General features: G+C 35.4%; 5 protein-coding genes across 6 annotated transcripts; 4 read left to right on the top strand and 1 right to left on the bottom strand.

Moving 5' to 3' along the window:
• The first annotated feature begins 6,968 nt into the window (after positions 1-6,968).
• LOC109051831 (mid1-interacting protein 1-B-like) lies at positions 6,969-7,588 on the top strand. Its single transcript, XM_019069315.2, has one exon. The coding sequence runs from the start codon at positions 7,061-7,063 to the stop codon at positions 7,475-7,477; it is 417 nt and encodes a 138-aa protein (XP_018924860.2). The 5' UTR covers positions 6,969-7,060; the 3' UTR covers positions 7,478-7,588.
• A 1,136-nt stretch (positions 7,589-8,724) lies between these two features.
• On the bottom strand, positions 8,725-10,056 carry LOC109051833 (NADH dehydrogenase [ubiquinone] 1 subunit C2-like). The gene is made up of 3 exons (XM_019069318.1): positions 9,806-10,056; positions 9,040-9,183; positions 8,725-8,921 (listed from the first exon to the last, which is right to left on the bottom strand). Exons 1-3 carry the CDS (start codon positions 9,942-9,944, stop codon positions 8,872-8,874), a joined length of 333 nt encoding a protein of 110 aa, XP_018924863.1. The 5' UTR covers positions 9,945-10,056; the 3' UTR covers positions 8,725-8,871.
• A 705-nt stretch (positions 10,057-10,761) lies between these two features.
• Positions 10,762-18,477, top strand: LOC109051848 (ras-related protein Rab-30-like). Its single transcript, XM_042770967.1, has 5 exons — positions 10,762-10,940; positions 12,375-12,473; positions 12,625-12,708; positions 13,672-13,855; positions 14,886-18,477. Exons 2-5 carry the CDS (start codon positions 12,387-12,389, stop codon positions 15,134-15,136), a joined length of 606 nt encoding a protein of 201 aa, XP_042626901.1. The 5' UTR covers positions 10,762-10,940; positions 12,375-12,386; the 3' UTR covers positions 15,137-18,477.
• A 513-nt stretch (positions 18,478-18,990) lies between these two features.
• Positions 18,991-39,204, top strand: LOC109051835 (prolylcarboxypeptidase (angiotensinase C)). Of its 2 annotated transcripts, XM_042770966.1 has the most exons (10): positions 18,991-19,543; positions 28,332-28,472; position 29,562; positions 31,635-31,735; positions 31,821-32,002; positions 32,438-32,589; positions 33,165-33,337; positions 35,516-35,683; positions 36,389-36,576; positions 36,962-39,204. In XM_042770966.1, the coding sequence occupies exons 1-10, from the start codon at positions 19,331-19,333 to the stop codon at positions 37,164-37,166; spliced, it is 1,524 nt and encodes a 507-aa protein (XP_042626900.1). In that variant the 5' UTR covers positions 18,991-19,330; the 3' UTR covers positions 37,167-39,204. The 2 variants fall into 2 exon arrangements, with proteins under 2 accessions (XP_042626900.1, XP_042626899.1); XM_042770965.1 differs by lacking the exons at positions 18,991-19,543; positions 28,332-28,472; position 29,562 and adding an exon at positions 30,697-30,835 and having other exon boundaries at positions 31,634-31,735.
• A 4,506-nt stretch (positions 39,205-43,710) lies between these two features.
• LOC109051836 (protein FAM181B-like) lies at positions 43,711-45,465 on the top strand. Its single transcript, XM_019069321.2, has one exon. It carries the CDS (start codon positions 43,889-43,891, stop codon positions 44,852-44,854), a length of 966 nt encoding a protein of 321 aa, XP_018924866.2. The 5' UTR covers positions 43,711-43,888; the 3' UTR covers positions 44,855-45,465.
• The last annotated feature ends 23,611 nt before the right edge of the window (positions 45,466-69,076 follow it).

Genomic DNA, 69,076 nt, shown 5'->3' with positions numbered 1-69,076 from the left:
TGAGAACTTTATTGCTGTTTAAAAGAGGCAGACATGGGTGCTCTCTGCAGGAAAGAGCTAGGTAATGTTACTTTCTGTGGGATTCGTTGTCAGTAGGTTTGTTGTTTGCATTGTTATTTTCTGTGTTTTATTTTTTTTTATTTTTTTTTCTTCCCCTCTATCTATTCGTTAGTCACGCGCTAATGATGTTCAACTTCGCCAGTCGGAGATCACTAAAGATAACATTAAAGAGGTGTGTGAACTTGCAAGCACGATGTCAGACACTGTAATGTGCTCTGGTCCCCTCCCTGCTTACCGTGGTGATGAGATACACAGCAGACCGTTGTCACTCAATAGCTGGATGTCTAAGTGGTGCCCGCAGAATAACATAGATTTCATAGACAGTTGGATGGGTTTTTGGGGCAGATCTGACCTGTTGAAAAGAGATGGTCTTCATCCCTCTTGGGGTGGTGACACTCTACTGTCTAGAAATATGGCACATAGTCTTAGAGTTTGTACTTGACTAACTGGGGCCCAGGTCAGGAAGCAGACAGAGTGGCTAAATGACCGTCTGCTAGCCGCCTCATCTCACAGAAATCAGTTCATTCTCTGCACATAGAGACTCTTTCACCTAAATATCACACTAAAGAGACTTTCGTCCAAAAACGTCCAAACCAATTTAAGAGTAACAATTTAATTGAGTTTCAACAAATAAAAAACAGATGTAATACAAATAAACAAATTATAAAGTTTGGCTTATTGAATATCAGGTCCCTTTCTACAAAATCACTTTTTGTAAATGATATGATCACTGATCATAACCTAGATGTCCTCTGTTTGACAGAAACCTGGCTAAAACCTGATAATTACATTATTTTAAATGAGTCTACCCCCCAAGATAACTGTTATAAACATGAGCCACACAAAAGGTAAAGGGGGAGGTGTTGATTCAATTTATAACAATGTTTTCAGTATTTCTAGAGGGTGGGCTTTTTAAATGATTCTACCCCCCAAGATAACTCTTTATATAGCATTATCCAGAGAAACACATGCTAATGATAACTCCCCTGTGATGTTTGTACTGGCTACTTTATACAGGCCACCAGGGCACCAAACAGACTTTATTAAAGAATGTGCTGATTTTATATCCGTGCTGGCTGCAGATAAAGTTTTAATTGTTGGTGATTTTAATATCCATGTTGATAATAAAAAAAAGATGCATTGGGATCAGCATTCATAGACATTCTGAACTCTATTGTTGGGGTTAGACAACACGTCTCAGAACCTACTCATTGTCGAAATCATACTCTAAATTTAATACTGTCACATGGAATTGATGTTGATAGTGTTGAAATTATGCAGCCAAGCGATGATATCTCAGATCATTTATTTAGTCTTGTGCAAACTTCATATAGCTAAGACTGTAAATTCTAATTCTTGTTACAAGTATGGTAGAACCATCACTTCTACCACAAAAGACTGCTTTGTAAGTAATCTTCCTGATTTATCCCAATTGCTTAGCATATACAAAACCTCAGAACAACTTGATTATGTAACAGAAACTATGGACTCTCTCTTTTCTAGCATTTTAGATACAGTTGCGGAAAACAGTGTGACACCATGTTATAATGAGCACACTGGCACCCTAAAGAGAGCAGCCCAAAAAATGGAGCGCAGCTGGAGGAAAACAAAACTAGAGGTATTACGTATTGCTTGGCGGGAAAGTACCCTATCCTACAGAACAGCTTTGAAAACTGCTAGATCTGATTACTTCTCTTCTCTTTTAGAAGAAAACAAACATAACCCCAGGTATTTATTCAATAAAGTGGCTAAATTAATGAGAAAATAAAACATCAACAGGTGTTGACATTTCCAAATCACACAGCAGTAATGACTTTATGAACTACTTTACTTTCAAGATCGATACTATTAGAGATAAAGTTGTAACCATGCAGCCGTCAGCTACAGTATCACATCAGATAGTGTGCTATACAGTAGATCGCCTGAGGAACAATTCCACTCATTCTCTACTATGGGAGAGGAAGAATTGTATAAGCTTGTTAAATCATCTAAATCAACAACATGTATGTTAGACCCTATTCCATCTAAGCTCCTAAAAGAGGTGCTTCCAGAAGTCATAGGTCATTGAATGTCATATATAACATTCATTCCTGTTTTTCTCTCCCTTCTCCTGTCAATTTCTTAGGCACACCTACCTGGAATGGTTATTGGTCTGGGAAGATGTCAATTTTTATTAGCGGGAGTGACGTCATGGCTTCCGCCACCAATCTTGTCCGGCACCAGAGTTTAAAAGTGCAACAGGATGTATGCAAAGACAGCTTTGCTTTCCTGTTCTTTTGTGATTGTTGTTAGTTTGCTCTTTTGTTAATTTTGGTTACATTTAGTGACATTCCTACTGTACCTACTACTGTATAGTTTTGAGTTGACATTTTGTTTCTTTTTGCTATTTATGTTTGCCTGTATTATTGTTATTTCCAGAATTGTGTTGAACTTTTTGCCCTAAGGGAAAACGGGACAGGTAGGATGTCACATGACGTACATTTTGCAACACCTAGGGACTTTAATGTATAGACACCCTAGTTAGGAGTGAGTGCCACTTTTGTACGTTTTTGTTTTGTTAGGTAGAATAGGAAAGTTATGGCGTGAAAACGCTGAAGACTTGTTTTCCTTATTTTTTTTTTCTTTTATTAGTAGACTTAGAGGTTGAGTTTGAGTCCCTTTTATTAGTAGAGATAAATGTATGTTAGATGGCGCCACTCGTGTCCTTCTCTCCGATTTATATCTGTTCTCTTTCTTATTATTTAGTTCATATAAAATTGTATAATTTCCCTTTTTGCTGTTTTGTTATTTTATACACTGTCTTTACTATTGTTGTCACGCAATAAACTATGTTTATTGGCAGGTTTGTGCTGCGTTTGTCTTTTGCTAGCCTCACCAGCATGTACAATGATCACAATCTCAATGTTGCCTTTCCTAACCCTGGATCCAAATTAGGAAGTTGTAACACCCTTTTCTGTCCAAGACACTAGAAAAGGTAGTATCCTCACAATTATATTCCTTCTTAGAGAAAAAGGGTATCTGTGAGGATTTCCAGTCAGGATTTAGACCGTATAATAGTACTGAGACTGCTGTAATTATAGTTATAAATGACCTGCTCTTATCATCTGATCGTGGTTGTATCTTTCTGTTAGTGCTATTGGATCTTAGTGCTGTATTCGACACTATTGACCACACCATTCTTTTGAATAGACTAGAAAACTTTATTGGCATTAGTGGAAGTGCATTAACATGGTTCAAATCATACTTCTCTGACTGCCATCAGAATGAAGTGGTATCATACCGATAACAAGTGCAATATGGAGTATCTCAAGGCTCAGTAATAGGGGCTGTTACTCTTCATGCTTTACATGTTACCCTTGGAAGATATCATCAGGAAACACGATTTCTAGAGGGTGGGCTTTAGGTATAAGTAAGTGTTCAAGTAAGTGTTAGGTTTGGTTGTTTTTACCAATTTGCGGAATGCATAGTCGTTATAAAAAACTGGATGACAAGTAATTTCTTACTGCTAAATTCTGAAAAAAACTCAAAAAAAAAAAAAAAAACTAAAAACTCTGCATGTAATAACTTAGAACACTGTCTAAGACTTGATGGCTGCTCTGTCAAATCTTCTTCATCAGTTAAGAACCTAGGTGGGCTATTTAATAGCAATCTTTTATTTGTAAGTAAGTTTTCTAGTATTTGTATTTCCTTAGAAAGCCAAGTTTCTAGCATTTGTAAAACCACATTTCTATGCTTCAATGTCAAATGCAGAAATGTTAATCCATGTGTTTATGACCTAAAGGTTAGATTATTGTAATGCTTTAATGGGTGGTTGTTCTGCACGCTCAATAAACCACCTTTATCACCTCTGGCTTTAAGAACTGGAAGAAGCCCAGAGAGAGGTTTGCATTATATAATCATATATAATTATATAATCATAAAGCATATTAAGCAAAAAAGGTATACAAAAAAGGTACACCCACACACACCCACACTTTTGAAATGTTGGCTACGCCCCTGGCTCTAAAGAAGAAGAAGAAGAAGAAGAAAAGAAGAAAGGGAGAAGAAGAAGAAGAAGAAGAAGAAGAAATATTTAACCAGTGATCTCAAGCACAATATTGAAAATGCAAGAGACAGAGCCAACTAATTAGACAGAGCCGACTAATTACATCGATCCCAGACTGCCATCTTGTGGCAAGTATGATTATTACTGTGCCTCAGAAAGAAGTCTTAAAGGCACAATATGTAAGATTCTTTTATTAAAATATCCAAAAACCACTAGAACAGTGTTATATATTTTGCTGACTTGTGTACTTACATTATCCCAAATGTTTCGAAGAATGTTTAAATCCAGAGAAATAAGCAATTTTAACTAGAGACACGGACTGTGTCCATAGTGTCATTGTGCCACCTGCCAATGACGTCATAACCCCTCAATTGCCAGTTTTGTTTTGTAGAAAACATAGAAACACCAAAGACGCTTTAGTATGTTATGCATTTTATTAGAAAGGTGACGACCGCAGAGAGTAGTATTACAACAGAACTTTCAAATGTATCTAGTATGATAAAACAATGCTGCTTTACTCCACATATGCATGACCGGAAGGAGCGGAACCGGTTGACTGTGGCCATCCCTTTAGTGTTGAAGCAGCCATGTCAGGGAGATGCTGTTTGTATCTAGGCGAAAGCCAAAGCACTTTATTTGGCCTTCCAAAACTAGATGCATTTATTTATGTTTATTTTTAATTTATAACAGAACAGCAATGTCAACATATTCTGTTACTCGAAATACACAAAATAATGATCTTTGAAAAAGCATCATACGACCCCTTTTTTTTCTGAACTGTGCAAAAGTGTACTTTTTTTTTTCTGAAAGCTATAAAAATGTCCAACACAATTTCAGATCATGTTTTATGTATAAAAACATTCTGTGGTGGAATTGATTGTGACTAAACATTTGAACATTTTTGGAATAAAAATGTCTTGCTAATTTCACTTTAATTTATTCTAAATGCACAAAAAATAATAATATTTTGTCATATTTGCATCACCTGCAGCTTGGAGATTATGCATAAAAATATCCTGCTCACAAGTGATGTTTACCTTCATACTTCTTTATTTTCTTTACACATCAAATGTGCCATATTTCATCTAAAACTCTTCACTGCACTGTTGTCTTCTTGGTAAGAAAATACTAACTTTCCAAACATTTTATTATTATTATTATTATTTATTCATGTTAAATGTTTTCACTTCACAGACCCTGGTCATTCTATGTTTCTGCTGTATGCAGCAGAGCAGTGTTAAAATATTATAAATATTATATAAAATATCACATATTATATTTTATTAGGAATCGTATAGGGTAAACTTAACTAGAAATTAACTTTAACTTGCAATGCCAAAAGTCTGATTAAAGAGATATCATAACCCCATTTTATGTTCCAATAAATTATGAAGTTTGGACATTTATTTCATCATAGACATTGTGCAAACAATTTGACTGTTATTTCCAAATATGAGTGATGTTGTACAGTCTGGTTGAATCTGTAAATGTGCAATCGCAGTTCAGAGCCAATCCAAACAGATCTGACCTTGAATGTCATTGCACTCTAATTGATTAGAAACATGCCCTTAGATTATATTTATCTTTCCATTTATAGTTTTTCAATGCTGTAGAATACTAGAAAAATAAAGCACACACATTTGATGCAACACTAACGCATATAACCTCAGCTGATATCAGCTGATACCTTCTCCATGATACAGTATTATTACTTGAAGAGATCTTGTCTGATTTGAGAAATAAATCCCTTGTGGAAAACAAGTAGAATACACTGTGAAAAACCTGCAGTTGTTACCTTAAAGAGCGATATTTCTACCTGATTTAACCCATATTTCTTTTTCTTGGTATAAAAGAATGTATTTAGGTTGATTGAGTGATGTTAAATAGTATTTTAGACTTGAATTAACCCGGTTAATTTAGATGTTACCATTAATTTTCTGTTTACCGTTTTGTCAGTGTACTTTTAAAATGAGAGATTACTTATTATAGATTATATATATAATATATATATATATATATATATATATATATATATATATAAATAAATTCTTAAGTGTAAACAATGTGATAGTTTGGACACTTAATTATTTACAATTAAACTAAAAAAAAAAAAACTGACCCACTGAAGTAGAACATAAGTACATTTTTATATGTAATTTTACATTTCTTTTTTTTTGTCTTTAAAATATGATTAAAGTGTGCTGTTGAATGTACTCTCAAGCATTAAACTAAAACATACTTTAATGTCTTTTCTATTTAAACACACTACAGTTAAAACTATAATCAAGTACTTTACCTGTGCTTTATTACATTAGTCAACACATCACAATAATTGTACTTCTTTAAAGCATGACAAATGATCTTTAAAACAGTGATTTAAATTGTACTTTAAAGTAAAACTTTTAATTGGACATTTACTTTAAAGTAAAACTTTTAATTGGACAGCATTACAAAGTGTGCTTTTTTTTTTTGTGCTTTTTTAATGCAATTCTGGCATTTACATTAATTTTTAAATATTACTCTTTAGTACTTTGATTATTTTTATTTTAGTTTTAAGCTTATATTATGTGCAGTGTCTTTTTTTTTAATATAAATTTGTGAAGTACACTACAAGTACACATTTAAGCACACTTCTTATTCACAAGGGATGGTCTGATGTAATGACCATTCTGGGGTCAGTGGCCTTCAGTAAACTGCTCGGCCTCAGAACGGCAGCCAGAATGTCACGCTGTGAAGAAATAAGGGGTTAGGGAGGGGGGTTAGCTAAATGGGGTGCTTTAACTGAACTCAACCACTAGCAGATCAGGCCACCATGTTGCATAACTGTTCCGTGTGACCCGTCAGACAAGTTATAAAAAGAGCCTCTTTCTTCAGATTTTGCACTGCATCCAGGCACCGGCTGCTACACCATCTAATCAAGAGACGCCCTCAGCCTGAAACCCACCTCCAGCAACCATGCAGTCTGCCGATTCCAAGCTCAGCCGAAGCTCCCTGCTGCTGGCCCTGAGGCGCTACGGCACAGCAGTGCACAATATGGAGCAGACCGTCCTGCTTCCCAGCCTCCTCAGAGATGTGCCATACGATGACGGTTCGGACTGTGAGGCTGCCGACAACAGCATGGACCTGTACGAGTACTACCTTCTGCTGAAAGCCATCAAGAACACGGCGGAGAGTGGCCTCATCCCACATGACGATGCCAAAGCCAAGAGTCACGCCACCCTGCACAAAGGCCTGGAGCCACTGCTGGAGGCAGAACCTGAGGAGCTTTTCCACTTCCATCTGCGAGGCCTGTACACAGTCATGGCAACGCTCACAAAGAAGTCCCAGAACTTGACTGAGAAATACTTGGACATCATTGGGATCAGCCGTTAGGATTCAGCACATCTTGAGAAAACATCCATCTTGGGTTGTTGCAATTACCTGGAAAGCTGTTTACATCCTTGTCACTATCTATGTGACATGCAATTAAAATATTACAAATGATTTTGTTTCAGAATTGTATTTATAATAATTTCTTCTTTAATATTTAAATAATATATATTTTTTTCATTCATTATATTTGCCTTGTAATATTAGTTTACATTCTGTACACAGATTGTTAGTGAACAGTAGAAATTTCTACATTTTAAAATAGACAATCTGCTTCCCTCCAATATTAGGGGTTGCAGTATAATAGGTTATGAGATTTGCTTTTTAATGAACACAATTTTGTAAATTACATACACAAGATCACTGAAACACTTTAAAGACCTTCACTTGATGTAACTATACATAATTTGCATATATATTGTCAGTTAAAACAACCAGAACGGGCAAGTGAAATCATCGAGATGTAACAAATTTAAGCCAATAATAAAAGACAACTGATGTAATATTGGCAAATTACTGTATGTACACCAGTGTTATTTTAGTATTATTTATATCACATTTAATAAATCTAATTTAAAGTGAGACTTTTTATTTCAGCTTTAGTTATTTATTTATACCAGTTATTAATTTTAGTGCTTCACCATAAAATTATTTCAGTTAGTTGCCGAAGTAACATTTCTATTTTTTTTTTTTTTTTTAATGTCATTTACTTTATTTCAATTAACAAAAATAGTTTTGGTCAACGATAATAACCCTGATGTACACGTGTACACACACACACACACACACAAACAAAACCACACACACACACACACATTGCACACACATTGCCACGCATGAGAAAGGATATGGTTGTATTGTTATTCTGTTCAGTGCTGTCTCAATTATTTGTACAATCATTTCAGAGATTCTGAAGGCCTTGTTTATGCATGTCCTTGCAACAAGCTTTCGGACATTATGGCAAACACACTTTGAAGGACATCAGATGCATAATCAGTATCCTAAATACACACATGTACAAGACTAAACTCAAACTGTGAAAGGAGCAGTTCACTAAAAATTAAAGCACTGTCATTCTAAAGTGTATCTCTTCCATGGAATACAAATTAGAATCTAGATATTTTACATTTGCATTTTTTTTTGAGGGTGGGTAAATAATGATCTTGTTTTGTGTTGACTAACCATAAAATTTTAATAATCTGGTAATATAAAATCTAATTGTACACTGAAAAAAATAAATAAAAAAGTCATTTTTTTTTCTTTTCAAACAGTTTAATGACACTGAGGACACAACTTAATAAATCAACATAAGAGTATTTTAACAGTATTTTAACTCTGTTCAGCCAGATTTGATTTGCAACTGTAGTCTTCACATTCCTTGTGACAACTACATCCTTTCAGCGGATTGGATGAAAAGGCTCCACGATTTCAGCAAATGTCTTCGGTTCTGGTTTGAGAAAGTGAAATAAAAAAGTTGAAAGACTGAAAGTATTGTGGTGACATACACAACTTAAATATAAAGAAAACATCAAGACAGAAAATAACACACTATAATGTGCTGTTACCTTTCTCTGGAAATTGTTCAGGATGCAGCCGCATGTACTCATTCATGTCCCTGTCCAATGTGGCATATTTATAATTCTCATACTTTGTAAGATGATAACCAATGAACCATCCAACAGTTGTGAACAGCGCTTGGCGATGAACACCTGTATATATAAGAAGAAGGAAAAACATCAGAAATTCAAATATATGTTTACACAATAAAATGGAATGGTTGATGTTTTAGAATACAACTGATGTTTTAATTTTCATTCAAAATATTGCCTACTTAACTGGCAAGGGGAATTAAATTTGTTGATGTTTTTGTGAAAAGTAAAATTCACACTTGTGCATTAAAGCTGGTATTGCTGAATTAATTTTACATCACAGTTTGACATCTAAACTGGACTGGTCAGTTCGATATATAGTAATAATATACAAAGTATATGAGGTCACAAGCATTATTAATGGTTTAGCCCAAGTAACAAGAAGGAATGCAACAGCAATTCCACTGATCTCGGTAAGTTAATAAGAAATGCTAGTATCCATGTTATTGTTTGACGAGGTACCATATAAATATCAAGGTATATGAATGTGGCATTCATTCAGTACCACATAAATGTACAGTAATTGTCACCATTACTGTACCACGGTGCCACCACAGTTCATTTGTGCAAGTAAAGTCAACCACGAGCGCATTCATTTGTTATTATTATGCAATTAAATTACAATATGTTGATGTTACATATAAAATTTATTATAATTGCATTGGTGTAGATGTGTTCTCACCGGCTTTGAGCGCAGGTCTGCGGTTTAAACTGTTGTGCAGCATCGCGGTCGCCCAGCCGCACAGCCCGAACCACACTGAATTTCTGTTGACGATCCCCGGAGGAGGCAAAACTTTCGCTTCGTCAGGCAGAAGACCCATTTTGCAAAATAGCTGGCTCTACTAAAGTCAGAATCCGTTTGACACTTAACTTTCCATATCACCTCCTAGAGGAAATCAAGGGCAATGTTTAGGCGGAAATGAAAACCGGTCCGGTGAGAAACACAGGGCGAATTTACAAGTGTTCCGGAGAGAACATATGGCTCATCTAAATATGAATATGAACCACAGATCAGAACTAGATTTGTATTGATGTAATAATGATTAATTATTTGTATATATTGTAATGTATTTTATGTACTGTATTTTTTTTAATTGGAAAGTATGTTTAAATGTGTTATATTTTCACACGTTATAAATAAGTTATGTGAATGTATTGTAATGGATTAAAAATATGGATTGATATATGGAGGGGAAAATACATTTTTAAATGCTTATATATACACACACACTATTTTCTATTGGTTGAAAATATAATTACTTTATTTAACTATATCTATTTATAACTATACTAGCATAACGATTTTAGCATATATATTTTTTGGTATATATATATATATATATATATATATATATATATATATATATATATATATATTATATATATATATATATATATACACACCAAAAAATAATATATATATTTTAATTTTTTTCTGCATGGAAATTTAAGCAAATGAAGTACAAACAGAGAGATTTAAATCAAAACTCTTAAACTCTTTAACTCTTAAAAAAATACAAATAATAATAATAACAATACTGTTTTGCCATTTACACTGATCTGGGACTACAAATCCCAGAATGCAGCGGAGATGTTTTCCGGACTCGGCTTCACTGGGGAAGCAACATGACGTCATTCTCAAAAAAAAAAAAAAAAAAAAACCGAGGAAACTCTGCGATCATTGTGCAACACTGGAGTCGAAAATTTGCCGAGGTTACTGTTGTTTTGATTGCTATTGTCGCGTAGATTAAAAGCCTGGAGAAAAGAGTGAATGCATTCGGAATAATAGAAGCAGTGGGGTGAATCCCCTGCGTTTGGTAAGTGTAAAGATGATTTAATGTGACCTTTAATGTGTAGAGCATCCTGCTAGCTAATGGAGAACATTGTGCCATCTGGTTTTATTTAATTATAAAATAAAATGTGCAGTTTTCACTATTTATAAATGGTCTAAATATAAAGGAAACTAATTAGGCCACATCTGTGTTTTTTCTACATTTTGCTCTGCTCAGAGATATTGCATACCAGATTTCAGTTTTCTGCTTTGAGATATTGCATATCAGATATGTTTTCATCTATAGTCATCCATTTTTTTTTCTGTTCTGTTATTTAATATCCTTATTTTTCCCACATAGTACATATCACAATCATAACATTTAAAATATAAGGAACAGTGAAGTTATTTTTCATCTGTTTTCAACATGTTGATTTCTGGATGAAAATGGAATACAGTTTAGAAGATTTGTTATTCACTCTATGAGAGAGAGAGAAAAAAAGTTCTGCTCATGTTGTTGCAATATGTGGTAATGTGAGATTTAACCAGCATAAAAAGTTTATTAAACAATGCAAATCAATTGCTAATAAATAAATACATAAATAATTGTGCAAATGATCAAATATAATTGTGACTCAGAGCACAACCTCAACTAATAATTATCTTTACTGTTATTTTTTAATAAATATTAATTACATACAAAATGAATGTGAGATCAAATATATTAACAGCGGTGAACAACAACAACAATAATATATAATTATTTTTTTTCTTTATTTAAAATATTATTTTCAAAACGAATGTGAGAGAAAATAATTTCTGCAGTGGTGATGACATGGATGTGTAATGTTGGAATGTTTATTCATGCAGCTAATTCAGTCAACTGTTTATTGAATCAAAAATGTATTTTAAAAGATCTGTTTGTGCTCAACTTACAATTTTCAGTTGTATTTCTTTTAAATTTTGTATGCTTACATCAATCATAATTCTTAATGTGCTGTTGAAAGTGTGTTTGCGTTTATGCATGTGTGTTGGAAGAGGCTTTGGGAGTTGTTCTTTATTCCTTGTGTTTTTATTGCGGTCCTCTCAGCATCCTGCCATAGGCCTTGGCAACAGCAGCGTTTGAGCACATGCATAGCAGCTTCTCCTATAGCAACACTTCGGAAACAAACACTGCTAATGTGTGTAGTGAAATACAGAGGCAGATGCACTGTTGATCTAATAAATTAAAGAATGGGCAGCAAAAAATGGTCCCTTGAGACATCAGGCATAGTTTATTCCCTCGTTTGTTCTCAGTAATACATCACTGGTGTCATTGAAATGTTTGTTCTGTAAGGGCTGCTGCAGCTCTTTTACTTCAAACAGTGTTTTATCAGAGGGATGCTGCTCAGCCATGTGTAGTTTGCATTGCAGTTCTTAACACCCACATATTATCCGCCTGTCTCTCTCTTTCTCTCTCTCTTCATTCATGTTCCCTCAGCTGAGCGTGAGGATGGAGGATTATGATTACTTATTCAAAATTGTGCTGATAGGAAATGCAGGAGTGGGCAAAACCTGCCTCGTCCGACGCTTCACTCAGGTGTGTGGAATAACTCATTGCACTACCTATAAGAATGCAAAAACACTAGAGGTTTGCAATGTGTTCGTGTTTTTATAGAATTTGCAGTCACTGATAATAATAATTTTATAATAATCGTTGCATTTAAACTTCTTTATCTTGCATTTCCCAGGGGCTGTTCCCTCCTGGACAAGGTGCCACCATTGGAGTTGATTTCATGATTAAAACTGTGGAAATAAAAGGAGTGAAAGTGAAGGTGGGTAAGCCGCTTTAGTTTTTGTTTCATTTTGAGGTAACTGTGTGGAAATTTAATTGGAATATAGTGGTTTTTGCATATGCATGTATGCATGCATGCATAAATAAATAAATAGTAACTTGAAGTATTTTATTTTTAAATTTTAGTTTTAATTTAATTTTATTTTTTTTTGTTTTAGTTTTCAGTGTATATTTTATATTAAGTTATTTCTGTCATTTTTTTAATTGTTTTTTTTATATGGAATTTTTTTTTTTTTTTTTGTGCTATTTTTATATGGAAGCCACGCCTCACTAGTCGCACTGGGTCAAAATTGCATTGGTCACATTATAATCACATTGAAATAACATTATAATATTACTTTAAGAAATTATTTGGCCACACCTCACTAGTCGCACTGGGTCAAAATTGCATTGGTCACATTTTAATCTTTTTTTTAGTTTCCTTTATTTTTTAAAGTTTTTTTAGTTTCCCTTATTCTACAAATCCTTTAAATTTAACAGTATTCAGAAATTTTATTATAAGTGTCAAACCTAAAATAATTTATTCAAAGCGAAACTGAAACAGCCGGCACTAACGGTGTGCAAATAAACTTACCTTTTTTGCACATTTTGTGTGCTTGACATGCATTATATTATATTTTAAGTCTCTTTGGAATATAAGACGCAGCATGGTTCAGATGATAAAAATAATGCTACTTATATTCAGGACAATACTTGTTATTTATCCTTTTTTAACAGTATAAATGTGATTAATCTTGGCCTTGAAATGTATTAAGCCTCAATTTAGACCACTGGAACACTGACTGATTTAGCCCTTGTGTTTGTGTCTGTGCATCTCTGGGCATTTTTCTGCATTTCAGTGCACTTCCTGCTAATGAAATAGACTGAAAGCTGTAGTTTGTGTTGGGTTCTGCTAGAAGTGCTAAGTGACTTCACTGATTATTTGATCCAATCATTCCCACAGCTCCAGATCTGGGACACGGCCGGACAGGAGCGGTTCCGCTCGATTACCCAGAGTTACTACCGCAGTGCCAATGCCCTCATTCTCACCTATGACATCACCTGTGAGGATTCCTTCCGGTGCCTTCCTGAGTGGCTGAGGGAGATCGAGCAGTATGCCAACAACCAAGTGGTGACGATCTTAGTAGGTGAGTATTCAAGTTTTAATTGAACTATTTTCTAATAATAAAACAAATTATTTGTCTTTTAGCTGTTCGTTTTTTAGCTACAGTATATAGAGTGATGATATAAATGTCAAAATCAATGGTATGTGTTAGACACATATTGTCCTCTATTGGAGAATATTGTCATGTTTCCTTAAAGGGTTACTCCACCCCAAAATGAAAATTTTGTCATTAGTCACTTACCCCCATCTCGTTCCAAACCCGTAAAAGCTTTGTTCGTCTTCAGAACACAATTTAAGATATTTTGGATGAAAACCGGGAAGAGTACATTACACTGTCAAGGTCCAGAAAAGTATGAAAAACATGGTCAGAATAGTCCATCTGCCATCAGTGGTTCAACTGTAACGTTATGAAGCGATGTGAATACTTTTTGTAAGCGAAGAAAACAAAAATAACAACTTTATTCAACAATTTGTCTCCTCTGGGTCTCTTCGCATCACCGTATTACCAGTTTTGAGAATATCCGCTGGACGCAAACTGCGTATGCTATTCTGTGTCAGCCGCGCAACAAGAATACTTTTTCTTCAAGTATTTACGCTTTGAATGAAAACAGTGCATCCGTGCAGCGCGGCTGACACAGAAGAGTGTATGCTGCTTGCGTCCAGCGGATATTCTCCAAAATGGCGCTACGGTGAGGTGGAGAGGAGACAAATTGTTGAATAAAGTCATTCTTTTTGTTTTCTTCGCATACAAAAAGTATTCTCATTGCTTCATAATGTTACGGTGCAAGCAGGAGATCAAATAAATATTTTCTCCACTGTATCTAGATCTATTGATCTGTCTGACTGTCAGGTTGGTCGGTCGGTCGCAATGCACTCTGTAAACCAATGCAGGAAATTATCCATCAACATTGGTTTAATATGTTTTTGGAGCTGTTTGTTACTGAACAAACTAACTGGCTTATGTTAGACCTTCTAGCTGTCAACACATACTGTATTTCATGTCCTTGTAACCAGAGCGTTTGAGCCCTTTTCACTGCTGTTATTGTTTGCAGGGAATAAGATAGACCTGGCTGACAAGCGAGAAGTCCATCGGCAGCGAGCAGAGGAGTTTGCGGAGGCACAGAGCATGCTTTATCTGGAGACCTCTGCCAAAGAATCGGACAACGTGGAGAAGCTCTTTCTGGATCTGGCCTGCGAACTGATCCGCGAGGCCAAGCAAAACACGCTGGACAACAACGACTCCACTCCCATGCCTGGAGAAGGGAAAACCATCAGTTACTTGAGTTGCTGCAGCATAAACTAGGAGACTTGGCAACTCTGTCTGGCTGAGGGGGCAACATGGATTGCATACAAAGTGGTTGTATTGTTGGTAACCACTGTGTAGTTGCAGTGGTTACTGTTTTCAACTGTTGTTGAAGTCTACGTCTTTTACCCTTCTTAAATCCCTGGGTATTTTAAAATATTTGGGAAAAACATGATATCAAGTTGATGCTGCTTTTAGAGGTGATGCTTTTGGCAAGGAAAAAGGGCCTTGTTACACAACAATTCTTGCTGATAGGTCAGACAATGAGATTTTCTATACTTCTGTACAATGCAACTGTTGGGATTTCCCTGCTGACTTGAGAGCCAATGTATTTGTCGATTTGAAAAGAAAACAAAATGAGAATGCAGGTTTTCATCAGCAGTCTCACCCACTTGAAGGACTACTTCATCCAAAAATAAGAATTCTGTCATCATTTACTCGCCCTCATGTTGTTCAGAACCCATATTACTGACTTTTTCTGTGGAACACAAAAGAAGATGTTTTGAAGAATGTTCACAAAGCTCTTTTCCAACCACATGTATCCAGTGACCAAAGCAGTCCATGTGACATTATATTCCAAGTCTTCTGAAGCCATATGATGCTTATGGGTTTGGAATGACATGAGGGTGAGTAAATGATGACAGAGTTTTAATTTTAGGGTGAACTGCTTCTTTAAGTCCCATTGCCACAAATGTCATCTGTTGGTGTGCACATTTATTATTTGCACAAAATGCACTTCTTGATGATTGCTTGCGAGATTGTTTGAAGTTGCTTATGCATGCATTTTTTTTAATGAAGAAGTCAATAATGCAAACAGATAGCCAGCTCCCTTAAATAATCTGTGACAGAAAACCGCCATTTTAAATCCTCATTTATCAGGTAGTCAGTTTGTAAGAATATAAACTCCCCTTACTGCTTGCATGGAAGTCAAAACGTCATTTTGAGAAGTCAGCAAAAACCCAATGTGCCTCCGGCATTTGCATCATCATGTAATACATAGCACTGGGGAATCTCATGGAGCACATGTTTGGGTCATATTTAAACCCCAAAATATCACTCAAACCGGGTCGATTTATTGATCTGGAAGTTTTACTTTTGTTTGTTTCAAGCATAATTCTCAGTAGATTCTCAGTATTGTAATACAGTAATGGGAACAATACTGTCCAGACGCAATTATATTTTTCAGGATTTTTTTTATCTTCACAGTACATATATACATACTTTACAAGTTTTGTTTTTTGCATTATGTGTAGGAATGAGATTTGTTGTATTACAGTAATAAGAGCATTATTGTTCATAAAATAAGCTCCATTTTCTTTTCAAAAAAGTCTTTTTTTTTTTCTTTTTTTTTTCTGATTTTAAGGTAAAATTCACTGCCATTCAAAAGGTTGGGGTCATTTTTTTTTTTTTTTTTAAGAAATTAATACTTTTAGTCATCAAGGATGCATTAAATTAATCAAAATTGACAGTTATTCATTATGACAGACATTATGTTACAGATGATGTTTCTAATAAATGCTGTTCTTATGAACTTTTTATTCATCAAAGAATCCTGAAAAAAAAAAAACAATGCTTTCCACAAAAGTATTAAGCAGCACAACTGTTTTCAACATTGATATTAATTAGAACTATTTCCTTAGCAACAAATCAGCACCTACAGTACAATTTATTTCTGAAAAATCATGGGACACTGAAGACTGAAGTTGAAATATTTCACAATATTACTATTTTTATTGTATTTTTGATCAAATACATGCAGCCTAGTTGAGCATAAGAGACTTCTTTCAAAAAGATTAAAAAAATTGTACTGACCCCAAACTGGTTTCATGAGATCATCCGCTCTAGACAGAGGTTTTTAGTGGCCAAGTTCTAGACATCGTTCTTTATTGTCTTTGCTCATTATATGCTAAAAAGGAAACAATGGGCTTAATGTTATAATGCACTGTCTAGAATGCTTATTTCATTCCACTAGTTTCTTTTTCCAAGGATTACTCTGATTCCCATTTGGATATATTCTGTCCTTTTACACATTTTATCTGTTATCAGAACTAAAATATACCAGGATGCTTTGTAGTTCTTTTAGTCCAGCTTTGGTATTGTAATAACCGTAGCGATGTTTAAAGCTTTTGGCACTTGAGAGGTCAAGAGAACTGTGTGTGTGTAGTTATTGTGTGAATGAGATGTATTTCATAAATGTTTCAGTGAGTTCTTGCACAAATGGTCTTTGTTTTCCAATGCATCATATTGAGGAAAAGATGGAGTTGTTTAAAGGTGTGATACAGTGTGATTCTGATTTCGGTTGGTCTTTGTCTGTTCTGGAACTGTGGTGTGCATTTTAATGACTTTTAAACAGTTGGAACTTGTACCTCCAACCTTGGCTGTGCTGTGAGTTTGTTTGCACCTGTGTCATTACAAAGGAACTGTGAATCTCCTCTTTTGTAGACTTTCAGTATTTTACTTGCTGCTACAGAGCTTTTTTCCTCAAATCTTTTTTTTTTTTTTTTTTTTTTTTTAACAGAATTACAACTGAGGTTTTAAATGCCTTGTGCTTGGTAATATTTGTGATGATCATGATTCAGTTATTTTTAGTGTTTTTTATTTTTATTTTTTATATACACTCAACAAAATGTATTCACTAAAACACTTAACAATGTTTAACTTGAGGACCAATTGTTTAAGCTTTTTCGGTTGTCCATGCCATTTACTTTGCAATATAATGCATTTTCCTCATATTTACACATAGCTGCTTATATGATATTAAGCTTTTCTATTAACATTTTATTTTAAAGTGATAACCTTTTCTAGTTTTGTATAAACTTTTTTCTTTCTATGTTATATGACGTGCCATGCACAGTATTTTCTCTGTCAGGTATTTTTGTTTTACAGATCTATGCCATATTGTAATTTGTTGCATTGTGTACCAGTCTCTAGAATTATTTCTTTTCTATGTTAAATGCCCTAATTTCCAGTATAGTATATGTATTACTAAGCGCTTACTTTTTCTGTATGGACAATGTTATTATGATTTTCATTATGTGAAGTACAATATTCATCAATGTGTAATGTGAAGATGAAACGCCATTCTTTGAACCCACAAGATTTGTATCCAAAGTAGATAACTGTACATTTATTGTTTTAGTGTGTGCTTTCAATATATAAGTTGTGATGCATTATGTGTAATACATTTATCATAATGAGACAAACCCCCATGACTGCAGCATTTCAGTATTGCGCCATAATGCGTTGTTTTCTTTGAGTAATCCTGTAACTTATGTTTTAATTCTCAGCATATAAACTGCAAGTTAATACCTTTCTCCAAATAAACATGGTTATGACACTAACTATATTGTATGAAATATGTAAAAGATTTCTGTGTTGATATACTGTGTATGTATATATATATATATATATATATATAGCGATATATATATATATATATATATTACACACACACACACACACTGTGTATGTATATATATATATATACACACACACACACACATACTTTCTTAGTTTAAAAAAAAATAAAAATCTGCTGAGGAAACAATAGGCTACTATTGCTTTAAGAGACATAGATTCTCATCCAGGTAAATGTGGATTTTTTTTTTTTTTTTTTTTTGTGTGTTTTAACGTTTTGATATATTATGTGTAGTAGGCTATATGCTTATCATTATGATTTATATATAGCCTATATAAGCCCATTTTTATGTTAATAGATAAATTAATGATATAATTATAGAAGGATACCATGTACATTTATTATGACTTTACTAAAAATAATATGATTACTATTTCGTAAGAGATGAGGAGTAACAAGAGACTACAATACCCATGAGGCATCACGGTGATCACGTTTTTGCAATACGGAAGCACGTTGTCTCGTTATATGAAGTTAACAAAACAATTCTTTTATCGATAGAAACGTTATATATAATCCGTTTTGAGTTAGCATAGAGACAGAAAGACAGCTTTAATAACCATACGCACACGATGAGCAGATTTAGCAAGCTTACTGCATGATAATTTTCTAAAATTTCAGAAATAAAAAACTTTAAAGCTACGGTATTGTATATATTTTAAGGCGTTACGTTGTATCCTCTATTTATTTTTTTTTTTTTGTTTTTTTGTGAAGTTTTAAAAGTTTTGCGTCATGGAGAAACTACGAGTCATTTGACATCCTTCCTAGTTCCTCGTATGGAAATAATCCATCGCTTCATATTTTCACATGCACTGACTGGATTCACTCATTCAGCCATGAGACTGACCAGCACTGCTCTGCTCTTCCTCCTCCTCCTCATCAGCTGTAATTCACTGGCGATCAAACCACAGCTCTTAGGCAGACACACAGTCCAAACCTACCCTCATCACACATCTGTCTCATACAAAACTTTCTATTTTGATCAACAGGTAAGCGTCCTAACGTTAGTTATTTCGTTGCTTTTCTTACCTGGCCATTTATTCTTAAGAAATCTACATTTAAATGCATGTCAAGAAATCCATTTGTTTACACTGATTCACTGACACTGGTTTTCATGGAATTACAGATTTTTAATGCAATTTTCTTATAAACAATATACATTTAGTTCATTATAGCTTTAACACAGTAAAAACGAATTAAAATATTAAAACAAACAAACTTACTAAAATAATGCATTTTAGACTGCAGCAATAAAACATAAAATGCCATTTTGCATGTTATTTTGCAAACTTAAAATGGATGAATAAAATTGTATGACAACAAGAATAATTATAACAATAATATTTGTTATTTTTTATCATTGTTATTATTATTGTTTAGACCATTTTATTTATGCAAAGTTGTTTGTGATCTAAATGGTTGGACATTTCTTGGAATCTGTTTTTTTATTAATTTTTGTTGGTGTGGCTTAAAACAGTTGCGCTTACAATGCTATGTTTCTTGCTTGAAAATGTATGACTGTAAAAAGTAAATAAAATGTGTAAATACATAAAATAAGTAAACAAAATGCACTGGATAGTGCAATTTATCGGTGCACTCAATAACCAAAAAAAGTACAAAAGAGTAAATATCTGTAATGATAGTGGTTAGACCGATTACCATCTTTATGTAACCTTGATCTTGTAATCAGAATCTCATGTAACAGCAATTTCTTTGTTTTTAACAGGTCAGCTGTTGTCATTTATTACCATTGTGAACCAATATCATTCCAGTCAACTTGTGTCAATTAGAAAGTCTTGTGATAGATCACATTGCCAGGCCTTATTTTGCAACCCACAACAGTTTTATCTGGTTGTGGCTGCTCATTAACTAACAACTGGGCATCGGTTTTACAGATTTCCTTTATTTAATGTGTCCATAATCTGTGCCGTTCTGGTCTGTATTGTGCCTGTAGGAAATTTCCTTTTCCTTGTGGCCCCCAAAGAATAATAGCAGATCCTTTCGCCCTTCTGGGCTTGGTCCCGTGTGCAGAGGCATAACATTTGATGCTGGCAGTCTGCCTGTTTTTCACTTTATTGAGCTGAAAGTGAAATCTTGAAAGTCCCTTCAATTTGCATTTTGTGTGTGTGTGTGTGTCAGTTCCTGATAGTCTAACATGCACTGACTAAAACGCACAATGACATTTTTGTTTCTTTAATATATAATTATTAAAATTATGTTATGATGCTGGCAGTTGTTTAATAATTTACATCTCAGAAACATTTAATCTCATTCTCAGCCTGAAGAGTGGCTTAGCAATTCATCTTTTACATGCTGTCTGTGGGAAAAGCTGACACAGGAAAAGCCCTGTGTCTAGGTTTAGACAAAAACAATCCTGTTAGGCTGTACTCTGAGCCTAATTACGTCCTGACCTGGACACGCCAGAGTGAAGGCAATTGTTTCTCGGTGTCTGTTCAACTCATCCTCTGAGCCATCAGGAAGATTAGGGCCATTTCCTGGCTTTCTTGCTCCTCATTGTCTTGGTTTCGTCCTTGTCAGCATTTAAACGGTACACCTTAAACGGTAGCCTTCAGTCGTAGCAGCACAGACAAGGCTGTTAAAATGAGGATCTACAAAGAATATAAGCAGAAACTCTACAGGAACTGTAACATGGGTCTAGGATTTTACATTCCCTCTTTGCTTCATTTCACATTGCCACTCGAGTTGAGCTGTAGTCTGTCCGTTTTGAATTCTCTTTGTTGAGCGGTTGAACAATTGTCGTTTCAGCATCTGTTGCTGGCTTTGGATGGAGAAATGAAGAGCACTGTTTGACAAGCAACCAAGAGCAAACTGTTTTTAAATTAATTAGACAGTACAAAAAACATTAATGTGTGCAAAATAGGGTGCGATGTTGACAAAAAAAAGAAAAGAAAAAAAAGAAAGAAATCTCAGTATTTTTTGGGCTTTTGTCATTAGTAGTTGAAACACTGTCGATCAAAAGTTGTAAATTTCTCTTATTTGATCAAAAATACAGTAAAAACAGTTAATTTGTGAAATATTATTACAATTTGAAAGAGTTTTCTATTTTAAAATGTAATGTATCCTGTGATGACGGCTGAATTTTCAGCAGCCATTACTTACAGTCTTTTGCGGTCATACTCATAGTTGGGAAAAACAGCACTAGTGTGATGTTGCAAAACTATATGATTTATGCCATAAATAAAAGACAAAAACTAATACAGAAGCATTTTTTGACCTCATATATTGATGGGGTTTTTCAATATTTCGAATGCAGTCGTATAGTTAGAACTGCATTCTAATAGGGTATATAATGCAGTAAAAAACATGCACTCTCAGAATGTTTTTGAAAAATAGGTGACTCGATTATTTCAGCTTGGACTTTGTTAAAACAACACAATAAAAATTGTGTAATTATAGTAGACAATACATACTGCACACCTACTACAAAAGTAGATTTTTACTTTTATGATGAAAACATACAGTAAATGTTGCTTGCTTGTACAACACATGCTACCATGATGCTAGGGTGTTGCTATCTAGGGTATTCTAAATGGTTGCTTGGCAGTTGCTTACTTGCCCTGTTTAAAATAGACAGCAGAAGTCTACTGAAGTCTCTCCTTCAGCATATGTCTATACCTAATATATATTAATATATAACATATGTTATTTGTGAAATATTAATAAAACTATAGTTCCCTTTCAGTCGGTCACTTTCAACGTCACTTCGGTGACCGATGAATTGGGAATCTCGCCAGAGAGACCAATCTACTTCGAGTGTAAGCAAAACAAGCTAATGCACATTTGCATGCGATGATTGCATGCAGCTACCGCTGAGGCCATTTCACCCAAGCGTTTCTGTATGCCGTCGTTACCTTGCGCCGGGTGATGGTCATGGTCACTGCCTCACGTGCCTGGGCATTAAGCATGCTGAGGTGGCGTTCGTGGATGAGTCATGTTCTCATTACGGGAAGATGACCACCTCTGAGTTGCGGGCCAGGCTCCATTACCTCAAAAGGGGTTGAGTTCCGTTGCCTCTGCGTCAATCTAGTTCTCTTCCTGGTAGAAGTCAGAGGAGGACTACTTCAGGCAGTAGCTTTGATGGTCTGAGGATCACAGTGGCGGCGGACCAGTTGAGCTCCCTCAGGAACGTGCTGGGCCCTCTACAAGGAGTGTACCAGCCGTATCCTTTGGGGCTCCTCTCAAAGGTCGGATGTCGATCACTGCATCAGAGGGCAAGCCGGCGCTCTTTGCAGAGGAAGATTCGGCTGAGCTGCTGCCCTCCGGGATGGTAGTAAGGCTTAAATTGGTTCCAGAGATGACGGCTATGCTTTCACGGGCCGCCGAGGGGGTAGGACTTGAGTGGAGACCTCCACTGCGTCCCGAGCTTTCGAGGTTGGATGACTGGTTTCTTGGGGTGGCCCGTGCTGGTTCTCAGTGCCCCAGTCTAGTGCCATTCTTCCCAGAGGTGCATGAGGAGCTCACCAGGTCGTGGATGGTGCCTTTTACTGCCAGGAACTGGCCTGGTAGTTCCTCCTACCTCACCACCCTCGACGCCGGAGCAGCCATGGGGTGTACAGAGTTCCCCCCGGTGGAGTGGTCAGTAGCGATGCAGTTCTAGTCCTAGTACAGCCTCCACCTGGCAGGGCAAACCATCCCTTCCCTCCCGAGCCTGTATGTACCCATCTGGTCACGCCATGGCGTTACTGCAGGTCCACCAGGCTCAAGCACGGAAGGACCTGCACAAGGGTGATCACGATCCGGAAGTTCTGAAAGAGCCCCGAACCGCAACTGACCTAGCACACTGAGCGACTTAGGTCACCCCGAGTTCTCTTGGTCGTGCGATGTCCACGCTTGTGGTCCAGGAGCACCATCTCTAGCTGTGTCTGGTCAACATTAGGGATGCCAACAAAGTTCAGTTAATCAATGTCCCTGTGTCCCAGACCGGCCTCTTTGGTGACACGGTCGAGAGCTTTGCCCAGCAGTTCGGCACAGAAGCAGACTGAGATGATCTGACATATCCTACCCTAGGGGCAGCTGCTCTCTCTTTAAAGTTTAAGTCACTGCTATTTCCGCTAACCACCACCCTTGGAGGGGAGAACGGTGAAGAAGCACAACCTGGTCATCAGGTTCCTTAGGGGGGTGAGAAGGTTGAACCCTCTTCGACCTCCCTATATACCTTCTTGGGACCTGTCTCTGGTGCTCGAAGCACTACAGTGGGTCCCATTTGAGCCTTTGCATTCAGTTGAGTTAAAGTTTCTTTCAATAAAGACTCTGCTCCTGGTTGCATTGGCCTCCATCAAGAGAGTAGGGCATGCATGCATTTTCAGTCAACGAATCATGCCTAGAGTTTGGGCCGGCTGACTCCCAAGTAACCCTGAAGCCCTGGTGAGCCCAAGGTTCCTACTACTCCCTTCGGGAATCAGGTGGTGAACCTGCAAACGCTGCCTCCGGAGGTGGCAGACTGAACCCTAGCTTTGCTTTGTCCTGTCCGCCCTTTAAGACCGGACACAAAGCTTCTAGACCTCAGAACAGCTCTTTGTTTGTTACGGAGGCTGGCAGAAGGGGAATGCCGTCTTCAAGCAGAGGATGGCCCACTGGATAGTGGATACCATCACCCTGGCTTATTAAGCACAGGGTGTGCCCTGCCTGCTCAGGTTGCGAGCTCACTCTATGAGAAGTTTTGCATCCTCCTGGGCGCTGGCTCGTGGCGCGTCGCTGACAGACATTTGTAGAGCTGTGGGCTGGGCAACACCCAACACGTTTGCTAGGTTCTATAGCCTTTGTGTTGAACCGGTGTCCTCCTGTGTTCTCATCTCAAATGGGTAGAAGCACCGAGAGGCCTTGGTTTAGTGTCGGCTTGCTAAGACCCCTCCAGAGAGTCTGTACTGTAGACCCGGTCAAGCTCCTCCATCCCCTCAGCAGCCAGACATTGTGGAACGTCCAGCGCCAGGTCCTCACTCAATGAATCCTTGAGAACTGGTAGAGGGCTGAGTTCCATATGTAGAGACCTAATCAGATCCCATATGTGTAAAGTCCACGATGTAGCCTCAGAGCCCATGTTTCCCCGGCAGTCTTTCTACCATTTTCCAAGAGAGTTGTAATCACCTCTAAATCTTCCACATGCACCTAAATGGTTTACATGTGTAAGTGCTTCCGAAACCTCCTTTGGGAAGGATGGGTCTTCCGCAACGTTCCTGTTCCAAGGGCAATGGGTATGTTTTCCCAGTGTTATCCAATCTCACTGAGTGGATAGTGCTACGACAACAGTGACTGGTCTTGTTGCGAGCCCCGGCCTACTCCCAAAAGGGGGCACAGGAGGCTCACACAGGTCACTGGAAGGGGCAGCATCCATGGCGCTTTGGTAAGCTATATATACTCGCGCTGCGATCAGCGGCAGCTGGATACAGTCATCGCATGCCAATATACATTGCCTTATTTAGTTTACACTCTAAGTAGATTGGTCTCTCTGGTGAGATTCCCAATTCATCTGTCACTGATATGATGTCTCCGTTCCCTCTTTCAGGGAGAGAGGGTTACAATACGTAACCAAGATGTTTTTTTGACTAGCAAAATTTTTTATTTTTGCTGTTTAAAAAAAAAAAATAGCCTGTTGCTTAAACAAGTAAAAGTCCACCTTCTTCAACACGGCATACATCATTCATCATGTCTGTAGCACCAACAGTGCGTGACAAGTTATGGGCAGAAAGTTAATACTTAAGCTTATACTTTAGTAATCACCACTAACAGTGCCATTTTAATTTTATGATTTGTAGTTGTGCTTTTCAGACTATAAATTTACCTGTAATCCTTTTAAATGATACATATGACTATTTTCTAATATCAGTAACATAACCTTAAATAAATTTCACCTTGAAGAGGTATTTTACCCTATAGAACAAAGATCTAGATTAGGGCTGCAAGATAAATCGCATGCAATTATCATGTACATCTCGTCAGTAAAGCCGGTTCTGTGATTAGTAGTAAATCTCCATCACCTGCTTTCAGATGGAGCGCCATTTAATACACAGAGCCATAGATCACTGATAATATCACACGATATTGCATAGCTTGTCAGTGAACTATGGCTCTGTGTATTAAATGGCGCTCCATCTGAAAGCAGTTGATGGAGATTTACTACTAATCACAGAACCGGCTTTACTGACGGGATGCGCATGACAATGCAATTTATTGCATGCAATTTATTTACAATCACAGCCCTAATCTAGATGTTCAAAACAATGTTCAGCAAACGTTACGTATATAAAGGCCTATTGGATTGGAGCTGGGGATCGCGATTGGACCCCACCCTTTGCCATGGGCCCCTGTTACTCTGTTCCTCTATTACCCCCTGTCCGGCGCAACACACACACATACACATATAAAGACATATATATATATATATATATATATATATATATATATATATATATATATATATATATATATATATATATATAGACATATATATATATACACAGCATCATTGTTACCTCCATGCTGAAAAATGTCATGTAGCTTTTCAGTTGCAAATCTACTTTATTGTATATGTCTATTATCTAGACATGTGTCTAGAATGCCAATGCATAAATCCGGCCCTGTCTACATTTTTACATGGAAACAGGTAGTAGACTGATGACTCTTGTTCCTCATTCCTCATTACAGGGCTGTACATTTGCTTTGGAAGTCTGTAGCAACCAGGAGAGGGCGCTGCATTTCTGAACCAGTGTCAATAATGCAGCCAAAATCAGATGTTTCGTTTGGGCATTGCATTCAGTTCTCAAATCTGCCATAGTCATTTTAAAGATGATGATGAAGATTTTAATTTATATATAATTTCGCAACAGAGTGGGGATATTTAAAAATAAAAAGATGTTACACTAAAATTCAAAAGTTTGGGGTTGTTAAGATTTTTTTTTAAAATACTTTAATTCTGCAAGGATGCATTAAATTTATCAAAAGTGACAGTAAAGACATTTATTATGTTGCAAAAGATTTAAAATTCAAATAGAAACTGTTCTTTTGAACTTTTATATTCATCATATAATCCTGAAATAATGTATTAAGGTTTGCACAAAAATATTAATCAGCACAATTTTCAACATTGATAATAATATGAAATGTTTCTTGAGCTCCAAATCATATTACAATGATTTCTGAAGGATCATGTAACACTGAAGACTGGAATGCTGATATTTGATGTTTATAATCCTGTTACTGTAATATTAAAAGTAAAAAAAAAAAAATTAAAAAAAAAAAAAACACATTTAAATTTAATATAAAGTTTTTTTTTTAAGTATTACTCATTTATGTATTATTAGTATATTTATTAGTATTTATTTTAACAAGAAAATACATGCACATTTATGATAAAATATTATAATTTTTTTAAGTGAAAATGAAATGAATAGGCTTATAAATTATGTAAAAATCCAATTTTCTAGAGCTTGAGGCTTCAGATGTAACAACTTACACAGAAAATAATTCACTAAAGCATGTAAATATAGTTGACACTCATTTGACCTGCAGCCAGGCTCTGACTGCTGTAGAATGAATGTAACTGTGAGCACTCAGTGTCCTTTTGCTGTCACTGGCTCATAAAATTTCTGACTCTTTTGTGGTCAACGGCCAGGAGAAAGAGCCAGGGTATTTACAAAAAAAAATAAAAAAAAACACTAAAGAGAACATTCTTTATTAAGTGTTGGGTGGGATTCAGAAGAGTGAAAACTTTTAAGAACTGCAGCTTTGCAGCTCTGGGAACAAATTTTAACATTCCTTTTTACTCCGTCCCTCAAACTTGGAGAATTTATGGAAATGTAGAAGACAGTGAACAGCCCCTGGACCAGTTGAATGGATATTACAATTCTGCTGAAACCGGAACTAATGTGGCCATCCCTGACGCTGGCACTAGATTTTAATACAAATTGAGGCTAATTATCCCTCCATCCTGCTCCGAGGTTTTACGCTCAACAATATGAGATGGCTGAAGGCCAGAAGATTGAGGAGACCACCCAAGAATAAAGACAGTGTAGTATCGTTAATGTACGTTGTGCAGACAGGGGTGTAACAACATTATAACTGCTTATGGGTTAAAACAGCAGCAAAAAAACAACATAATTAAAGGAATAATTCACCCTAAAATTTTAATTTACTGAAAATTAACACATTCAGGTCATCTGATATGTAGATGGGTTTGCTTCTTCATCGGAACAGAAGTTTAGCGTTACATCACTTGCTCACCAATGGATCCTCTGCAGTGAATGGGTGCCGTCAGAATGAGAGTCCAAACAGCTGATAAAAACATCACAATAATCCACAAGTAAGCCACACGACAGTTAACGTTTTATAAAGTGAAAAGCTGTGTGTTTGTAATAAACAAATCCATTAAATCAACTTCAAACCGTTGCTTCTGGCTAAAATATGTCTTATTAAAATGTCTTAATGATGGATTTGTTTTTACAAACATGCAGCTTTTTGCTTCATAAAATGTTAAATGCGTTGTAGATCACTTGTGGAATATTGTGATTTTCTTCAGTTATTTGGACTCTTTCTTACGACACCCATTCATTGAATGCATTAGTGAGGATTGCAAAATTTCTCCAAATGACATTGACATTTAATTAAATTCATTTTTAATGCAAAATATACTAATTACACTTACTGAAATGTATGTGTGCTTAGAATATATAATCTTATTTTCTTTTGTGTTTTTTTCCTTTTCTTTTTTTTTTTTTTTTACTAAAAGCAGTTATTTTCTTAATCAGACTTCTTTTATTACAGATTGACCATTTTGGCTTTTTGGAGAATGGCACATTCAAACAGAGGTACCTTCTTAATGACCAGCACTGGCACAAGGAAGGAGGCCCAATCCTGTTTTACACGGGCAATGAAGGAGACATCACATGGTTCTGTAACAACACTGTAAATATACATTTTCTTATATTTTCGATAGGAAAAAATGCCAGAAAAAAAGGAATAGAGATTTTGGAACTGACAAAACTGTGAACTACCACTTCTGTTATTTGAACTGCCAAGCAGGAAAACAGCAAGTGCATCAGCAAGGTTCCTGAAGTAGAAAGAACATTAATTTTCTCTATAGGGGAATTTATGTTTGTGAATGATAGCTTATAAACATTTAAATAAATTAATTTTATTTAAATACAGACCTACTGTGAGCTTTTTTTTTTTTTTTTTTTTTTTTTTTTTAAATCATATTCAAAAGTGGAACTCCTTCAGGAAAAACAACATTATCCATTGATTTTGCAGAGAAATTCTTGTACAGAGTCATGAGCCTTTTTTTTTTTTGTCTATTATTCACATACTTTTGCTTCAAATCAACAGTGTGTAAAGCTGTGATTCACCTTATAGGTGGTTGGTGTGGTTCATGGCTTATAACTCTTAAAAACTAAGAAGTTTTTTAAATAGGAAGGTTTGCACAAAAATATTAATCAGCACACATTTTCAACATTGATAATAATATGAAATGTTTCTTGAGCTCCAAATCATATTACAATGATTTCTGAAGGATCATGTAACACTGAAGACTGGAATGCTGATATTTGATGTTTATAATCCTGTTACTGTAATATTAAAAGTAAAAAAAAAAAAATTAAAAAAAAAAAAAAACACATTTAAATTTAATATAAAAGTAAAGTTTTTTTTTAAGTATTACTCATTTATGTATTATTAGTATATTTATTAGTATTTATTTTAACAAGAAAATACATGCACATTTATAAAATATTATAATTTTTTTAAGTGAAAGTGAAATGAATAGGCTTATAAATTATGTAAAAATCCAATTTTCTAGAGCTTGAGGCTTCAGATGTAACAACTTACACAGAAAATAATTCACTAAAGCATGTAAATATAGTTGACACTCATTTGACCTGCAGCCAGGCTCTGACTGCTGTAGAATGAATGTAACTGTGAGCACTCAGTGTCCTTTTGCTGTCACTGGCTCATAAAATTTCTGCCTCTTTTGTGGCCAACGGCAGGAGAAAGAGCCAGGGTATTTACAAAAAAAATAAAAAAAACACTAAAGAGAACATTCTTTATTAAGTGTTGGGTGGGATTCAGAAGAGTGAAAACTTTTAAGAACTGCAGCTTTGCAGCTCTGGGAACAAATTTTAACATTCTTTTTACTCCGTCCCTCAAACTTGGAGAATTTATGGAAATGTAGAAGACAGTGAACAGCCCCTGGACCAGTTGAATGGATATTACAATTCTGCTGAAACCGGAACTAATGTGGCATCCCTGACGCTGGCACTAGATTTTAATACAAATTGAGGCTAATTATCCCTCCATCCTGCTCCGAGGTTTTACGCTCAACAATATGAGATGGCTGAAGGCCAGAAGATTGAGGAGACCACCCAAGAATAAAGACAGTGTAGTATCGTTAATGTACGTTGTGCAGACAGGGGTGTAACAACATTATAACTGCTTATGGTTAAAACAGCAGCAAAACAACATAATTAAAGGAATAATTCACCCTAAAATTTTAATTTACTGAAAATTAACACATTCAGGTCATCTGATATGTAGATGGGTTTGCTTCTTCATCGGAACAGAAGTTTAGCGTTACATCACTTGCTCACCAATGGATCCTCTGCAGTGAATGGGTGCCGTCAGAATGAGAGTCCAAACAGCTCATAAAAACATCACAATAATCCACAAGTAAGCCACACGACAGTTAACGTTTTATAAAGTGAAAAGCTGTGTGTTTGTAATAAACAAATCCATTAAATCAACTTCAAACCGTTGCTTCTGGCTAAAAAATATGTCTTATTAAAATGTCTTAATGATGGATTTGTTTTTACAAACATGCAGCTTTTTGCTTCATAAGATGTTAAATGCGTTGTAGATCACTTGTGGAATATTGTGATTTTCTTCAGTTATTTGGACTCTTTCTTACGACACCCATTCATTGAATGCATTAGTGAGGATGCAAAATTTCTCCAAATGACATTGACATTAAATTAAATTCATTTTAATGCAAAATATACTAATTACACTTACTGAAATGTATGTGTGCTTAGAATATATAATCTTATTTTCTTTTGTGTTTTTTTCCTTTCCTTTTCTTTTTTTTTTTTTTTTTACTAAAAGCAGTTATTTTCTTAATCAGACTTCTTTTATTACAGATTGACCATTTTGGCTTTTTGGAGAATGGCACATTCAAACAGAGGTACCTTCTTAATGACCAGCACTGGCACAAGGAAGGAGGCCCAATCCTGTTTTACACGGGCAATGAAGGAGACATCACATGGTTCTGTAACAACACTGTAAATATACATTTTCTTATATTTTCGATAGGAAAAAATGCCAGAAAAAAAGGGAATAGAGATTTTGGAACTGACAAAACTGTGAACTACCACTTCTGTTATTTGAACTGCCAAGCAGGAAAACAGCAAGTGCATCAGCAAGGTTCCTGAAGTAGAAAGAACATTAATTTTCTCTATAGGGGAATTTTATGTTTGTGAATGATAGCTTATAAACATTTAAATAAATTAATGTTTATTTAAATACAGACCTACTGTGAGCTTTTTTTTTTTTTTTTTTTTTTTTTTTTAAATAAATCTTTTTTTTTTTTTTTTTTTTTTTTGGATAAATAATTTTATCCATTGATTTTGCAGAGAAATTCTTGTACAGAGTCATGAGCCTTTTTTTTTTTTTTGTCTATTATTCACATACTTTTGCTTCAAATCAACAGTGTGGAAAGCTGTGATTCACCTTATAGCTGGTTGGTGTGGTTCATGGCTTATAACTCTTAAACTAAGAAGTTTTTAAATAGGTGGGAAAAATACTTCCAGAACCAAAGCACTCTTATTCTTTTTGGTGCTGATAATGATGCAGAAATGATCAACTACACCTTTAACAGTTCATGATAATAATAAGCACAGTGTCCTTAGATAATCAGTATCAGCACAATGTACTTCATAATTAAATAATTCTGAAAAATACTGCTATCAAATATGAAATATTGCCATCCAGAGGAATAATGTCTTGCAAAAGTATGAAATTTATTAGGGATAGTATGCAAACTCTTAGTCCAAATGAAAACCATCTCTACTTTTTCCCAAGGTTTCATGTGGGATGTAGCAGAAAGGCTGGGAGCCATGCTGGTTTTTGCTGAACATCGCTACTATGGAGAGTCTATGCCATTCGGCGACGAATCTTACAGCGTGAGTCAATACCGCTGTCGAGCAATAAGGGTCATTTAGCTAACACCATCCTTGACCTTTTGGGCTTGTCTTTCCTTTCCTCCAGAATGCAAAGTATCTGAACTTCCTGACCTCAGAACAGGCTTTAGCTGACTTTGCAGTGCTCATCAAAGCTCTGAAAACAACCCTGCCTGGAGCTCAGAAGAGTTCGGTCATCGCCATTGGCGGCTCCTACGGCGGGATGCTGGCAGCTTGGCTGAGGATGAAATATCCCAGTGCAGTTGTAGGGTGAGAGTTTGCCCTGTTCATGTTTATATATACATTTTACATTATATTATAATATATTCATATCAAAATACATTTTCATTAAGAATAATTTGCTATACATATACACTTATTCTACATAAATACATATTGTACATAGATATTATACATGCTTAACGGTCACAGCTTGTGTAGTTTATATCGAAATGTGAAATATTAGCATATTAAAAATTCATAAGTACAGTATACATTAATGGAGTATTATGCCTAGAAACTGAATAATATCTTACATTTAGAGTGCCATGGGATTCTGGAATAGTAAAATGCTTACCTGTAGTGTGTAACCAAGTGTTTAATTAAGGAAGGTGTTGTAATTCAGCAGAGAAGTTCAGGATTATTGGTTGATTTTTCTACTGTGAAATAGGATAATCAGTGATTGTGACCTTCTGATGTTTTCAGTGCTCTTGCCGCGTCCGCTCCCATCTGGCAGTTCATTGTGCCATGTGGAGAGTTTTACAAAGTGGTCACCCATGATTTCACCATCAGTGGTACCAACTGTAGCAGCAACATCAGGAGGTCATGGGCGGCTATAGACAGGGTCTCAGCAACAGGTTTGTGAACGTGATTGTTATGCTGCTTATGCTGCTTAGCCCTTTGTTGAATATATTCTTTGTGATCATGTCATGCATGTGTAGATAATAGTGTTGACAATGTTTCGAAGATCTGGTACTGATTACAAAAGACACAGTTAAAATGATAATCAGTAATACTAATCAAGTATTTTGGAAACTTAATATTTTTACTTAATGCATGTTTTGAACTAATTTTAAATTCATGGAACATTAGTATAGCAGTTAAATTAGTTAGCTAGTCGAGTTTACTGGGGCACAGTCAGTAAATGGTTAACCAATTTATTGCCATTTCCTGGTAAAAAAAAAAAAAAAAATCTCTGTGATCTAATTATGTGTATCAATTCCAAGGACTTGATTTTTGTTTTGCTGATTTTGATTAGCTAATTATGTCGTCCAGATTACCTGTACTCCTTTATTAGCCAACACTGATAGTTGAAGGATTTTGTTCTAGTTGTTTTAAACCCATGCTCATTTGTGACTCTTCATGGTTTTGTTACTCTCTTTTTGAAACTTATGGGTTTTTCTGGACTCATTTGATCAGCTTTCTTTTATAGGTGACGGTCTGCAGTGGCTGTCTCAGGAGTTTGGACTGTGTAGTTCTTTAAAGACTCCAGACGAAGTGTACGGCTTCAAGGCTTGGCTGCAGGAAACCTGGGTGAACTTAGCCATGGTGGATTATCCATATGAAGCCAACTTCCTCCAACCACTTCCAGCCTGGCCTGTTAAGGTACGATAAGTTCACTTCCAAGGTTTCCCTTACAGAACATACTGTGGCAAACACCTTCTAAGTTTATACCTTGAAAGCACTGTTTTGGAATGAAAGCATCTGTCATGTACATAAATTTAAAAATGTAATTTAAAATATACTATGCTATACCAAATGATATACCACGGTAAAGTATTTACATGATACATGATATATGAATTTTAAATCTTTTATAACATTGTAAATGACTTTACTGTCACTTTTGATTGGTTTAATGCATCCTTACTTAAAACTATTAAAAATGGTTTTACAATGGTATTTATTTATTTTAAAATATTTTAAAATATTTAAGAACACCTGACCTTTTGCTAGGCCCTGTCTGCATTTCATAAAATCTTTACATAAATTGAATATTTTTTTTCAGTATATTGTGACTATGAAGTGGTAAAAATGAAGAAAAAAATCTTACATGGTCTAGAATGAAGTATCAGACATCTTACAAGAATAATGAATGACAAAACAACAAAAGTCATTAACGATAAAATTCTACTTTTACAGCTGGATTTCACAGCTAGTCGGTGTGAATCATTCTCAGTCTATGATTTCCTCATTAATGCTGACTCATCTCTGATAATAAGTCTGCTGTACCCATTTACATCAGTATGCAAATAGCTTCATTCATATTCATAAAGCTTCTGTTTTCTTCCACCCTCAGAATTTAGCTTTTGTTCAGGTTTTTGTTCGGTTTTGGTTAGAGGGTGGCGTGGACAGAAAACATGTTTATTGTCAGGACTCCTGAGGCATCTGTATTTTCATTCATTGAATCTATCTGACAGAGCAAAGGAAAATGAATATGAAGAGTTCTAGTGTGCAATATAAGCTCTGTTCCTAAAGCTAGTGAGTTGCCGACCTAGAGAACATTTTAAAATGAATCTGAATTGCCATGTACAACACATTTTACTTCCATATTTGATATATTTTAGAGTGAAAGATGATAGTAAATCAGAAAACAACTGAATTGTGAAAAGTCTGCATTACATACAAGATGAAGCCAGACTGAACACTAGTTTGCTAGAGCAATGCCTAAATAGCTTTGTCAAATGATTAACATTACCCAAACAAGTCAACTTAGTAGGTAACAGAGAATGACTTGGCAGTGTGAATTTGAATCACAAAAGCTTTTGTTTTTGTGGAAATAGTTTAAACATTTTTTTTAGGAGCTTTTAGGTAAATTTATCTTTTTTGTTGGTAACTGTAGCTTATCTCTAGCCCATATGAATATGCAGACTTTGTAGACTTTGCAAAAGCTCAGATGGTTTACTCTTGAGTAGTTTTCTTTTCTACCCTCAAATCTGATAATATATGCAACCCCTATGTGTGGTTAAAGCAGTTTAGGCAGTGGGTGCAAAGAGGCTTTTTAATGACAAAGCTAATGTGATTATGTGAGTGACTGAGAGAAGGGGGTATTGAAGGCTTAGGAGTGGGAAATCTGTTGCTGGAGATGAATGTGTAAACCTAATCCCATCTGAAAAGTAGAGAGAAGGTGCTTTGGACAGCCTCTGCCTGTTTTGTCATAGTATAAATCTCTGCTCGGACATGCGTGTAGCATACATTGTGCTCAGACCACCATCTTGGAAGAAAAGGTTAGCAACAACCTCAAAATCAAACATGACAGATGTCAAACATGACATCCCGTTAAGGGTGATGTGTGTTAATGTGTGTGATGTGGGTTGCAATGTTAAAATAAATTCTACTATCCTAGTTTGCTCTGTAGAGATAACAATGGGTAAAATTGTGGTCACATTTACCAATGCATGGCGAAATTTCTCATTTGAATTCATTTTAGTAGGAATCTGTGTGATTGGGAGTTTCAAATGAGAGCGGAAAATTTCTCCACGAAGATGCAAACAATGGTGAAACATTTGCAGTAACAGACAACAGTACTCAAGGTGGCGATAGTATTACCTTGTGGCAAATTTATCATTATGGTAGCTGGCTTAACTATAACATTTAGCAAACATAAAAATTCTTCACCATCACGCGGATAGAAATTATTCACCTTCATGCGGATAAAGCTTTGCTTGTTTGCAGACCGTAATTTGCGCCTTTGTTATGCAATAAAGCTGAACCGTTGTCATCTCTCTGAACATAAAGCCAGCTGTTTGTTCTGTGATTTACATGTGTTTTTCTGATTCTCAGGTGGTGTGCAAAAGTCTTAATTTTGATACTGGTGTATCAGACAAACAGCTGTTGAATGGTATCTCTCAAGCCATAAAAGTGTACTACAATTACACGGGAGATGCAGTCTGTCTCAACACCTCACAAACAGCTACTGGGAATCTGGGCTTACTTGGTTGGTACTACCAGGTAAAATATTAAAATGTTTGGAAGTTTGACTCGATATGGTCACATTAATTAATATAGGTCATTGCATTCTGTTTTATTTAGATTCACATATTGATGAAGAATTGTGATGCTGTTCTTTTCCATACATAGAAATTAATTATGGAAGGAAGCAGTTGAGCTCCAAAAATAACAAACAGCACTATGAAATTTTTAGTGCTGTATTCCAAAATTCATAGTCAAAGGAAAGGGTTAACAATGTTCGTAAATCGGGAAGAAGGAGCTGGGAACCGGCGAACATTTAAACATAAAACTTTAATAATCAAACAAACTAACACAAAAAGAAAGTAAAAGTGGCAGCCCCTCACAGACGACTGCCGCATAAAACAACAGCATCATAAATAGTCCTGGGGCCTGTTCTTCATACCTTACTTAAAACACACTGAAGCAGGGTCGTTTGCTGAAAACTGGTTTTCCAGCTTTTTAGAGTAGCTCCTCTTAGCCAGTCTGATCTCTTTTGTCAGTGTATTCCGTGCCTGATTGTACAAGATTCTGTCCCCACTCCTTAAGGCATCCTCTTTGGCTTGATGAAGCTGTCTGAATTTTGCAGTGAACCATGGTGTTATGTCATTTTCTGTGTATTTTAATTTGTTATAAGTCTAAAAAGCTAATTTCTGGATATTAACATCATGTTGGTAAACATTTCATGATATGGTGTCGTATTTGCAGAGCTGCACAGAGATGGTAATGCCAATGTGTACAGACGGCATCATAGACATGTTTGAGCCACAGTCATGGAACTTCCAGGCCTTCTCAGATGAGTGCTACAACCAGTTTGGAGTACGGCCACGGGAAGACTGGGCAGAAATTGTGTACGGTGGGAGAAACATAAGTGCTCACAGCAATATCATCTTCAGGTAGGACCTTTTGTGTTTATATAATATTAAGCACTGCCTTAATTTTTCACTTGCTCCCATAATTAAAAGAAATTGATTTGATGAGATTTTCAGTTTGGAGTTTAGATATTAGTTCTGTTCCAAAAGCCTTGTTGTTTAGTACCTACACAGGCAGCATCCTAAACATTAAGAATCTCATAAATATCTGATTTGGAACAACACACTGATTTCAATGTGGTTTAATGTTAGAATGTTGCTATAATACTCCTCATAAAAATACACAACACTAAGTAAAATAGTTAATTTAACTAAATGCAACATTCTATTTATATCTTCTAGTTAGGGTACATATACTACAGTATATTTGGTGATACTATGAGACCTAAAGTTGTGTCGTCTTTTTCAGTAATGGAAATCTTGATCCATGGATGAGTGGTGGAGTGACCACAAGTCTTTCAGAATCTCTGGTTGCCATTATGATCGATGGAGGTGCTCACCATCTTGACCTGCGCTACAACAACAAGTTAGACCCAGAGTCAGTTATCAAAACACGGGAGTTAGAAGTACGCTACTTCAAGGAGTGGCTCAAACAGGCAGCAACTACACAATGATATGGAATAATATTAAGAAACACAAAACGAACCATTTCTATTTGTTTTGTGCCAAAGTTAGGGGTCAAGAGTTAATTTACTTGATACTTAAGTGGAAAAAATACAGTTTTTATTTGGGAGTGGATGGTAAGTTCTTTTTGGGGACATGGTTGATCATAATGTTCATCATTTTTTTTTTCTTTGTTTGTTTTGTGTGTGTGTGTGTGGTTTTTGAAGAAAATTAAGGAACTGAAAGTGTCAGAAAACACCATGTGCAAAACCACTCAGGGGAAGTGTCCTGTGCCAAAATCTTTAAGTTAATTGTAGCAATACTAATCATACCTATTCACAGTCAGCTATGGTTCTTAACTGAAGTATGCTACATTTTAAAGGGATAGTTCACCAGCAATTAAAATTCACACATTCATTTACCTTCACAGACCTGCCAATCTGTACACATTTTGCGTAGCAGCTACGCATTTTGACCTCAAAGTACGCTGGTACGATTTGTCACTCTAAACTATGCAAATATCTAGTGACGCCCCGGTCCACGCACAGTATTCAAAAGCAGAAAAAGATGAAGAGTTCAACCAATCAGAGCCTTTTTTTGTTTGTTTTGCATGTAAATAATTTCTGCATTTTATTTCTCTCCTAGTAGCCTATAGTTTCGGTTCAAAGCGGCTCGCACTCGCCCTGTCAGATGCTCTGATAGAAAGGCTGCATGTGAGGCTGACAAAGACGTGCAGTTTAATGTGTTTGAGATGTGCTGTTTTCCTTAATGCATAACTTACATTTCACAGGTATATTCTCCATCTGAAAATGTTTAAAAAGCCATGGAAATATTTACATTTTGCTGTCAGAAGTGCATGAGCTTTTGCTTTAGTGATTCATTTAGAACGAGTGCTGCCACGCGCATGCGTGCCAACAGACAGAGCTCAGTGAAATGGGAGAGCAATAACTGACTAAAATATACATTTTGCTGAAATATTTGTAGTTGTGTAATAAGTATGATAGCACTAACTGTAAAGTGTAATGGGGTAATCAAAATAACCTTTTTACTCAGTTAGTCAGTGCTTTGTATTATTTTCATTTTTAGTTTAGTAACTTTAACTTCTGCTTTAAAATAGCAAAAAATAAATTAAAAAATAAAAAAAATAGCAAAAATTAACTAAACAGTTAAGGTAAACAGTAAACTGTAAACAATAAATTGTTTACCCCCACTCCACCACACCAACTACCACCCCTCCCCCCGCCCGCCATGCTGATGGTACTCAAAAATATTTTCCAAGGTTGGCAGGTCTGCCTTCATATCCTTTTAAAATCATATGATTTTTTTCTTCTATGGAACTGAAAAGGATTTTTTTTTTTTTTCTAGATGAAAGGGACAAAAAAATTAGTTCATATGAATCATGTACCATGTTTACAGTTCCGCATTTTTCAAATGTCATGTGTTGTCATTGGTTACTGAACATGTAAGAACCAAACTTATCATTTGAAAACCACAGTTAAGGGGATAATTTACGTTTTGATGTGTTTTCCTCACAAAGGTTTAGTAAATCTTTAGAATATTTGGAATATAGTGATGTAGACAATGTTTATGCTGGTTTTATGTTTCTATATTGTTCTTTTTGGAGCTTAACAGCACACCCTTGTTGCTACATGTCTCTATTGCATAGAAAACAGTGAATATTAACATTCTACATACTCCTTTGGTGTTCCATGGAAAAACATCATATAGGTTTGGAACAAGAGTTTGAGTAAATTATGCCAGAGTTTTCATTTTTGGGGGTAAAGTATTCCTTTTATTCAGTTGAAACATTTAGGAATAATTTCTACTATTTAGAACTCAAACAGTTTGAAATAGTCACTAAAATTAGCTCGATCTATAGTGTTATTGTTTTAATGTGCATACATAATCACCACAAGTCTTCTGTTTTCTAAACAAACTGTGAACACTCCTGCTTGTACTACCTGGTTGTGTTATTTTCTTAATTTTGCACTTTTTTTTTAAAGGAAATGATGCATGAATAACAGAATAAATGCACATGAATGGAAGTAACTGTACACGTCCCATTTCCTGTTACTCTTCAATTGCTGATCCAGTGTGATTTAATGAAAACCTAAAGACAGGCAACGAGCAATAAAGTTGCTAGCGGGAGGCATGTGGTGTAAAACACAGAGATTGTGCCCCATGCGGGGACCTGCAGGACTCCACCAGACCTGCATTCACTCACTGGCAGCTCCTGCTTCTCCAAACTGTGGTACGTAGACATCATCTGCTCTGTGCCGAGCTGCCTCCTGCTAATATTATTATTAATATCACAGCCAGAGTGCAGAGCGGGTTATTTTGTGGGGTTGGGGAAGGTCATGAGGAGGAGGAGATGAGTGTGAGGTGATGGATGATGATTTTTGCTTTGTTGTTCTCTGAAATATGAACAGATCAGTGAATTGTGTTCATTCCCTGTTTGCTGGTTATTTTCCACATAGTCTGAAATTATCTTTGAATTAATAATTGAATAGAATTAGTAAAAAGTGATTGTTTTCAAACATATTTATCAAAAACAACTCTCATCTGCCATTAGTCAGATAACTTGACATACTTGAATACTGATGTTTGTTGCTGCCACAGTAACACAAAAATCCATTTTTCCTTGTGCTTGTGACTTGAATAAGGTCCATTTCCATTTGGAAATCCGACTTGTAAAGTGATAAGTGTCCCAAGATGCCATTAATTTAACATCCTTTCTTATCCACCTGACAGTTTCATCAATCAAATATGTTACTAGTATTTCGCTGAATGACAGTCTTTAGTGCTTGATGTGTTGATGGTTAAATTGGGACCACACACCAATGGGAAAAGATGTGTGTGTGTGTGTGTGTGTGTGTGTCTGTGTGTGTAACCCATTGCTGTTCCAGAGAGCATGGGAAGGGTGTCTGGGGGGTGTGGGTCCAAGGAAAAAGGGGTTTAAAAAAAGCATGGGTGCTGAGTTTGTAAATTCCCTGGGTGGAGGGTGGGGTGTACCGTGTGTAACTATAACCAAACAATACTCACTTTCAGTGGTCCGTTTGCTTAAGCAGCTTTCCATGGATGTGAATCGAAAGTGAAAAGATGAATGTTTTTCCCTTGGCCGTCTCATTTGTTCTTCCCCCTGCTGAGTTTGTTCAACTTAGTTTGACCTTGTTGGATGCTTTTTCTTCTTTATAATTTGTTTTCCACAAGTGTTTTCTCTTGGATTTCAATTTCTACTCATGCAAGGATCAAATCATCTGATGCTCTAGGCAAACATGTATTTGGGGTCGATGACAAATTAAAGCTGTCCAAGATGATAAAAAGAAAAACTATTTTAAAAATCTCAAGTTAGATGTTATGTTCAATGTAATATCTTTATCTTGGTTGATTTTGAAAAAAAATAATAAATTAATAATAATAATAATAATAAATAAATAAACAACATTTCAGCAACAACTTTCATTTAATGATGTTAAAAATGCAGTTAGTGCAACCATCAAGAAAACTATTACCTTTTCCTTATATCTTACAGTATGTACATACCTTAAATGGATAGTTCACCAGCAAATATAAAATTGTCATTATTTCTCAGCCTTGTGTCATTCAGTAACAGTGACTACGGGATGTCAGTTTCCAAAAAGGACAAAAAAGCATAATAAAAACTCCAAAAATGTAGTCCACTCTGCTGGTATGTTTTTTGAATCTGTATGTTAGCTTTCTGAACAAAGTAAACTAGTACTAGCAAATAAATGAAAAAAATAAGTTTTTTTTTCGCTCTCTCTCTCTCTTTTTTTTTTTTTAAGTTCCTTTACTGTGTATTCAGGATTACACACCGAGATACTAACAATCTTCTTTTATTATTCCATGTAAAAAGTGCTCAGTGCATTTAAAAACTTTTTAATATATTTTCAACCTCATTCGTTGGACTGGCCAGTGTAACTTGCACATTTGCAAGTGTTTAGGAATACCCTAGTCTCTTTTCTTTAATGTCACACAAATCTTTTTTTTTTTTTTTGTGGTGTCAGTATTCTACTCCTCACCCTCTTTGATCCCTTCAGCCATTATGTGACCATAGAAACTTGTTTCCGGAATTAGTGCGTCAAGCCCTTAAACGTGAATGATTAGCATGCACAAAAGCTCTGTGCGGGAAGAGAAGAAAATATCAGCCATTAGTCTGGTGATGTCACTGTGCCAAAATTAGGCTCCAGAAGAAAGTGGGGAGGGGGTGCTTGTTTAAAAAGAAAATGAAAGGGCCTTAGGATATTGTTTTTTTTTTTTTTATTTAAGAAAATGAAAGGGCCGAGTATATACCCCAGGAACTTGATGTTTAATGTTATGTCCTAAGGATATTGCCACTTATTACACAGCTCTCTGGAATACTTGATTCTGGTTGCTCAAAGCAGTAGCCTGCTAGAGAAAAGATCAAAACAAAACAAAACTATAATCTTGCTTGAGTATTTTTTAATGGTTAGCCTAATTATTAATCATCTCAATTTGACAATTTTCTTGTTGGAATGGTTTTTTTTTTTATTTTAAAGGTAAACCTGTTTTTACACTGTTGCTATTTTCCTATTGTGGTACAACTGTTTATTGTGAGGCCATGGCAGCGTCTCTGGGACCCCCATTCAGGAACAGGACTTGAGCCTGGCTACAGATAATTAGATCACTGCTATCAGTTTCACTGTCTCTTTTCTTCATCACAATTTACATGATAATAACACTCTCGACAGTCCCCCTCTCTCAAAAGCGCTTAGACTTTTTCTTTTTTCCCCTTTCCAACATCCAAATGATTCACTGCCTCACCTTAAAATGCACTTATGGGGTGGGAATAAAAAAATCCTTGGGAAAACCTCTCAAAGTAAGAGAGAAAGGGAGTATAGCAGAAACTGTCCATTGGCACGTGATTTCACAACATGCAAAGTGATGAATGTGATAAAAAAGAAATGTCATTAGGGCTGCCATAAATATGTTTAATGTCTGGGAAAGTACAGTTTAGTGGACTGAATTGGAATCAGATCAGATTAAGGACATCGTAACTAACTTAACATTAGTCTGCTTAGTGAGTTCTCGAAAGATTGATAAGTGAAAAACTATACATGTGTTTAAAAGTCCTAATTTACTTAAATTTCAAAGCTTTGGGCCAAAAGTATAAATGAGCAGAAATCCTTGTTTCTGGGCTATTTCTTTGAGATAAACACAAAATCAAACATTATCCTTTTTATACTGAATGATGGAAATCTCACCATATTCAAACACTCCCACTATTCTCAAGTGTTTTCTTTCTAAGCCCACCATGTTCCAAACCAGAGCTACATCCTTTAAGTGCTTTCACTGAAATCAGGATCCGATCAGACCCCTACGAAAGTCCCAGTCTTGGATCCCTCCTCAGTATTCACTGCTGGCCAAGAAACTTCCTGCAAATGCTGAATTGTTTACAGCGGCTATTTCGCTCATACCCAGGATTTCTTAAGGTCAACATTTCTTCTGGCACACTGGGCTTGAACTGCACTTTATTCCCCTTTAATTTAACAGCTCCGGCAGCTTTTCTAGTTAAATCGACTGTTCATTATTGAGCCTCATTTTACGAAGGGGCTGTGAGGTGCAGTTTAATGAATCTCTGGCACAAAGATCCCTTTCACTGCCCAAGGAAGAATAGAAGCTATTTAGACCATGTAGGGCTGTATGTCAAAGGCAGCCTATAATAGTTGTCAGGCAGAGGCTAAAATTCCCACTGGTGCGGGAATGCACGAGAAATCAACTTCCATTGCGAACAGATTGAGATAGTTGTAGGAAGTTAGAGGAACATGTAGAAAAACCTGTCCCAAAGCATGTATTTCTATTTACCTTTATTCAGGACCTAATGTTGTGAATGTCTTGTAAAATTTGTACGATATATGCATACAAATTCAAGAGGTGGATTTTGTGAGACATGTGGACAAGTATATAAAATGTAGATCAAATCGCATGAAACTTACACAATGCCCAGTGTCCAGTCATATTCAGTCCATCTTTAAAATAAACAACTTTATAATCTCCCATTAAGTTTTATTTTATTTCAAGACCTCAGAGTAGTTCAGAGTTACATTAAGTATTTGTAGTTAACTAACTTGAACAATGTATAAACTACATTGCTGTACCTGGAAATATTAGATATTTTATCATTCATGTTTTAACATTTTGAGTTGGATGTTTAATTTACAAACTATTAAACTCTGTCCATTTCAAAAGATTAAAACAAATATAAAAAGTATATCTTAACAAGTAATTCAGATGCCCCGAGGACAGTCCAATGTAGCTGTTCTCAGAGATTATATGTTTCATAATATATATATATATATATATATATATATATACACACACACACACACACATATACAAGCAGACTTGACCAGGACAGATGAACCCAAGACTATTGTCTTTTTACTCTGTGGGATGCCTCAGACAAATCCCTCTTAGTTGCAGGTGGTCAGGCGTGAGCAAAGAGTTAAGTCCTCTGGTCCCTCTGCCCCTCCCCTTTGATGTCCTGACATCATTGGCCCTGCCCCCTAAAATAATCCTCCCTTCCCCCAAATTCCAGTTTTCGGCAGATTGCAGAGGAACTGTAAGGGTGTACTGCACAGGACCAAGGGTTAGAAAACCACCCTGGAAATGCAGATAAGAAATATGCTTTAGGGTCTCTCGAGGACAATTGCATATATTCACTGCTAAGGTGTTGCGCTTGTGGCAGAGAGAGATGGCTGTTCAGGCTGCCATCATGAACTCGCAGTTCTTAAACTTTTGTTTTCCTGGCTCGGTCATGGATTATGAGGTGGAAAAGGGTCTGGAAGGGGGTTTCCTGGGTGAGGTGGACTGCGAGGGTGACTTTAAGGAGACCACAAGAGACCTGCTTAGCTTCATCGACTCGGCTTCTAGCAACATCAAACTTGCACTGGACAAACCTGTCAAGTCCAAGAGGAAAGTCAACCACCGAAAGTACCTGCAGAAGCAGATAAAGAGGTGCACGGGAATCATCTCGCCAGGGACCACACCGGTTCAGGAGCCATGTAAGAGGCAAGGCTTGCCCCATAACCCAACAAGCAACCTCTCCAGCAAAACGCCTCCAAAGAAGGATGGGATACAGGCCAACCTGCAAAGCAAGAGTTTGGCTGCCCTCTTCAACTCAGCGAAGGATGTACGAGGAGAGAGGGCCAAGAAGCCCCCGCTGCGGCATCGAAACCTTCCTCCATCCTTCTTCACGGAGCCGGCCAACAGCTCCAGAGTTACATCTACTTCTGGCATGTCGCTCAAAGACCTGGAGCGAGGGACTCCGGAAGCAGCAGAGTTCTTGGAGCTTCTTGGACCCGACTACAGCAACATGGTCTCGGAGCAGGATCTATTCCACACCGCACCTAACAGGATTCAACAGGAGGTGACTGTGGGCCCCGAGCCATATGACTCCCACCATTTTGTAAGTGGTGGGTTCTTGTACACGGAGCCTTGGGGCACTTGTAGCAGCAGCCCCAAAAAGTCAGCAGACTTGCGGACAGTACCTCTACAGCCAAATATTTATACTCACACAGACCTTTCTGGCAGCATGCCTATGGAACAGAGCTCGCCGTGTGCACTTACCTTTTCAAACTTCTTTACAGACTGCTCCGCACCTCCGGTCTCCTACGATCTAGTGAACGGATACAACAGAGGGAGCTTTTCTTCTCTTTAAGCCAGAGATTTTCTGTTTTTCAGACATTACATTGGAACAATAACACTTATGCATCTCTCAGTATGGTATTGATAAAGGACACTACCTACATGCAATTGCCCTTTTAATCCTAAAACATTTGACTCGAACCAGTTAAGGATCAATTTTAAACCATTGCTTGATTGGATAACATGCATACAGTAGCCACCTATAAAAATTTTCAGCCTTAAGAAGGCCTTTGCATATAAGGACAAACTTTTCTCCAATTATTTAATGAAAACAAAATGCATTTTACAGATTTCTAATCATAAATTAACAAAACTATATGCTTCAAAAATTAATTTTATTGCTCCCTGAAATAAAACAACAAAAACACATTGGACCTCTTATCCTTAAACATGCATTGTTTGATTTATAATATTACCAGTTTGAAGCAACAGCTTGTTACAGAGCTGATCTCAGGGGGTTCTGCTAATTTGTTTAAAATATATCACAGATTAAATAGTCACAAATATACAGTGACCCCTTTAAGTATTTGAATGCTTAAGCCACACTTAAAATGTATTGGTTTATTTCCATGAGATAACACAAATATCAAATCAAGTGGCATCTGCATACAAATTATTTGAATTAGATTTATAATATATATATATATATATCTCTCTCTCTATATCTCTCTATCTAATCTTTCTCTCTCTCTCTCTCTCTCTCTCTCTCTCTCTCTCAGAACTAACTTCACGTGGACATTTTTTTCAGCCTTTTTTAATCAAATTGTGTTGAGGTGGCTGTATGAAGTCTATCAAGTTCACAGAGCTGTCCTAAGAGTAACCAGGTGTAGTTCATCTATGAACATGGTCTTATTTTAAACAGTACCATGGTTATTTTATCATTTAAAAACAAACCATCTTTTTTTATAATTTATAAATATACCATATTATATATATATGAGATATATATATATATATCTATATATAAAAAATAAATGCCACTTGGACTGATATTTTGTATTTATTACCATGACATTTATATATTTTAAGTGTCTTTTAAGTGCAAAAAACTTTTTAGGGCCAAGACAAAAAACATATATGCAACGTCCTGCAATAGTGGCAATCAAGACAATCTGTCTATATTGTATTTTTTTATCACTGTTAATCCATAGCTTATTGTTTGCTGACTTCTAAATTTGCAATATATTGGGTTCGCACATCTAAAGCAATGAATTACAGTTGCCTTAAAGTAAATGCTTGAATTAATATACTTTAGATATACATCATAGAAAAAGTTCTAGGTCTGGATTTTGGAGTTTCTTGGTATTCTTGAAGAAATGGAAAAGGGCACAACATGAAAGGAGGAACTTTACAACATTGTTTTGTAACACCATGGCCTTACATTGGTTTATGATTAGAATTAAATTAGGAATCAGACATTTCCAACTGGACTGGGAATCAACAAATAGTTAAAATACACGAAGCTATTAAATTGTTTAGTTAGCTGTAGTTTTAAATTAATTTTATGTGGGATGCATCAGCCAAGATTTAAAAAAAAAAAATTGTTCATAATTTATATGCTGAAATTAGTGCTTATTCTTCACTCTCTTGTGAAGAGTACACTCTTGTTTGCAGTAGCTACAGAATCAAAAGAACACTTGGTTTGTATGACATTTGCATTTTCAAGGACTGGTAGCTACTTATTGTCTGTTTACTAGTAATGAATCACACACCTATATCTATGAATTTACAGGGCACTGGATTAAAGTTTTCTTTGGTCATGAAGTAATGGGATAAAATAAAGCTGGTCTTTATGTCTATTAAAGAAAATATCTGTTTGCATGTTTATTTCTTTTATCATAGCAAACATAAATATGCATTTATTAAACTCAAAACAATAAAAAGACAGGTTTATTATCAAGTGCATGTATGTCCATTTCATTCGAATTTGTAAGGATTTCAACTGGCAAACAAAAGGGTATTTCCACGAAAAAAATACTTACAGCATGAGCAATCCAACACTTCTCAATTTATGGCTCCCTCTGTTGGCCAAAAGAGGTCTTCTTTTTTTTAATTCCCATCATGCTCAAACTATCATTTTATAATTTTTATATTTAAATATATTCAAAATTATGGTCAGCAAAGTACACTGTATAATCTGTTCTTTTGGCAAGGGTAACTACTAATACAATGTAATGCATTAATACTGCAAAGAAATATATGTCCTGTATGTCAGAAAAATAATGTTGCTTTGAATAATCAAAATAGAATAAGTAATAGCCATTATTATTATATTTGTAAATTTCTGCTGTCTAATTTAACAAAGTAGCACTTACACCACCACCACCAATAATAATAATAATAATAATAATAATAATAATAATAATAATGTATAGTTTCATTATGAGCCCCTGGTTGAAAAACTCTGCTCTAGATCTTTCAGATTCACAATTACCAAAAGGTGTTATGGGTTTTAAAACTATTTGTGTGTGCGCACACATGGCTATAGTAGGTTATAATTAAGAAATACATATAACTTGCTGCATCTTAGTCAGGTTAAAGCATTGGTGCTGCAATTAATGAAAAAAAATTAATTTAGCCTGATATTAGACTTTCTATAGTTGTTTTATTTTACATGTTTTTTTTATTTTTTATGGTTTTTTTATTTTATTTGTTTTTTTTTTATATATATATATATATATATATATATATATATTGCGCAATTTTTTTTTTTTTTTTTTTTTTTTTTTTTTTTATTGCGCAAACTTATTTGCCAAAATCCTTAATGGATCCTGCAAAGCAATCTCTAGTCTAATCCAAGCCATGTGGTATCGTGAGAACTTCTTCAAATTCAATACATATTTCACCCGTTAGGTCTTTTTAGTTTATAACTCTCACCTCAGGTTTAAGATATTAGCATGCTTTAACAACTGCATAACTTAAATCATGGTGAAATGCTTTACACCATCATACACACCTCACACAATCATTACATGACATTACTCTGTTGCAGAATTAGTCGTCGTTTTTCTCATTTACACAAGATGGCAGTATTGCTGCTTTGAGCAAACCCTTCCTCTACAGTACATTAGCAGGATGCACCATTGATATCTATAGTATAATTAAAATAAGATATTTCTTTGTAGTTTGTTTCATCCCACTGATGTTTCATATCTTTATTTCATTTAAATAAAGTAGGATATATGAAGGGACGATATATGAAGCATATGACTACATTCAAAGAACATGAATATAATACTTTTTCTTCTTATTTTTTTTTCTGTTATTCTGATTGTTATGAGGACAGACTGCTACCTAAAGATTATGTTATGGTTTTACAAATAACACGTGTGATTGTTTTATTGTTCATACATAATTGCAGTTTAACAGCTTCTGTTTTATTGGCAGAGGCCCACCAGTTGTGCCTTCTCATGTTTAATATGCATTAGTGGGAAGAGTTTTCTCATCAAATGTGTTCAAGTATTTCTTGACATACAGTCTTGTTTCCTGAATAAGAAGTCTTTGAACTAAAGAAAAGAAGAAAGATTAACGTTTTTAGAAGAATTAAGTAAAAAATTTTGTTCGCGGTTACTTAGCGATTTTCTTGAGGTAATGTCTCTCTCTCTCTCTCCCTGTGTGTGTTTTTTATTTTTATTTTCCTTCGTGTCTTAACGTTGCAACTGATTAATAACGCAGCGCGCATGCACTTAAGTTTTGTTTATAATATTGTTTTGAGCAATGCACGTGTAGATGAAGATTTTATTCAAATTTTTAAGTTTGTATGTAAACAGTAGGCTACTTTCAGAATTTGAAATCGGATTATTCATTTTGAGAGCTACAGTGTAGGAAGTTTCAGCAAAAAACAAATGACAACACCACCACCACCAATAATAATAATAATAATAATAATAATAATAATAATAATAATAATAATAATAATAATAATGTACAGTTCCATTAAGAGCCCCTGGTTGAAAAACTCTGCTTTAGATCTTTCAGATTCACAATTACCAAAAGGTGTTGTGTGTTATAACACTGTTTGTGTGTGCGCACACACGGCTATAGTAGGTTATAATTAAGAAATAAATATAACTTGCTGCATTTTAGTCAGGTTAAAGCATTAGTGCTGCAATTAATGAAAACAAACAAACAAAAAAAAAAACTACCAACAACAAAATAAATAAATAATAATAATTGAAAAATAAATATACTAAAATGTATTTGAAATGCATTTTCATGCATAGTCTACTACAAATACATTTAGATATTTATGAACTTAATAAAAATACGCTGTAATTGTACATTTAGTGTAGTCTACTAAACTGGTGTAGCCTACTTAAAGTCTGCTAAATTGGAACAACTAATTTTGTACTTAATGCACTTTAATTGTGCAGAAGTAGTGCTGAAGTCCAACTCAGGACATATTGAAGTATATTTGATTGTGCTAAAGTGGAACTATAGCAAGTATAGCCTACTTCAGGTACTATTTAAATATATTGCATTTAAAGAACAATATTATCATAGATCATGTAATCCTCATCAATAATTACATTAAAACACATTTTAGGCTTAATATTAAGAAACCTGCGTTGTGCACAAGTTGTACTCCAAATAAAGTTTAATTATAATTTTTATATCAGTAAGTCTCGAGTGATATTCCAATAAATATGTTAATAGATTTGAACTATACATAGTATGAAATAAAATAGGGAAGTCATCTACAGGTTTTTATTCCACACAAGTATTCATTTCTGGCTGCTTCACCTGGAGATGTTTATCAACATGATAGAAACTTGATGCTGCGCTTCAGATATTTCCCCTGAGAGAAAAGAAAATCACATAAACATCCACAGGTGAGCTGTTTAACATCATAGTCTATTCTGATACCAATGCTTTTCTACTGATAAGTGAACATTATAGTGACAATCTTCCACTTTACCTTCTCTTGACCCAATGTTTTTGTATTTTGTGGTTTGCTGAAACTGTAATGTGGCTTACAGCATGACATTCACAGGTTTTTCGATGTTTTCAACAGCTCCTATCTGACATCGCACATGGTTCTGTATTCTAATACAATGTGACATTCAGTATATTGGAACACAGCAAAAATGCATCATGAAAGAAGGTTGATAGATCATTGCTAATTAGGTTTGTTTGGCCTTTAAAATGATTAATCTGGTTTTACTATTATTATTTTTAAATGTTTTACTATGCTTTCATCAGTAACCTACTGTTTAGTAGTGATTTAAGGGTGATTATTAGGCAGTTGTTGAAGTACAGAGCCTCTAAGGGGACATGGTGGTGGAAATAATATGAGACGAGAGGAAAAATTAAATTTCAATGCGTTTGAAATATCGTGTTTCCACTAATCTCTCATTAACACCCCACACCATCCCATCATGTCACTTTAGGGTTTCTGTACTACAGTGTTGAAGGTAATTGCCAAGTGGTTGCTAGGGCACTGTGTTGCTAGGGCTTCTGGGTGATAGAGCGTTGCTCCTTCCATACAAGTCAATAGGATTGTTTTGCCCATTTTTGCCTGTCTGCCAGTGCTTTAGAACATCTTTTCTCAACAAGCCACACGACTTGGGATATCATTCATGTCCAAACAAACAGCATAGTACATGCTAAAGTGTAAATACTTTTGAATAAATCCTTAAAGGAATACTCCATTCCTCCATACTCCATTTTTTTTTGTCATTAATCACTTACCCCCATATCGTTCCAAACCCGTAAAAGCTCTGTTCGTCTTTGGAACACAATTTAAGATATTTTAAATGAAAAGCGGGAGGCCTGTGACTGTCCCATAGACTGCCAAGTAAATAACAGTGTCAAAGTCCATAAAAGGTATGAAAGTCGTCATCAGAATACTCCATCTGCCATCAGATGTGCAATCTGGGTTATATGAAGCAACAGGAACACTTTTTGTAACCGAAGAGAACAAAAATTGACTTTGTCAACAGTCTCCTCTGTATCCTCTGTGCGCATCCTTGTGGCGCGGATGATACAGAAGAGCATACGCAGTATACGGTGATATGGAGAGACACAGAGGAGACTGTTGACAGAATTGTATTCTGACGACGACTTTCATACCTTTTATGGACTTTGACACTGTTATTTATTTGGCAGTCTATGGGACAGTCACAGGCCTCCTGGTTTTCATCCAAAATATCTTAATTGTGTTCTGAAGACGAACGGAGCTTTTATGGGTTTGGAACAACATGGGGGTAAGTGATTAATGACAAAATTTTCATTTTGGGGTGGAGTATCCCTTTAACTTTAAGTATGTGAAACAGTGATGCTAGTCTTAGCAAGTTAGCAACCACCACTAATCAGGTTTATCCGGTTTAATTGCATGTATAAATGGTGGGACTTCATTTTTACGTTGCAACAATTTTATGTTGCTATCACAATTTTGTCTTAATCAAAGGAAAATTTTGCTAAACAGCAGGAATAGCAAATCCTCTTTAAACTGACTGGCACAAACCTCCAGGCTAAATCACACTAATAAATCTTCCTCTAAATACTTCTTCCTGTCTAGCTGCCAGATTTCTTTTCTCACCCAAAAGCATAAAAAAAATAAGAGAAGATAGAGTAAACTCCATTTCATTCTTACCCATGCATAACGCTTCTCTGTGAGAGATTTGGTCTTATTGCAGTGAACTAGTCTTCTGCATTTACACCATTTGGAGCCCTTTCATCCATCATTGGACAGCTAAAATTCCACAAGAATATATTCCTACATGTTTGGATCGGTTTTTAAGACTGTAGAAAAACCCATGTCTAAATGCATTGTCTCCCAATTCTATTTCGAATTCTCTGCAGTGTTGTGCAATGATAAATAAACAATTCACTGCATCTGTCTTTCTGTCTAATTTGCAGAGGAGTGAAAGTAATTGTAACAAGCTGACTGTTTGCTGTTAACGACTGCCAGTGGATTCAGATGACACCTTTAATGAACGCCGAATTTCTGCCCCGATGCTGGAAGGTCACGGTGTAAGATAAATGTCAAGGATATCATTATGTGAGAGCAACAGAAATGAGAAATGTATTTCTCTAGTGTGTTTATAAATGAGAGAGTTGTGTTTTAAATCATCATATACTGGACGTATTGCAATGCCATATAACCACTAAAGTGTAGGAAAATGTTAGGAGCTATGTTCCCTAACAATGTCATTCTGATGGATTGTATGTGCATCTTGAAAATGTTAGGTTCAACATCAAATCCATATTTACTTTCTTAATGCATATTTGTGGTCTAATTGTGAACAATTCAGTGCACATTACTCCAAATAATCCAAATCACCTAATATTGCAAAATATCGTTGTAATCTTTAATCCAAACATAAAAACTTGCTCTTCTTTATCTCTTTGTCTCACTTTACATCACTTAAAACAATATATTCTGGTTTCAATACAAGTTCATATGGTGAGGCATTAATAAGCGAAGGGGATTTTTTTTTTTTTTTTTGGAATATTCAGAAGCAAAGTTGTGAATCTTATTTTATAAAAGCACTCACATTAATTATTCTATTAAAATTTGTGTAAGTTGAGCTGTAAAGTTGTTCTTGTTTTTGCTATTGTGTTGTAATGGTAACAAAGTTGTAAAATAGGATATAACTTTGTGAAGTTAAGCTTAGTAGACCATTTTAATGCTTAAACCTGGTCTAATTATAAATATTTATGTGCATGTTCATTCCAAATAATCCATATTTACCAATATTTCAAATTATTTTGTAATCTTTAATCAAAATGCAATAACTTGCTCATCATTAACTTTCGATCATGGAATATTCCTGGTTCACTGCAAGTTTTGAATTGATCTGAACATTTCAACAGAAAATATATTTGAACATTTATGGAGTAATGGTGATTATCAGGTTTAAAAAATCAGGTTTCAGTCAAGCATTCACAATGGAAGTGAAGAGGCAAAAATGTGAAGCTAACGATTTTAAAAAAGCACTTGCATTCATTTTTCTATTGTACAATTTATGTGTTAGTTGAGCTGAAATGTTCTTGTCAGTTTTACAATTGTTTTGGGATTTTAGCTGTTTTGTAATGTCAACGAAGTTGTAAAATTTAATACAACTACCAGGAAATGATTAACATATAATATATTGTTTACATATATATATATATATATTGTTTACGTCTTGTGGTTATATTATTTATACAGTGAGTATTTAATATTTATGCATTGTCTCAGTTCTATTCTAATTGCTATTGTACCTCACTGCAACTCAGATTAAAAAAATATATATATATATTTTCATGGTAATCAATATTATGCCACAAAATATTATTTTAATAAAAAGTGCATTCATGGCTCCATTCTGGTAATTGTCACCAACCCAGTCACCAGCCATGTGAACCCATGAATCAAGCGAGTTAATTGAGATCGCCCCCCAAAGGCAAACCATTGAAATTTCAAAACGTTTCGAAACAGTTGTGACATAAGCCTCATTTAGTGAAATAAAGTGACTTTGGCAGTTTGATATGCAATCCGAACCACTGTTTCGAAACAAATGATTCACAAATATTTCGAAGCTCATGAAGCAGTGTTTCAAAAGTGGCCATCACTATTACAAGTGTTTGATGCCATTTGCTGGGCACAGTATCTCACCTTTTGATGTCACTCATTCCATTAACTCACCTTTGAATAAATATCTGTTTGTTGACGTTACCATTGGGTCGTCTTATTCTGCTCCTATGACTGTAATGAGTCCACTTATTTAAAATAGATAAAATAAATCCACCTCCACATTTATTCTCAATCAATGTCCTGTTTCACTTGAAAATGTCACATTAAAGAAGTAAAATAAGTTGCAAACAGAGATTCACGTTGACTTTTAGATTTTTTGAATGACAAACAACTTTGATTCCATGTTGGCTCTTACTGTATGTGATGCAAATTGTCCACATCCTCCTTGCAGTCGGGCTACACACTGACAGCAAGATCCAATCTAAAATTGCAAATGATGTCCTGATCTCCTCTTAAAAAAGGGCTTTAATAACCCTGAAGAGTCCTTAGAGAGGAATACGATCTTATAAGAGTGCAGAAAATCCCATTCCCCTACATAGACCTCTCTTCGTAATTACCAGATCTGCCCCTTCTCAAAGGTGAAGGACACTCCACAATGTGGGCTAGTTAAGTTTAAGCTAGACTTTTATGGTCATTCTGTGTGTATTGATAATTTTTAATGACTGACTAGATTAATTCAGATCATCTTAGCAAACTGTGTCCATTGCAGAACACTAAACTGAAAAAAGATGATGAAAATGTGATTCTTTAATGTGACAAAATTGTAATTATTACTTTACTTCTCACAGTGATATTTAATTTTAATTATAAGAGTAGATATGTTTCTGGCTCTAAAACGGGGGTGTCAAACTCAGTTCTTGGAGGGCCGCAGCCCTGCAGAGTTTAGTTCCAACCCTGGCCCAACACACACATACCATGTAGTTTTCAAATAAGCCTAAATGACTTGATTAGCTGGATTAGGTGTGTTTAATTAGGGTTGAATCTAAACTGTGCAGGGCTGTGGCCCTCCAGGAACTGAGTTTGACACCCCCGTTTTAGAGCCAGAAACATATCTACTCTTATAATTAAAATTAACTATGACTGTGAGAAGTAAAGTAATACTTACAACTGCTTGTCCAACTTTTGAAATTACATATTTTATCAAATTCACCTTTTGACCATCTTTTTCAGTTTAGTGTTTGAATCAATCAAATAACAACATTAACACATTTTGTCATATAATGTGTTGTTTTTTTTTCCTGACGTGCACTTATTCTTTGTTCTTCAATAATGCATGAGTAAATAGATCATAGGACATGATTGTGAAGTTTATTTGTGATTTATTATTATTATATTGCTGTTGCTTCATAAGACTTTATATGATTGATATCTGACCCTCACCGACTTACTGATAATTCTGAATTCTGATTGAATGAGCTGTGACTGAAGCCATTGTAAAATGCGATAAAGATCATTGCTGTGACAGCTCAATCTATATGTAGAAGAAATATTTATTCTATTGATGATTATACCATTCATAAATGTAATTGAAGTGTTTTAATCATTTTTAATAAAAACATTCAATCTATATGTAGAAGAAATTCTCTCTCTCTCTCTCTCTCTCTCTCTCTCTCTCGTGTATCAGGTGAATGCTCTTGCATTCTGTATTGCTGCAGCATAAAGCATTGTATTAAATGGCTGAAATAGTTATAGTTATTCATGAGAAAATGTATAAATTTGTTGCATTTTTCACATCACTCTGCTTGTTTGTGGGTGGGACGTTACTGATGTTCAAAAGAGCTAATACCTATTAGATGGCAGTGCCTGTTTGTGGCATTATTTCTGCATTTTCTGTCGGGGGTATTGTGACCACCTCTTGTTTGTAGTATTGGGGCAACCTCCACTTTTAATGAATTGTTTACCAAGCGTGCCTTGTTGCACATCGCTTTTGATGTTTGCTGAAAGCTGACAGAGAAAGCTGAAAGCTGCCTGCTTTGTTTCATTCCAGGTTTCTTGTAATCGTGAACATAAAATAGAAACAGTGAGAATCCCGGTACCAAGATGAAACATGTGGGATGAATCAGATATCTTTGATGACTTTTAAGCTAAATATTTAAAAGCCTTGGAGGTGTTGCCAGCTTTTCTTCACTAAATGTTTGGATCACCTGTCAGCTGATGACACCTGTATTGTGAAGCTATTTTGTATTTGTGTTAAGTAACAATTTTACAGTGGTTTTATCACACAATTTTCTTTGATCAGTTGTTGGATCACCTGTCAGATGATGAATAAAAAATAATAATAAAAATCTAATTCTGATTAAAATCCAGAAAAATCAAATTGTATAACATTAAATAAAATCTAATGTCTATAAAAGAAAAAGAGAGAGAGAGAGAGAGACACCCGTATCATATCTGATACATCAAGCTTGATCTTTAAATCATTTGTGTTTATTACTATTCATTTGTTTTTCTATTCACAAAAGAACCTTTTAGTTTTGTTTCAATACCAATAAAGGATTAAAACAGTAGTATATAAAGCAGTGAACATAGTATCATTATACATATAAATAAATAAAAATATGATAGGATGTGCTAGCCACACATAATTTACTCTATTTACTATAGTATATATAGTATATATATATATATATATATAGTAGTGATCATGTTAATGGATATTTTATATATTTTTTTTTTTTTTTTTATAGGTTTAAAGCTGTTGTTCCTGTGGCTCAGTGGTAGAGCATTGCATTAGCAGTGCAAAAAGCTCATGGTTTCAATTCCTGGGGGACACACATACTGAAAAAAAAAAAATTTATATTTATATATATATATGTGTAGCTGGAATGCACTATAAGTCGCTTTGGATAAAAGCGTCTGCTAAATGCATAAATGTAAAGAGAGAATTTATGAGCATTATGTCATTATTTATTCACCTTTATGTCATTCCAAAAGTCTTTTGCTGCTCATTTGTCCTATTTAGAGCTGACTTGGTCATTATGAACTGGTATTATGTCATTCACGTGAAGATTCTTCCAAAATTCTCCCTTAGTACCCCACTGGGGGGGGGGGGGGGGGGGGGTAGTATATAAAGCAGTGAACATAGTATCATTATACATATAAATTTATTTTTTGGGTGAACTATTTCTTTAAACCTGTGTGAGCCTTCCTTAATTCAAAGACACAGATTCTTGGCTCTCATCCCGATGGCTGGCACATATCATATGCCTGTCGGCATCTGCCTCAGATATTTAGCCAGTATTCATCTTGAAGGAAAGAATGTCACAAACCGTAATGGATTTGCCTTTGCGTCATTCCACTAACATGACATTCAAAAAAGTGGAAGGCATTTAATTCGCTACCAGTTCATTTTTTTTCTATAATGCTCTGGCACTTTATGTGTGCAATCGTCTGAAACAGATTAATTTCCCCGGGTGCAACCTCTGGATGTTGTTTTGTCGGCTCAGTGAAATCCTTCCAAGATGTTGATACTGAATAGTGTAATCCTTGCTCATTAGCACATGCATTGCTATTCTTTTTTTCTAATGAAATACGGAAAGATGTCTATGAATAACGAGACATTGCAGCAGGTTTTAACCATGACAATGCAAATGATTAGTCACCTTGATTTGGCCAGTGTCAGCAAAACAGAAGGAGACAACACTGAACTTCCACAGATAAAGTGTTTATTGACAAGATGAGTAGAAATAGGTCAAACACATGAGCAGGCCTGATTTAAACTTAATTCACACTACACGACTTAAAACGTCGGCAGATTGCTGTGCTGTTCAGACTACATGACCTGCTGTCTGTCATGAACAGTGATGGGAGTAACATTACAAAAGTAATGACATTACAGTAGTATGTTACTGTTTCCTGTAACACAGTAATATAACGCATTACTAATAAAATTTGGGGAATATTGTACTTGTTACAATCTTGGTAATGCACATTACAACAACATATTTTAACTCAGAATTAAGTGGGGAATTTACCAGCTCCGCAAAACTAGTGTCTATTTCCTGCTGCTGGAATTCCATCATTGAGATGACTGCAGAGACAGATTCTACATCTGTGACACTGGCACACTCCCGTTATTTTCAGTTCAGCAGAGAAAATGACAAGAAGGCATAGTCAAGTGCAATCTATGTGCGACACCGAACTCTCAACATCGAGAAATAGCACAAGTAACTGAAGAAACACTGGTGCCATAAACACTAACCGCGAGAGCTGCAGGGTTGGAAGAGAGAAAGAATGCAGTGGACGAGCAAGGAAAAGTAACAGAAATTAAGTTTAACTAAAAATAACAAAATCTGTTTTTATTAAATTAAAGTCTATATAAAAAAATAATGAATATGCTAAATATATTTTACTTAAATAATTAACAGATTAACTAAATGAAAGGAAAAGACTGAGTGGCTATGCAGCTGAGTTTGGTTCATTTTTGTGAGTCGCGGCGCTCTACAAACAAGTTAATGGAAAGGAAACAGCATTGCAAACCTTGCAGCCTATTCATTATCAGAATAATATACAGTCAACCAAACATATAGATACACCCGTTAATTAAAATAGTCAGTAGTTCAATCTGCGTTAAGAACAAAGCCTGGTTTACATAATAAATAATAGTTTAGCAATCAAATAGCCTACATCGCGAATATGGAAACATTTGGATTCGTGCCAAATGAGAAAGGTAGGCTGCGTGAGAACTAATGCGCTTGCTTTCAGTTTTACGTTAAATTAATTCGCTTTGACTTGTTTAGCAACTTATATTTGTTTTCTTCTGAATACCATAAAATTTTAAAATTTTTTTTTTTGGGTTTGTTTAGCTAATTTTGTTTATAGGCTAGCTGTTGTGTTTATTGTTTGTACATTAGGGCTTATAACATTCAGCTTTATTTACTGCTATAATTTCTGAATGTAACTGCGATTTGTGCTTGAAAGTGAAAGTAACTCAAAAGTAACTCAAATGTAGTGTAACGCATTACAATTCAGAGACAGTTATATTGTAATGTAACTAATTACTTTCAAAAGACAGTAATAAGTAAAATACAGTGTATTACATTTTGGAAGTAACTTGTCCAACACTGGTCATGAAGTTGTTGTGGTGTTCACACTATGCGACACTACGTAAATGATCCACATCAGGGGCTCACACACTACACGAGCTGACAACAACTCTGTCACCAAATGACTTAAAAAGTTAATCGTTCTGAAAATCGAGGTGTACGCTTATTGGCCAGCTATCCAGTGCATTGTGACTGACCGAATTCCTCAAGCGTGTGACGGATATGTTATGCCCCTTATCATATTGTCATGTTGTTTGTCCCGGCGTGAAAAGACAAAAACAATAAAACCCATTATAAATGAGGCATTAGTTGCATCCAGTGGGGACATAATTACTGATTATAATGACTTATACTGTCCTTTAAGCATTGCGTATCACTCTGCGTAAACATAAAGCCATGTCTGCATTTGTGATCGGAGAAACGACAAACAACAAGCACTAACGTAACTTTACACTGCTCAAAACTCGCGTTTGAATCATCATTGGCAAATTATTTAAATATGAAAACGTACTTAAAGACTGTGAGTCAGAAGTGCCAGACTGCAAAGTCGGAACTGCCCCACTTTATAGAAACAGACACCGGCATTGTAGGCTACTCTCACAGGAAACAGTCCTCATCCCCCACAAAATGCGCTGCACATATCTGAATATTTGGGTTGAACTGTTCTGGAACAGTGTTGTAAATACAACTGAACCACTGATTTCTAGTTGTGTCCTCTTTTGGAAGACCAAACAAAGTAGTTTTGCTTTCACAACAAAACACACAGCATCTCCACAACATGGAGCAGCAACAGCAAGAATAAAAGTTACACCTTCTTTCTTTGCGTGAACGTTTGGGTGGCGTTATGCAAATCTTCACACATTGTGACGTAGACGTAGATGTACAGGCATGTTAGAATGAGCCAATTTAGGTAGGCGTAGTTGACGCTTAACTTTTATAAAGAATATCTCTTTGGAGTTGAGATTTTAGTCTTTGCAACTTTACAGATCTTCTTTATGCACCAAGAGCTTGTAACACTCTACACTTTCAAAGAGAAAGGAAGATTTTAAATTGCATCATATGACCCCTTTAAAATCCTGTAGTGTGAACTAAGCATTAGCTGACAAACAGGTGGGTATTTGCAAGGTGATGAGAGTCCATAGCGGTGAAAGCACAACAGGAAGAAGAACAGATGGTGGATCGAAGCAGAAAAGTAAAGCAGGTAGGTAGCCAGGTAAGTTGTGTATAGTCAACAAGAAAACCAGACAATGGTGGAGTGTACTGTGATGGCTTTTGTAGGCAGGTGCGGTGGATTTTAATTTTGTTGATTTTGTAGGAGTGTGTTAAATCTGAATTGTGGTGTTTGTGTTGGAGTGGGTGGATCTGGGCAGGATCTGGCTGGGATTGACAATAATAGAATCTGAATCACTCTGAGTGGTTCTCAAGTCAGCAGCTCACTGACTTATTGAATCAGAACTGTGTTTTTCCGCTATTATTCGAGAATCAATGACTGAGCTCAAAGTAAAAAAAAAAACTTTGAAATAATAAGTTTGCTTAAGTGAATCATTAATATATTCTATAGTTAATCATAAATAATTAATATGTTCTTTACAATAATTGATAACCTCATTTAAACTTTTTCCACAGAGGTGACCTTTCTGCATTGTGTTGAACAAAAATAGTTTTCTGGAAGTTTGATATCTTCTCTGAGACTGTTATTACCAAATTTGTTCATTTTTGAAATGAAAATGCCTACTTTTTTTCCCCAAAAGGTGAACTAGACAGCATTGTACTCACTTGCTGCTCTTGTTTCTCAGGGAACAGAAGCATTAGTAAATTTCATTATGCAAAATAACACACTTTAATTAAAGCTCTGTGTGCTAAGTTTCAATTCTGAACATATAAACTTATCACTTAATAAAAAAAAGTTCAAAAAGACGACAATATTATACTGACAGAAATGTCAGTTTAACAAAATATATAATATTTGATAAAAAAAGCTTACTGTAAATATGTCCTCAATGCAACAACTAGAGAAATATCAGGCATATATACCCACTTGACAGTAGATGCGTAATTTCTTAATAACTTGGAAATTATAAATAGTCCATTTTAATAAGCAGTGACATTAAAGGGAGATTTATTCTCGTGGGAAGAGCTACAGTGAAGTGGGAAATGATCTCAGATTGGCATTTAGATTTCATTCTAATCAGGTTAGACACCACAGAGGCTTGTAAACTAAAGCCGAGTGTAAATGAAGGTGGTAAAACTTTATAACAAGGTGACCTCGTCCTGTAAACTCTGTTTTTGAGGACAATTACAAGACATAGCTGCAAAAAAAAAAAAAAAAAAAATGGGAAGAAAATCACAGCCGGTGACTGACACAGTCGTTCATGGTAACTAGTTTAACACTGAGAACTTCATTAGTCTTTGGTACAAACAATATCCATCCTTAAATTGCATATCAAACACAGAGAAGACTGGTGCTAGTTTTTACAGAGAAAAGTTGTTATATCTCAGTATTAGGTTTTGAATCAAAGGTCCAGTCACAAAGTTATTTTATATGTTGATTTAAAACAACTAGTGCAAAATCCTCTTAAATTATCTTAAAAGGCTTAAAATTTCAAAATCTATGAGCTTTTTTATTCATCAATTAATCCTGATATATATATGTATATATATTTGTATGTGTGTATATATATATGTATATATATTTGTATGTGTGTATATATATTTGTATGTATGTGTGTATATATATATATATATATATATATATATATATATATATATATATATATATATATATATAGACGCACACACACACACATACATACATACAGTGCCTTGCAAAAGTATTCATACCCCTTCTTTTTTTCACGTTTTGTTATGTTGCTGCCTTATGTTAAACTGCTTTAAATTGCTTTTTCCCCCATCAATCTAAACTCCATACACCATAATGGTAAATCAAAAAACAGGTTTTTAACATCTTTGCAAATTTATATATATAAAAAAAATAATAATGATTCCATTGCATAAGTATTCATATCCTTATCTGGAACAAATCAGCTCTTAGACTTACCCTGTTACTACACGGTGAGCGTGATTTCACCAAGTACAACATGTTCCTGGATCAACATCCTTGTTGATCCTGGAACAACATTCCAATCAACCAATCAGAATTGAGATACAACTTTTCAGGAAATATCTGTTTTAGGCTTATGATCCGGGTTAGGTGCTTCTACACCCTTGTTAATCAGCTATCATTTCACACTGATTTTAGGAATAACTTTTGGGTAGGGTTAGGTTTTGGGGTAGGGATTGGGTTAAGTCTGTATTTTTGGACAGTAATGTTGATCCAGGATCAACAAAAGATGTTGATCCAGGAACATGTCTTACTTGGCAAAATCACTGCGACCGTTACTACACTTTGAGTGAAGTTAACTTGTGGCAAATTCAATTGAATAAGCATGATTTGTTAAGGCACACACATCTTAATAATAGGTTTAACAGCTAATAATGCATATCAGAGCAACAACCAAGCCCTGAGGTCAAAAGAACTGCATGTAGAGCTCAGAAACAGGTTTGCGTCAAGCCACACATCTGGAGAAGAGTTCAGCGAAGCATTCTGCTTCACTGAAGGTTCACAGAAGCATGTAGTCTCTGTTACCCTTAATGGAAGAAGTTTGAAACAACCAGGACTCTTCCTAGAGCTGGCCTCCTGGCCAAACTGAGCAACTGATGGAGAAGGGCTTTGGTTAGTGTGGTGACCAAGAACCTGATAGTCAATCTAGTTGAGCTCCATGATCATATGTGGAGATAGAAGAAATCTACAGAAGGACAAACATCACTGCAACACTCCAGCGATCTGTGCTTTAGGTCAGTGTGGCAAGACTTTATCCTCTCTTCAGTGAAGACACATGAAAACACACTTAGAATTAGCAAAAAAGCACCTAAAGGACCCATTAGACTGTGAAAAACAAGATTCTCTGGTCTGATGAACCTCAATTCTAAGCATCATGTTTGAAGGAAACCAGCTCTGCTCAGCACCTGCAGAGTACCATCCCAAAAGTAAAGTGTGCTGGTAGTAGCCTCATGCTGTGGGGGCTGTATTTTAGCAGAAGGGACTGAGGGACTCGTTAGAGTAGAAGAAAAGCTCAATACACCAAAATATTGAGATAGCCTTAAAGAAAACCTAGTCCAGAGCATTCAGAACCTCAGACTGGGCAGAATGTTCACCTTCCAACAGGACGGTGACCCTGAGCGCACAGCAAGAGTGGCTTATAGACAACTCTGTGAATGTCCTTGTGTGGCCCAGACACAGCCTAGGCTTGAATCCAATCAAATATTTCTGGAGAAACCTGAAAATGTGTGTCCGCCCCCATCCAACCTGACAGAACTTGAGAGGTGAAAAGGTGAGGAGAAGTATGGCAGATAATTTCCAAATGCTGATGAGGAAAGCTTGTCGCATCAAACAAAAAAGACTTGAAAAGGTGTTTAGATGTGTGTGTGATTATTTATGAATTGTGATTATTTAAGTTTTTTTTTTTTTTTTTTTTTTTTTTATAAATTTACGAAGTTGTGTCAATTCTGTTTTTCCTTTGTCAATATGGTGTATGGAGTGTAGATTGATTTGTGTTATAGCATTAATTATAGCAATTTAACAAAAGGCAGCAACAACAAAACGTGAAAAAATGAAGCGGTATGAATATTTTCTGGTTGATGCTATGAAAATGTTATCTTTTGCTTTTCCATTTATTCATTTTTGCCATTTCATGAGCTGTTTGATGCAACACATTTTAATTGCAGATATATTGTGGATGTATTCTTGATTTCTTTTTTTTTTATGAATTCCTGTTTATATATAAATTTCAAAGACCAATAATTTCAAAGACATATTTAACATCACACTGTATGTAATGTTTACTCTTAAAGTGATTGAACTGAAATACATTGCTGTGGTGAACACACCTTTTTTATGTCCTTGTTAGTTTTTCAAAGATGCAAATTTATGGAAATTGTTCCTAAATTTGCATCTTCATCTCTGAGGATATGCCTGCATACATAATGGTACATTTAATGCTAATGATAGATTATATATCTAAAGCAGAAAATAAATAAATAAATAATAATACAAATACATTATGCATTTGCGGCATCAAGTCTGTGCTAAGGTTCATCCTTTATTGTAACAAAACAATACACCCTTACATTGCTCATAAAGACAGAAACTTTTTACTTTCCATAAAGCAAAGGCAAAAATACCATCTGAATTGTTTTGCTTGTAAAATCAATCAAGGCTGGATCTATTTGCTCTTAAAAGAATCTCAAACCAATATGCACCAGTACACAGCAAATCCTCTGAATGTATTTCATCATATTCACCATGCCTAGTGATATGCACATTCTGGACCAGAGATAACATGCAGAGAGAAACAATATTGACATGCAGAGAGAGCGTATTAATCAAATAGAGATAAATCCATCCGTTCAGAGCCGGCACAATGGGAGACGGACAGCAAGTGGAGCACTCAAGCTCCGTAGACCCTATAGTGTGGCCGAGAGTGGGGCAAGGACAAAGGGAAGGTGAGCGGCATTCAATTCATTATGTATCTGTCATAATGTATCTGGAGAGAAAAGAGTTCTCAGCACCAGTCCTTGAAATGTAAAAAAAAAAAAAAAAAAAAAAAACTCTGTTGAGTGCCTTTGCAGTTTTTAGTGATACTTGCCATTGCATTATTATTACTGTTCCTGCACTATTTGTGCTATGGAAATAAATGATGGGAAGAGGTATGACATTTCTATTGTAGATGTTCAAAAATCAAAATTTTTCGTATGTTAGATGTAAAAAAGTGCAAAATCCTCATACAGTAACACTGAAAAAACTTGTCATACAGAATAGAAGGACATTAATATTACAGAATATCAGTTATATGTATAAAATGGTTGAATGTTATGTACATAAAAAGCTGCATGTATTATAACTTTGCAATTTCATCATGATAATTATGTTGTAAATGTACCTTTTTTTTATAAATACAATAGTTATGTAGAAAACATTTTTTAAAAAGTTAAAATTTTTCATCTTCAGAAAAAAAATTCCGCCAGACATGTTCTGTAGCACAACAGATGTGCTTAATAAGTAGAATCCTCTGGAGCAGCTGCATGTTGAATACTGGTTCATTGACCATATGAAGACAAATCGATAACAGCTGGTTTTCTCCACTGCAGTCCCACCTCTCAAAAAAAAGAAAAAGAAAAAAAAAGATACCTTGTTTAAATTCATCTCTCAGTGAATCCCAGGCCAAGGTAATGCAACTCAGCCGAGAAGCTTCAGGTGGACTATCTGTCACTGCAGTGTTAAGCTTTTAGGTTAAGTCCACATGTATACAGTTTAACACAATTATTACCATTATATTGTACATCACAAAACATGATATAAATAATAAAACAAATAAAACAAGTTCCCATCATGCTCCAACATAAAGTGTTCATTGAAAAGTGGCAAAGTTCAACAGCTTTTTGTAGTAAAGACTTTAAGGCATGGGTATATAAAGAAATTCAATTTAAATAATAAAATGAATAAAAGTGTCCCTTGATTTCAGTGTCATCCTGCTTTTGTGGCCTTGATTAGAGAAACATGATGAAATAGTTCAGAATTACTGATCAGTGTGTGATGAATTATTGATTGGCACTATTATAGCTATTTATTTTGCACAAAGGCAGCTTTGTTTGGTATGCCCATATATTTACATTTATAATGAAGTGAATACTGTCGAATCAATAATCTTGTTCTAAATGTGCCATTAGCTAAAACAAGCAAGTAGGCCTACACCGTCACTACAATCAGGCTCATATGTGGAAATGCATATATTAAATTTATCAACAACCTATACAAAAGCACCCTATGCAATATAATTCCATGCATTTAAAAAAGAAAAAAGAAAAAAAAGCCTTTATAACTGTTCAATGGACTTCTGTGCATTCACAATTACAATGTCTTTGTTTTGCCACAGGAGTAAAATGTACCATTTATGAATGAAACACGGTGTCTGTCTTTTGAAAAATATTCAAAAATAAATGTAAGAATTCAAAGGATATGATTGAACTTTTTTTGCAAAGAATATGTTGCACACTGTAAATAAGCACACTTCTGTCATTTAAAGCCTATATTTAATGTAATTTTTATTAGAATATATTTTAATATTAATAGTTTGTTCATATGGAACTATTTAACAAAGCTTTTATGCATGTTTGCATGTTGCCTGATTTTCATAATTTCTGCAGTGAATCAGGTGCTAAAGCAATGCACACAGTGCATGCAGATAAACAGTGCTATCAGTGAGTGCAGTCCATTCTCAGTGATTCTCTCCATGTGTTTTATCCTGAGCTGCATTGAATGTAAGGTAGAATTGAGATGTTGCAGTGCCACAGATTGTCGAGCTGACAGGTCATTTAGTCTTGGAGACACTGGGCTGTGAGATGTCGAGGTTCAAAGTGTCTTTTGTGTCAAGAGTCACAAGACTTTCTGCCAGTGACCAGGAAGCTAGCACAGCCTGTGCAATACACATGGATCATTATGACTGAAGAATTTTAGTGTGAAATCTGAAGTGTGTCTCTCTATCCCAATTTAATATGTAGAGGTACAGTATTAGTAGTACATAAGGACCTATATGTAACCCAATGGTAGGCTAGCTTTGCCAAGTGTAAATACACACATGATGCAACACAATTTTGCTTTTGAATTAACACGGCCTTATTTTTTTCTTCATTAATAATATCTTAAAGTCCGTTAAACAAGATAAATTTACTTAAGAAGCAACTTCGTTATTAGGATTTTTTATTTATTTATTTATTTTTTCTTTTACAGTGCAGAAATATTGGCCAATGACATGAATTTTGGGTGAAACGGGTTATTCTCACCATAATTTTTAATACAGTATCATATTCATATATCATATATAACATCATATTGTCAGTATTTCTGACAAATACTGCGCTGTTGTCTTTCAAACCAAAGCGTAAATACACGTAAAAACGTATCCTTTTGGCGCGGCTGATACAGAAGAGCATACGCCGCCTGCGTACTGCTCAGGTTTGTCAAAATGGCACTACGCTGATTCGGAGAGAAACAGAGGCGAGGAATTGTTGAATAAAGTCATTATTTTTGTTTTCTTCATCTACAAAAAGTATTCTCGTCGCTTCATAACGTTACAGTTCAATCACTGATGGCAGATGGACTATTCTGATGATGCTTTTCATACTTTCCTGGACCTTGACAGTGTTACTTACTTGGCAGTTTATGGGACAGTCTCAAGCCTACCGGTTTTCATTCAAAATATCTTAAATTGTGTTCTGAAGACAAACAAAGCTTTTATGGGTTTGGAATGACATGGGGGTAAGTGATTAATGACAAAATTTTCATTTTGGGTTGGAGTAACCCTTTAAGTTAAATTCTTTTTCACAAGGGGTGATTTATGAATTATATATTTCCTTTACTGAGTGAACTATTTCTTTAAGAAACATGTCAATAATGTATTGCAAAGCAGTGTTGAAGTTGATTCAGTTGTCAAAATAGGTAACAATACTAAGTTGTTTTGAATTTCATTTTATGCAGAAAAATGGTTATGGCACTCACAGGCCATTGGATCAAGGGTGAGCATGTGGAGTATTTTATTACCTCGAAACCTTTTGATACCAAATTGCTGACACTGATTGTACAAACACAGGGCAGAGTTTGTACAAAACCTCTGGCTGAACTCACTGTTACCCTCGCTTGTTTCCACAGTCTGCATCCTAATAAGTCAGCAGCAAGGACGTTACTGGTGCGGGAACAGAGGAGCTAAAGTAGACACTGGCTTAAAATACATTAATTTATGCTAATAGCTCCACTACAGAACAGCCAAAGGATTGACCTCCCACTTACCTTTGCAGACACTTTATTCCAGTCAGGCCACACCAAACTCCAAAAGAAGCTGCTTCTGACCCCATTAATTGATTTCAGCGGGAGTTCTCAAGGTTCCTAAAACCCCTTAACTGCAACAGCTGTTTGTAAGAGGCTGCAGTAAGGATACCATCATGATCATACAGATTTTAAGGCCAGTAATATGAATTTGAGTTCCATTCAAAAAACACAGAGGCCTGCTCTGACCCTTCATTACCTGACCTTATCAAATCTTCAAGGAACAAAGGAAATGTTACCCTAGGTAGAGCTGAGAAGTCTCTTCCACCTCAGGGAGAACTTAAAATACAGTTTATCACAGCTGCGGATTCACAATTCAGCTAAAATCCCATTTGAACAAGAAAGAAAAAAGGTAACTGCAAAGTGTGTGTTTTGTTTAGTTGTACACAGAAAGTGAAAAAAAAAAAAATAGATTTGTACACTATAAACACTTTAAAATAAGTGTGAAAGACGTTTTCTCTGTTTTGGAGGGATGGTCATTTTTAAATCATAACATATTTATCGCATCAAATTTTATTAAAACTTTACTATAGTTAGGGGTGGATTTTTTTCAGCTGTTTATTATTCATGCAACAATACATATTACTGTTAAAGTTTTTATTAATAACCATTGCTATGGCATCCCATAGAACCGCTTGCTTGAAAGTTGTGTTATTTGGCACACAGATAAAGGACAGTCTCATCATTAACTATAGCGAGTTTGGAGTCTCTAAATCAAACTCTCTAGCGTCACCACTTGTCCAAAATTTAAGTCACGTTTATAACTTTTGAACCGTAAGGTCTAGAGGTTTGCAGAGTTTGGTGCTGCACCTCCTAGTGGTGAAGAAACATGAAAAAAGGGTTTGCCCGAAAATCATAAAATCAGTATCAATAGATTCAGGGCAAGAAATTGATATCCAATTGTCCCATTTCAGCCATTTTGGCCATCAGCCATTTTGAAATGTGTACTAAAATCCAGTATTTTATAAACACATTAGCATATCATTACGAAAGTCGGTAAGGGTCATCAGCATGATGCCCTGAAGGAGCCTGAGAAGTTTCGATGCAGCACCACCTATTGGTGAAATCGAATATTTACATGCTTATAACTTTGGGTGTGGTTGACTTATTTTCACGGGAGTCACCTTTTTTAACTCTTGAATCCTTGCTGAGTCCAGCGATACCAAACATGACAGGTTTTGCCTTATGGTTTGTGCAACGTTGCATTTTAGTCCTTAAAAAAACATTTGCCAATATCTTAGAAACCTCTTATTGACACGAAACCACCGTAGGAAATTTGAAAACATAGCATGCCAGCTATAAGGTAATGCCCAATTGCCAAAATGTTGATAGTAAGTGGCAATAAAATGCAAACAAAGTCGGCCATCAGCCATTTTTTCTCTTCTCATATAAAAAAATATCTATAACTCCAAGACACAATGAGATATTTTCACCAAATTAGAAAATTGGTGGTGTTATAATGGAACAAAACATGAAATTGCCATTGAATACAATACAGTATTATGATATAAAATGCTATAATTTCCGAATGAATTGGTGTACCATTACGAAACTTTGTATGTACCATCGAGACGGCCTGAATATACTCAAAAAGTTTTGAGATAGTGTCACCTTGTGGTCAAAAGTTATAATTAAATTTCAAATAAATGTTAATAGCTATCTGTGAATTTTGTAACAAGACTATTGTAACAAGACTGGTATTAATAGACTCCTTGGGTCATGCTGAAAACA

Source organism: Cyprinus carpio, chromosome A15 (genome assembly GCF_018340385.1).
Source record: "Cyprinus carpio isolate SPL01 chromosome A15, ASM1834038v1, whole genome shotgun sequence".
In the NCBI taxonomy this organism is placed as follows: domain Eukaryota; kingdom Metazoa; phylum Chordata; class Actinopteri; order Cypriniformes; family Cyprinidae; genus Cyprinus; species Cyprinus carpio.
Note: the sequence above shows the minus strand (reverse complement) of the source record. Positions and strands in the feature narration are given on the sequence as shown.

Excerpts from the sequence above, each read along its gene's own strand:
- LOC109051831 (XM_019069315.2), top strand. The coding sequence starts at position 7,061 with ATGCAGTCTGCCGATTCCAAGCTCAGCCGAAGCTCCCTGCTGCTGGCC.
- LOC109051836 (XM_019069321.2), top strand. The coding sequence starts at position 43,889 with ATGGCTGTTCAGGCTGCCATCATGAACTCGCAGTTCTTAAACTTTTGT.
- LOC109051848 (XM_042770967.1), top strand. The coding sequence starts at position 12,387 with ATGGAGGATTATGATTACTTATTCAAAATTGTGCTGATAGGAAATGCA. Across the intron at positions 12,709-13,671 it reads TAAAAGGAGTGAAAGTGAAG|CTCCAGATCTGGGACACGGC; the intron begins GTGGGTAAGCCG and ends TCATTCCCACAG. Across the intron at positions 13,856-14,885 it reads AGTGGTGACGATCTTAGTAG|GGAATAAGATAGACCTGGCT; the intron begins GTGAGTATTCAA and ends TATTGTTTGCAG.
- LOC109051835 (XM_042770966.1), top strand. The coding sequence starts at position 19,331 with ATGGAAATAATCCATCGCTTCATATTTTCACATGCACTGACTGGATTC. Across the intron at positions 31,736-31,820 it reads TCGGCGACGAATCTTACAGC|AATGCAAAGTATCTGAACTT; the intron begins GTGAGTCAATAC and ends CCTTTCCTCCAG. Across the intron at positions 33,338-35,515 it reads TTCCAGCCTGGCCTGTTAAG|GTGGTGTGCAAAAGTCTTAA; the intron begins GTACGATAAGTT and ends TCTGATTCTCAG.
- LOC109051833 (XM_019069318.1), bottom strand. The coding sequence starts at position 9,944 with ATGGGTCTTCTGCCTGACGAAGCGAAAGTTTTGCCTCCTCCGGGGATC. Across the intron at positions 9,184-9,805 it reads CAGACCTGCGCTCAAAGCCG|GTGTTCATCGCCAAGCGCTG; the intron begins GTGAGAACACAT and ends TTATATATACAG. Across the intron at positions 8,922-9,039 it reads TGAACAATTTCCAGAGAAAG|AACCGAAGACATTTGCTGAA; the intron begins GTAACAGCACAT and ends TTCTCAAACCAG.